General features: G+C 42.0%; 1 protein-coding gene across 1 annotated transcript; it reads right to left on the reverse strand.

Annotated features, from left to right (window-relative positions):
• Positions 1–20,104: 20,104 nt before the first annotated feature.
• On the reverse strand, positions 20,105–46,411 carry LOC111159902 (ATPase H+/K+ transporting non-gastric alpha2 subunit). The gene is made up of 23 exons (XM_022522577.1): positions 46,403–46,411; positions 45,572–45,727; positions 42,454–42,513; positions 39,436–39,639; positions 38,536–38,649; positions 37,416–37,550; positions 37,167–37,284; positions 36,668–36,936; positions 35,804–36,002; positions 35,537–35,646; positions 33,794–33,928; positions 30,485–30,677; positions 28,198–28,373; positions 27,382–27,518; positions 24,658–24,808; positions 23,948–24,116; positions 23,705–23,859; positions 22,147–22,270; positions 21,812–21,957; positions 21,204–21,337; positions 20,947–21,048; positions 20,431–20,522; positions 20,105–20,345 (listed from the first exon to the last, which is right to left on the reverse strand). The coding sequence occupies exons 1-23, from the start codon at positions 46,409–46,411 to the stop codon at positions 20,317–20,319; spliced, it is 3,117 nt and encodes a 1,038-aa protein (XP_022378285.1). The 3' UTR covers positions 20,105–20,316.
• Between the last annotated feature and the right edge of the window lie 18,076 nt (positions 46,412–64,487).

The following is a 64,487-nucleotide window of genomic DNA, read 5'->3' on the forward strand; positions in this document are numbered from 1 at the left end:
GACACTTAATGACTGAGCCACCCAGGCACCCCATAAGTTGTCTTCTATATGTTGTCTGGAGGAGGCAGAGTACCCAGGTTTCCCAGGAGGTGACTCTGGCTTTTTTCTTAGAAATTTCAGGGCAGTGGAGCAGGAAGGATTTTTAGAAATTGCTGCAGACCCCTCCTCATTTGGGATGGGAAGCCAAGCCTCTGACCTTTAAGTTCAGGGTTTCTTGGGTAGTATTAGAGTCTTGGTGTTCTGATTTCTGGATTATGTGCCTATATTTTGCTACACCCATTTCCACAACCACTTCCAGAAGACTTTACTTTGGGGAATTGTGGCAGAGATGGACTTATGGATAGGAAATTTTGGATTAATGGAGAGATAACAGTTGTTGCTCCAGATCAGATTTGAGGACCTTTTGTAGGGATCAGCAAACTTCAACTTGGCTGTTAGTGGACAAGATGGGGATTGCAGAAATAACCCCATTCTGGTGTCCTAAAAGTTGGGAGAGTAACCTGAAGGGCCTGAGGAAAGCTTGTGACCCTTGTGAACCTTCTTATGGGCAGCAGGGTGTTAGCATCTGCCACTGTTCCTCCTATGCTCTATTCAAGACTCATTAATTAGGAGAATTCTCCAAATGCATTTGCCAGAGCAAGTGATTGCTTTTCTGACTGAGTTGGGTGTGGGCTAGACACCACTAACCCAAACTTAGCCAGCAGAAGCTATCTGGTAATTCTCAGACTTTTGTGTGCTTGAGAATCCCTTGGAGAGCTTATGGGAATGTAGAGGCCCAAGCCCTAGAGGTTCTGATTTAGGAGGTCTGGGTGAAGCTCACTGAGAAATAGACTGCCTTACAGAGCTGAAGTTTCTTCTGCTACTCAGTGTATGTACATTTCCCTAGTTTTTTCCATTCCAAGACTTAACATTCCTTGCTGTCTACATCTATTTTTTTTTTTAAGTCTTGGAAACATAAAGCTATAGACACTGAGGGAGAAGCAATACCCATGTTCACAGAGATTTTGTTTGTTTACATTGATGCAAGTTTAACAACTTAGAAATTAGAAAATTAGAAAATCTCCAAGGGACAGTCACTCCAAGCTCGGACTCTGTGTCTACTCTGTGGTGAAGCAGATGAAAGGAACTGAGTTTGCAAATAACTTTCAGTAGAGAAATATGACCTGTTGTTTCAGAATCTTAATCTTAATAGTTGCTGATTGTGTATGCTATGCTATTAGCTCTAAGGCAGTCTTGCCCCTTGAGCCTTTCCTCAGGAACCCTGGCCAGAGGAGTGGGTAGGCACATATCTGTAGCATATCTGTAGGCACGTATCTCCACCTTTCCAAACCCTCACCTGTCCATTTCTCATGGACAGAAGGCTCTCCATCCCTCCTCTCAGATATTGTAAAAGAATAAAAACATTTCATGCAAAGCTTGAGAAGGAGAGACACTCCTTCATGTTGTCTCGTTGTGGTATTTTATGGCTGCCATTTTGTGTTCTAAATGTCATCCTTATTCTCCGTATTCAAGTTAGATATGTCTTTAATGTGGTTCACAGCACTGGGTACGATTCTAATACCTGCTGTCAGTTTCAATGATGGCTTCAGAGAAGAGATAAAGGAATAAATGAAGCTGTGTTTAAGCTCACTGTAGTAAGGGAGGATATGAGAATTATGAGGAATGATGGCAGGAGTTGTGGTGCTGTAGCCTGAGACAATATGGTCACATTTATCACTCTTTTCTTGCCGGGAAATTTAATTCTCCTGTTTCCTCTCAGAGGTCCTCCTTTTACCTCCTCTAACCCCCTCACCTTTTATGTTAAGGGCAAATAAAACATTAGAATTGAAAAAAGTTTTTGGAAACCATTTTTACAGGCTAGGTCACCGGATTAACTCATTTTAGTGAAAACAGTGTATTTAATGTCACAGTTCATCACTGTGTTTTTACATAAAGCTGCACTCAAATCCTCAATGCCTCCTTCAGACATTCCCCACCAAGGCTGAATCCAGGTGATGGATTACCACCATCACCAAGTTCTCTGTACAGTGTTATTATATTAGTTTCAGGTGTACAATATGATTCAACACTTCCATACATCACCTGGTGCTCATCACAAGTGTACTCCTTAATCCCCATTGTGTATTTAACCCATCCCCTCACCCACCTCCTCTCTGGTAACCATCAGTTTGTTCTCTATAGTTAAGAGTCTCCTACCTTGTCTCTCTTTTTTTTCTTTTGCTCATTTGTTTTCTTTCCTAAATTCTACTTATGAGTGATATCATATGGTATTTGTCTTTCTCTGGTTGACTTATTTATTTTGCTTAGCATTATACTCTCTAGCTCCATCCATGTTGTTGCAGATGGCAAGATTTCATTCTTTTTTTATGGCTGAATAATATGCGATATTAATATGCAAAAATAATATTAATATTAATAATATGAATAACATGCAATCCCATTGCATACATGTATATCACATCTTCTTTATGCATTCATCAGTCAATAAACACTTGGGCTGCTTCCGTAATTCAGCTATCATAAACAATGCTGCTATGAAATGACGTGGATGGAACTAGAGGGTATTATGTTAGGTGAAGTATGTCAATCAGAGAAAGACAATTATCATATGATCTCTCTGATACGAGAAATTCAAGAGGCAAGGCAGGGGGTCATGAGGGGAAGAGAGGAAAAAAATGTTTCATTTTGTTTCATCTTGTTTCAAGATGGGAGGGGGAGGGAGACAAACCATAAGAGACTCTTAATCTCAGGAAACAAACTGAGGGTTGCTGGTGGTAGGAGGGAGGAATAAGGTGGCTGGGTTATGGACATTGAGGAGGGTATGTGCTATGGTGAGTGCTGTGAATTGTGTAAGACTGACGATTCATAGACCAGTACCCCTGAAGCAACTAATATGTTATATGTTAACAAGATTAAAAAAAATACTGCTATGAACATTGGGGTGCATGTATGCCTTTTTAAAATGATTTTATTTATTTGACAGAGCGCACAAGCAGGGGGAGTGGCAGGCAAAGGGAGAAGCAGGCTCTCCGCTGAATAGGGAGCCTGATGAGGGCTCCATCTCAGGACCCTGAGATCATGAAGGTAGATGCTTAACCGACTGAGATACCTAGGTACCCCTAGTGTTGCTTTTTCTGAGACAGATTGCATTTTCCTAACAATGGTTCCCATATTATCCCCTGCAAAGTGCTGTTGACACCCTTCCTGTTAACACCCTTCCTGTTAGTGGTTGTAGGTGAGGAAGATGGTACAAAATGAAGCTGAAGAGGTGGGCAAGGCAGATCAGTTAGAACATTATAGGCTATGCTAAAACTTTGAATTCTGTTAAGCAGGGGAATGATAGGATTCAGCTACTTTCTTTTATTTTGTGGGGAGGAGTTGGTAACAATGGGTAGAAGAGCTTCAGTTGCTATTTTTAGCTCCAGGATAAGGAGCTGTTACCCTCATAGCCTGGGGATTCTCCTACCCTGGATATTATTTCCCAAGGAAATGGGCCTGTTATACCACACAGGCAGAGCAGTATAGTAGGAAGTCTTAGATTGGCTAAAGGGCTCTATGGACACTTACTATCCTTGTAACCTTGGAGCAAGTTATGTTACCTTTCCAAGCTTTCTTTCTTCTCATCTGCAAAATGGGCATGATAATAGTCCCTATAATGTAGAGTTGCTTACAGGGTTCACCAAGATAATAGTTGCAGAAGGCTCCCACAGTGCCTGACATACAGAGGGATCCAGTGGGCACATGAATTAAGATGGATGGATTCTCATTGACTCCCAGCCTGCTCAGAGTTTCTGTTTTAGTCCCTCCATCTTTCAAGAATTTTGAATGAGGAATTCACTGGGGTCATGAAAAATATTCCATACCAGAAGGCAGATAAATTCCATTCTGTCATTGATTCTCTGTGCAATATAAAGCAAGGGAGTGTTTGAGATTCATTCCCCTTACCTGTAAAATGCCCAGGTCATTTCTCAGGTTTATGATGAGAATTAAGTGTGAAAGGGCTTTGTAAACAGTTCACTATTAACAAGTGCCAGATATTAATGCTCTTCTTAAATAACACTTGACCTCCCATGTTTCTGGAGATGTTAATGAGTGGAAAGATATCCAGGTCTGTGGCCAAGGGCATCATTTACTTGTAAAGATGAATATGTGGTGGAAACTACAGCAGCCTTCTCATTACACTTTGTTTCCTAAAATTCTACAGCCAGACTGTGTTAGCATTCACATTGCATGAGTGAGATGTGGAAAATGGGATCTCCATCAATTCACAATTTTCCCAGTTCTGCTCTTTGTTTGAACCTGAAATTACCTTTCAGAGGTTAATCTAGGTGAAACAAGAGGGGTCCTGGAAAGGTCTGGCTGCAGTGCTTTGAATGTAGTGCAGACCTAACTTCGTGGAGCGATGGTTCTCTTTCCTACAAAATAGAAATGTAGTAGTAAACCTACACCCCCCCCCATTTAATTCCCACTGATGCTACAAAACTAAATGGAATTGTAAAAATTACGTAAGACTATTGATGTATTTTTGAGGTTTATTTCTTATGTTAATACATAAAAATCACTATGGAAAGTATTACTGGAGAGTGTATTCTCTTCAAGTAGAAGAAACTGAAATAAATATCTTTGGATTTCACAGGCATTGACTGATCCCTTATTTATGAGAGACAGTATCACACAGTGGCTAATAGCATAGACTGTGGAATCAGACTGGTTGTGTCTGACTCCCAGCTCTGCAACTTAAAGCTAATTATGTGTACCTGGGCAATGTACTTACCCTCTCTGCCTCAGTTTTCCCATCCACAAAATGGGTTGATAATAGTACCTCTCTCTCAAGGTTGTTGTGAGGATTAATTGAGTTAACATATAAAAAAGTCCTTAGAACAGTGTCTGACAAAAAGTAAACACTAAAAAATGTCCTGTAGTCAGTGCCTAGCACAGTTTTCGGCACCATGTAGGGCTTGTAGAACTGTGATATCTCCAAAATTGCTTCTTCTCTTTTCTTTTTGAAAGTAGTTTTAAGTTTACAATAAAATTGAGAGAAAGAGAAAGATACGCCATGTACCACCTCCTCCCACACAGATATAGCTTCCTCCATTATCAGCATCATTCACCAGAATGGTACATTTTTTCTTTTTAACCAAGAATGAACCTACATTGACACATTACTATCACCCAAAGTCCATAGTTAACCATAGGATTCACTCTTGGTGTTATATATTCAATGGGTTTGGACAAATATATAATGATATATATCCATCATTATATCATAAGATATTTTCACTGTCCTTAAAAATCCTCTGTACTTTGCCCATTTATCTCTTTTCACTCCTCATTCACTAGCAGCCACAGATCATTTTATTGTCTCTATAATTTTGCCTTTTCCATAAAGTCATATAGTTGGAATCATACAATATGTAATCTCAGATTGGCTTCTTTCACTTAATAATATGTACTTAAGTTTCTTCTATCTTTTCATGGCTTGGTAGCTCATCTCTTTTTTTCTTTCTTTTTGTTTTTTTTAGAACTCTGGGTATTCTTTTATTTTTTTAATAGATTTTAAAATTTAAATTCAATTAATTAACATATAATGTATTATTAGTTTCAGAAGTAGAGTGAGTGATTCATCAGTCTTATATAATAGTCAATGCTCATTACGTCATGTGCCCTCCTTAATGTCTATCACCCAGTTACCCCTTCCCCCAACACCCTTTCCCTCCAGAAACCCTCAGTTTGTTTCCTATGATTAAGAGTCTCTTATGGTTTTTCTCTCTCTCTGGTTTCATTTTGCTTTATTTTTTCCTCTTCCCTTATGATCCTCTCTTTTGTTTCTTAAATTCCACATATCAGTGAAATCATATTACCTATCAGTGAAATCAAGATACCTATCTTTTTCTGATTGACTTAATTTCGCTTAGCATAATACCCTCTAGTTCCATCCACATTGTTGTGAATGGCAAGATGTCATTTTTTATGGCTGAGTAGTATTCCATTGTGTGTGTGTGTGCATATTATATATATATTATATATATATGTGTGTGCATATAATATATATATATTATATGCACACACACACACACACACATATATATATACACCACATCTTCTTTATCCATTCATCTGTTATTGGACATCCAGCTCTTTCCATAGGTTGGTTATTGTGAACATTGCTGCTATAAACTTTGGGGTGCAGGTGTCCCTTTGGGTCACTACATTTGTATATTTGGGGTAAATACCCTGTAGTGCAATTGCTGGGTGGTAGAGTAGCCCTATTTTCAACTTTTTGAGGAATCTCCATACTGTTTTCCAGAGTGGCTGCATCAGCTTGCATTCCCACTAACAGGACAGGAGGATTCCCCTTTCTCTGCATTCTTGTCAACATCTGTTGTTTCCTGACTTGTTAATTTTAGCCATTCTGACTGGTGTGGGGTGATATCTCATTGTGGTTTTGATTTATATTTCAAGCATTTTTTCATGTGTCTGTTGGCCATTTGTATGTCTTCTTTGGAGAAATGTCTGTTCCTATCTTCTGCCCATTTCTTGATTGCATTATTTGTTCTTTGGATGTTGTGTTTGATAAGTTCTTTATAGATGTTGGATACTAGGCCTTTATCTGATAAGTCATTTGCAAATATCTTCTTCCATTCTGTCAGTTGTCTTGGTTTTGTTGACTGTTTCCTTTGCTCTGCAGAAGCTTTATATCTTGATGAAGTCCCAATAGTTCATTTTTGCCTTTGTTTCCCCTGCCTTTCGCAACATGTCTAACAAGAAGTTGCTGTGGATAATAATAAGTATACAGGGAAGCCTGGGTGGCTCAGTTGGTTAAGCGGCTGCCTTCGGCTCAGGTCACGATCCCAGTGTCCTGGGATCGAGTCCCACATCGGGCTCCTTGCTCAGCAGGGAGCCTGCTTCCCACTCTGCCTGCCTGTGCTCGCTCTCTCTTTCTCTCTGGCAAATAAATAAATAAAATCTTTAAAAAAGAAAAAAGAGTTGCTGTGGCTGAGGTTGATAGCTCATTTCTTACTAGCACTGAATAATACTCAATTGTCTGAAGGTACCTCAGTATATTTATCCATTCATCTACTGAAGGACATCTTGGTTGCTTCCAAGTTTTGGCAATTATGAATAAAGCAGCTATAAACAGCCACATGCAGGTTCTTCTGTGGACATAAGCTTTCACCTCCTTTGAGTAAATACCAAAAAGTATGATTGCTGAGTCATATAGTAAGGGTATGTTTAATTTTTGAGAAACTGTCAAACTGTCTTCCAAAGTGGCTGTAAGATTTTGCATTCCCACCAGCAATGAGTGTGTGTTCCTATTGTTCACATCCTTACTAGGATTTGGTGTTGTCAGTGTTTTGGAATTCAGCCTTTCTAATAGGTATATAGTGGTTATCTTATTGTTGTTTTAATTTGCATTTCCCTGATGAGATCTTATATGGAGCATCTTTTCATGTGTTTATTCGACATCAGTATATCTTCTTTGGTGAGGTGTCTGTTAAGGTTTTGTTTTTAAAGATTTTATTTATTTGTCAGAGATGGGGAGAGAGAGACACACACAGGGATAGAGAGGGAGAGAGAGAGTACAAGCCAGGAGAGTGGCAGGCAAAGGGAGAAGCAGGGTCCTCTTGGAGGAAGGAGCCTGATGTGGGACTTGATTCCAGGACTCTGGGATCATGACTTGAGTGAAGCCAGATGCTTAACGGACTGAGTCACCCAGGTGTCCCTCTGTTAAGGTCTTTGGCCCATTTTTTAATTGGATTGCTTTCTTATTGTTGAGTTTTAAGAGTTCTTTATTTATGTGGATAAGAGTCCTTGATCAGATGTGCCCTGTTCCTTCTTTTTTCTTTTTTTCAAAGATTTTATTTATTTATTTGACAGACAGAGATCACAAGTAGGCAGAGAGGCAGGCAGAGAGAGAGGAAGGGAAGCAGGCTCCCTGCTGAGCAGAGAGCCCAATGCAGGGCTCGATCCCAGGACCCTGGGATCATGACCTGAGCCGAAGGCAGAGGCTTTAACCCACTGAGCTACCCAGGCACCCCTGCCCTGTTATTTCTTTATGCTTGTCCTCCTTGTCCCACTGAGCTGATCTGACTCAGACATATCCCCTGTAGTAAGGAGTCAGACTCCTTTTTGACGTTTGCTGACAGCTTTCAAGCATCAATCATCTCTTTTCTTTCTGTTCCATATTTGGAAAAGATAATAATAAAGCCTGGATATTCTCTCTGTTGGAATCCTCAATCCACCCCCACCCCTACCACAGTACAAGCCCAAACCACTTTCCTTTCTCTGCTCTCACAGCCATTTTTGGACCTGCTTGGGAGCAGAAAGTCTCATTACGTGAATAATAAACCTTTCTATACCCTCTTGGTATGCGTATAGAATCAGTAGTTTTGACATCACCAAATTTTGGGTGAGGTCCATTCTGTTAAATCAGAGTGGCTGCAATACCCTCTCTCTAATAATGCACTATGTGAAATAGTCAATTACTGCTTATGAAAGAGCTAACTGAATAATATTATAAATAGAATGAGTGCTACCTTCTGGAGAATGCAGATGAATCAAAAGGGCAAGACTGGGGCACCTGCGTGGCTCAGTCATTTGAGCAGCTGACTCTTGATTTCAGCTCAGGTCCTGATCTCAGGGTTGTGTGATTGAGTCCTGTGTGAGGCTCACACCCAGCTCAGAGTCTTGTCTCTCCCCTCTGCTCCTCCCCCTGCTTACGCTCTCTTTCTCTGTCTGACAAATCAATCAATCAATCAATCAATCAATCAATCTTTTTAAAAAAGAGCTAGACCATAAAAATTTGCCCTGTTATCCCAAAGCTGTCACTTTTAGGTGGTAAAAACTGGACACATATTGAGGATCTAACCATTCTGGAGATAGTCTGAGTATTTGGTTTTAGTATCTGAAGATTGGAACAGCTTTCTGGACTGGCTCCCAAGGAAGCTGTTTGAACAGTTGGTGGTTAAAGGAGGTACTTTTCTCCTGAGAAAGCCCTACATTCTGTCCTTATTTGATCCCAGCTGCTAAGTAGGGCAAGGTTGCTGGTTGTGAGCATAAGTCCTTTTTTCAAGAATTTAAGAGGTCAGATTCTTAGAACCCCTATATGTTTAATAACATTAGAAACATGTTATCACATACTTGATGAGATATGGTTTAAATACATATTAATATCTCCTTCCTCAAGTCATCCTTTTGAGATGAAGAGAGAGCATCATCATTGCTCCCTTACATTTGAAGGAATTGCAGTATAGAATGGTTAAGTGAGTTATCCATGAATATGTTTGGATGGAGGGTCTGGCCCCAGACCTGTGCTTTTTCTGCCAGGTCACACCACCTACTGCATAGGTGACCATGTATCCCAGTTAACTGAGGACATCTTGGTTTATGCTTCTTATCTCAGCATATTTATTAATAGTGCTTCATTTTATTTTCATATGTGTCCCAATTTGAGTGATAAATTATATGGTTACCCTCTTAATACAGAAGATCTTGGAATATTTTTTGGTGTGCTTTTTATTGTTTTTATTAGATGCAGATCACATCAATTTGGGGAAACTCGTACTTTGCAAAGATTGTTAGAGGATTTCAGGACCCAGAAAGGTTTCCCCGGCCTTCTTTCCTTTGTTTCAGGGTTGAACTTTGTATGTAATGTAACTCTTGTCAAGGTTGGTGAAGGACTTTCTTATTTAACAGATCTAAACCAACACTGCCTTTATTGCAGCTTCTTGAGAGAACAGCATTGGAAAAATCTTGCCTCTGGTCATGTGTGTGTATGTGCATGCTCACACAAGTGATCATGCCAGCTTGGAAACATTTTCCTTCAGAAAAATCTTCTCTAAGCTAATGGAAAGTTGTAATGATCATCATGAGAATGACATTGGTAATAGTAGCTACTGATTCTTGAGTGCTTACTGTGTACAATGAACAATACTTATCACTTCATGTGCCTTGACTCTCTCAATCTTTACAACAATAATATTAGGTGAGATAACTTTTATAGAGGAAGAAACAAAGTGCACAGAAAGAAAGTTATTTGTACAGGCCTTTATAGCTAAATCAATTCAAACTGCGTAGGTAAGGAAACAGCTTTGGCAGCTGACAGGCCACAATGCTCCCAGCTGAGCATGAACAATTTTCAGACTCTAACCAAGGCTCAGATAAATCCACTCTGTGGCTAAGGTGGAACAAGTTAGAAATACAACTACTTCATTCATGTCTGATCCTAGAAAGAGACAAGGATGCTCTGCAACTGGAAATAACCAAATATCCCTTTCTTCCAGCTAATGTGAGTTTCTTTATCCATGATGGTTTTAGCCCCCTTTAATTCTCCCACCTCCCAGATAAAAATTACCAACATACCTAAACACCAATTTGCCCTTGCTTCTTGATGGTACCCAATCAAAACTGACTCTTGTTCCCTCAGACCCTCCTTAGAATCTCCCAGGATGAACCAGATCCTAAAATGAGACCCTCCAAGTTCTACTGCACTGAGAGCCCAATGATTTTCATGGTGTGCTCTTTCCTTTGAAGCAGCAAGTTAACTCAACCTTGCTTGTTTGACTGCAGGTATTTTCCTGATGCTCTCTGATTGGTGGGCTTGATGATGCCCAAGTAGGCTGACTCCAGGGTCTATATCTATTAACACTATTACAAACTGCCTTTTTTATGTTTTTCTGACTCCCAGTTGTATGTCATAGTTGTTCAGTGATATCACATCAACATGTCCCCTTTCCATCCTGCTCAAGGAGAGCACAGAGGCAGGGAATAAAAAAAGAATGCTTAGAATATGGTTTGGGATGCTACAGGAGACCAAGTGCAATGAGGACTGAGAAGGGGTCACCACACCTGGTGAGAGCTGTCCTGGTGGAGAAAAAAGTCAGACCTCAAGGAACTTAGGATAGGGCAAGCAGAAGCAGTAAATGTATGTCTTTCTTTCTTGTCACTGTTGATTTTTTTTTTGAGTATTTTCCTTTTTTTAGAAAACTGAAAACAAATAAACAATACACACACACTAAAGCAACCTAAACAGGAGATGCTATATTCTGTGACCTTTTGTAGATCTATTTGTAAAACAAGATAAAACATGCACTTGTCCATTTCTAGAAGGTATAAGCATAATGAAATGCAAGGGAGCTACCTTTTAACAAAGGAAGCTGACGAAATAGAGTGAAAGTCTAAGCAGATCATATTCAAATAATTACAAGGCACAGGTATTCCATGAAGACTGACCCCAGACTGCCTCCTCACTCTTTTATTGGAATTTCTGAAACCATTTTACTTGGAAGAGAAAGTAGGTTTTAGCAGAGTGTGAAAAATATCAAATATTCATGGCAACTTAGAATTTTTCCACTTTCTTTACATATTCAATGTAAACTTTCATAAAATTATAAATGAAAGGACACATTCTGAATACTTTCTTTGAAGGAAAAAAAGGGGTCTTACCTGGAAGTAAAATTTTGGAGTCTATATCCTTCTAAGGAAGACTACTTTTTACATAAAGTTTGAGAATGAAGAGGAGAGAGATTATTTCTTTGTGTGCTCAACTTACAAATTATTATAGCCATTAATGACTACTTATCACTCTATCAAACAATCAACACACCCTAGCCTGGGCTCAGTCTGTTATTTTTCTGATTTCTTAACTATTTGATGAGTACTGAGAGCCTGTTATTTGTCTAAAAGTAGAATAAGCTCCATGAGGAATATAAAAGAACTAGAAGACAGTACACCTGACACTAATATAACAATGTATGTTAATTACAATGGAATTAAAATCCTACCTTTTTCCTTACCACCACCACCCCCCCAAAAAAGAACTAGAGGACACTATCCCTACTGATTGAGTAGTTAGTAAACCTGTTTTCTGTTTTCTTGAAGGAAAGCATGTGCAGATTGCCACCCTTGGGGTAGTTTTCTCAAAGGCCAAGACTTTGAGTGAATGTAGAAATTAGGGCATTACCTGTATTTGCTACTTTCTACATATTTGCAAGGTTAAATTTTACTCCATTCTGAGTGCTTTCAATTTAATGTTGTATTATTACTACCTTTTATTTCTTTATGGTTATATAAGCATGGATAAAAGTGAAGAAGACTTATTACCAGAGTGATAATATACGTTATCTGGAGTGGGGAAGGGAAAAGCAAGCAAAAATGAAAAAAAGATAGCACACCATATACAAAAATAGACTCAAATGGATTAAAGATCTAATGTGAGACCTGAAACCATAAAAATCCTAGAAGAAAACACAGGCAATAATATCTCTGACATCAGCCATAGCAACATTTTTCTAGATATGTCTCCTAAGGCAAGGGGAATGAAAGCAAAAATAAACTTTTACACAGCAGAGGAAACCACCAGCAAAACAAAAAGACAACCTCCTGAATGGGAGAAGATATTTGCAATGAGGTATCTGATAAGGCTTAATATCTAAAATATATAAAAAACCTATATAATTCAACACCAAAACCCCCCCAAACAATCAGATTAAAAAAGGGCAGAAGACCTGAGTAAACATTTTTCCATAGAGAACACTTACAGATGGCTAACAGATACATGAAAGGATGCCCAGCATCACTTATTATCGGGGAAATGGAAATCAAAACCACAATGAGATATCACCTTATGCCTGTTATAATGGTTAAAATAAAATCACATGAAACTAAGTATTGGTGAAGATGTGGAAAAAAAAGGAACTCTTGTGCACTGTTGGAATGTGAATTGGTGCAGCCACTATAGAAAACAGTATGGAGGTTACTAACAAAATTAAAGACAGAAATGCCATATGATCCAATAATTCCACTACTGGGTACCCAGGGAAAATGAAAACACTAATTCAAAAAGATAAATGCTCCCCTGTGTTTACTGCAGCATTACTTACAATAGCCAAGACATGGAAGCAACCTAAGTATCAATAGACAAATGGATAAGGAAAATATGGTGTATATATATGCAATGGAATATTACACAGACATAAAAATGATGAGATCTTGCCATATGAGACCACATGGGTATTATGCTAAGTGAAGCAAGTCAGACTGAGAAAGACAAATAGCATCCATGTATCCACTCATAAATGGAATCTAAAAAATGAATAAACAAAAAGCAGAATCAGAACTATAAATACAGAGAACAAACTGATGGTTGCCAGAGGGGAGGGGGGGAAGTGGGTTGGGCAAAATGAGTGAAGGAGAGTGGGAGATACAGGCCTCCAGTTATGGAATGAGTAAGTCACAGGAATATGGTCAATGATGTAGTAATTATGTAATGAGGCAAAAGGTAGCTCTACTTGTGGTGAACATAGCATAGTGAATAAACTTGTCAAATCAATAAGTTGTACACCTGAAACTATGTACCATTGTGTGTCAACTATACTTAAAAAAATGGTTAAGGGGCACCTGGGTGGCTCAGAGGGTTAAGCCTCTGCCCTCGACCCAGGATCCTGGGATTGAGCCCCGCGTTGGCTCTCTGCTCAGCAGGGAGCCTGCTTCCCCCTCCTGCTCTGCCTGCCTTTCTGCCTACTTGTGACCTCTATCTCCCCCTCTCTGTCAAATAAATAAATAAAATCTTTTTAAAAAAATGGTTAAGATGAGAAAAGAAAAATATAAAAAGTATAATGTCCCTCTTTATTAAAATTATATATGTATGTGAGTGTTTTTTTTAAAAGATTTTATTTGACAGAGAGAGAGAGAGAACACAAGCAGGGGAGCGGGAAGTCAGAGGGAGAGGGAGAAGCAGGCTCCCAGAAAAGCAGGGAGCCCAACATGGGCTCAGCCTCAGGACCCTGGGATCATAGCCTGAACCAAAGGCAGACACTTAACCAACTGAGCCACCCAAGCACCCCATATGTATGTGATTGTTAATGAAAAGATAGATCTACATATGGTGATTATAAAGTGAAAAAAGGAGGAACAGAAACTGAAAGATATGGAGGGCCTCATAGGTATTGTGCCCCATGAGGCAGGTATAATTATCCTTATTCTAGAGATGACAAATGAAGACCCAGAGAATGCCACAGTAATGTAATAAATGGCAGAGAGTTTCTACACTAGCTCTATCTGACTCGGTAGCCCAGGATGCTTTTCCACTATGACCAATCCCCTTTCTGAATCCCCCTCCTTTTTCCCCATCTTCTGAGTATAGGTCTTTTCATGCTTATGTTTCTAAGCCTGTTTTCTTGGCTTATTCCCTTGTTTATAGTCAGTTCCAAGCTCCTCCAATCATCCATTCGTCAAATATTTATTGAACATGTACTATGTGCCAGCCACTCTTCTAGGCCTTAGCAGCAAACCAAGGAGACCAAAGTTGCAGCCCTCTAGGAGCTTACATCCCAGGTCTTGTCCATGGGGAGATAGGCAATCAAACAGATCAGCATGTGAAACATGGAACATATCAGATGCTGAGGATTGCTATGGAGAAAGATGAAGCATGGAAAAGGGAGAGGAGTGTTGGGGTGAAGGAGTGTTGGGGTGTTTATTGTCATCAGGCAGATCTCAAAAGGGTGGGAGGGAAAGAAGCCTTGGGGTGTTTGGGAGAAGACATTTCCAGTAGAGTGAGCAGGTAGCACAAAGGCCCCAAGCTGGGTAACCACTTGGCATCCTGACAGGGCCAGATCAAGGCCTGTATGAACAGCACACAACGTAGAGGTTGAAGGCACACCACACAGGGCCTTGTAGACCAATAAGGACTTGTGAAGTTTTGATGAGGATAACCAATACCATTTGAACTGCTAGTAGGTATTAGGAACTCTTCTAGGTGCTTTACACATATGGGCTTGTTTAATACTGATGACCCCCAAGAGCTTGGCCTTCTTCATCCTTCATTGCTTGTTGAATGAAGTCCTGACTCTTGAGCTAGGCACTCAAGAGCTCCGCAATCTGCCTACCTGACCTACCTTCCACTCTTCTCTAGGACCAGCTTTCCCACCCTAGACATTAAAGGGAATGATCAGAGACCCATCAGGGGCAACAACCCTTTAGACTTCTCTGGGGAGTAGATGAGTTTAGAGTCTCATTCCATCATGACTGATGGTGAGTATACTGAGGCTCAAGTATATAAACCAAGTGCTGGTTTAATGAATTTACATCATGAAGTGATGGTCTAGGGCATGAGGTTTTCATATTCACCAGCCAAGCCTTCCTCCTGCCATTGAAGCCCACCTCCTGAAGGCTCAAGGGCCTGCTGAGGGTGGTCTTCTACATGCTTACCACAATGTGCCTCTGTTGCCTGTGTCAAACCCTGCCCTCCATCCATAGCTTATATATGAACATGCCCTTCCTGTTGTATTATTTGCTCCTCTGAGACTAGCACCACACTGATCAATCCTAGTTCCCTCACATTGTTTAGTGGGCTGCTGTCTACCTAGCAGGTGCTTGATGTTGTTGAAAAATGAAAGCAAGAGGGAGAAATTCCATGTTATAACTATAAAATGCAGAGAAGAAAAAACAACTCTGGTAACCTCTTGTACTTTCAGGCTTACAAAGTACTTTTATTGACAGTATCTCAATTTATCTTTATAACAACTCTGTAGAGGGGAGCTTCTATCCCTTAAAAGTCAATCAGGCTTTTGTCTTAAATTTCCGTTAAACTTTATCTTAGAGCCTCTGGACCAAGAAGATAAAACCCCCAGTCAGTTCTGGTATATCAGAGGGGAGGAAGGAACCTGCCCAGAGATCTGGTCTGAAGCAGAAAGAACAGCATCAATGAAGCAAAAGTGGAAAAGGAAGACAGGCCCTGTGCTTGTTTGGGCAGCTGACTGGGTGAGATTAGCCCACAAGGAGTTGGTAGACGTCCAGCTGCACCAAGGCTAAGAGCCCCTGAAAGGAAAAAACGGTTTTCTTCCTCTGTTTTCATTGTGAAAGGATATTTTTCAAAGATAGGATAAAATCATGGCTCTTCTACAACTAAAGAATGAACAAATGTTAAAGATTTTATTGGCTCATTATATAGATGAGGGAACTAGTTTTTAGAACCGGTTCAAAGGACAAAAAACACACGTTTATTTGTAGTCAAGGAATGTCAGAAGATTGTGCAAAAGGAATAAACCTGGCTTTTCCAGAGGAAGCGGGACTGTCCCTCATGGGATGGGATGCATTTACATATCTATAGACAAGGAATAATTTGAATTGCTGTCAGTTCTTGATAATTTTAGTAACACCTGAAGGGTGTTTTCCATGGAAGCACAAATTCTCCTATCACTTCACAGATTCTAAAATTGAGCTACTTAGTAGAACAGAAGAAATCCACAGTGCTGGGCAAGTCACTTACCTGAATCTCAGTTTCTTTATTTGTAATGTGACGTTGACACTATTCACTGGTCTGGTCACTGTGAGCATTAATAAGATCATGCTTTTAGGAGTTTATCACAGTGCCCAGACATAACAGGTATTTTTAATAAGTATCAGCTGTTGTTACTGTCCTGTTAACTGACATTAAACTCCACAAGCAGAGTGATGATGGCAGAATGAATGAATGTGGAGAACTTATTTCCTTTATAAATGTAGAGTCAGAAGCAACTAGCATATGTGCGTTTAAATGTATATCTTGTTCTACTTAAGAAGTCCCCTGGGAGGAAGATCCTTGCCTTAGTATCTCTTCTTTCCCCCATTTTGATAAACATGGAGTCAGCCAGGGAAGTTGGTGGCCTTTCTAGTGGCTTGATTTGGATCATCTACAGGTAACCTCCCTTACAAAATTCTTCCAAGGAAGTCTGTTTATTAAGTTAAAGTTACACACACACTCACAGGGGCCAGGTGCTTCACATTCAGGTGTTCTCATACTTGTCACCACGGGCCTAGTCTAAATCATAGCTTTCCTTGCCTAACTCATCTCCTTGCATCCATTCTTGCCTGGCCCCCCTCTTCCTGTCCTCTATACAGAAGTCAAAGTGATCATAACATGTAAAATGGAGCAAGTCACTGCTTTTATTAATAATCTTCAATAGTGTGACCCTGTATTTGTAATGAAATTCAACCTCTTTCCCAGGGACTATGAGACCCTATATGATTCCTGCCTATTTCTCCAACTGCCTGATGATCCAGTCTTCCTGTTGCTGTCCCTGTCCTTGCCACACCTCACTGTTGGTCATCCCGGAATTCTCTTCTCTCTGCTGGTGACAATGACTGCTTCTTCTCTTTCACCTCCACAAAAAGAACTTTCCTGACCACCCACTTAAAGTATGACCACCACCCCTCCCCATCCTACAGCTTACTGTCTCAGCCTCATTATGTCTCTTAAAGACTTTTTTCCACTTCTGTTTTTTTTCTGCCCCTCCACTGGAGTATTGGCTCCATGATTCTGTCTCATTCTCTGCTATATGCTCACACTGTGCAGCAGCCACTCCGTACATCTTGGCTGAATGAAGAAAAATCTCTTATAGTCGACTGAGACTTCATATCTTTTATGATAGGCAAAATAAATACTTTATTATTGCTGGCAGGAATGTAAACTGATACTGCTTATCTGAAAGTAAACTTGGTAATGTGTATCAAGACTCTTAAAAATGCTCTCAACCCTCCACTCCATTTGGAAGAATCAGTATGAAATAATCATAGATGTAGTACAAGATTTAATGACAGGTTCAGCCTTTTAGAAAAAGATGAGTATTCAGATACAAATGAACCACCCAACAGTGGGGATATGATTAAAGTGTTCTTAATACGGAATACTGCACAATCATTAAATCACATCTTCAGTGGTAAATAAAAAGGTGGAATGGAAAACTTTATATTTCAATTTGGCTAAAAATAAACATATGTATAGAAAAGCCCCAAGGAAATAACTACTCTTTTGCTTAGATATATTACTAGACAGTGAGATTTAGGGTGATTTTAATTTTCTTTTTATTCTTGGATATTCCAAATTTTCTAAGACAAGCTGCAGTTTTATAAACAGAGTAAAACATGTATTAGTTAAAATAAAGACTTGGGGCACCTGGGGGCACAGGTCATGACCCCAGGGTCCTGGGATTGAGACCCACATCAGGCTCCCTGCTCATGGGGGTGCCTACTTCTCTCTCCCACTAACACTGCTCATGCTCTCTCTATAATAAATAAATAAAAATGTAAAAAAATTACAAAATACAAAAACAGACTCAATAAATCCAGCTTCATGCATCCCTGAGTTACTGTGCCACACAAATTAAAGTTAACTCTATTATTGTTTCTAAAGCATATTTAGACCATCCTTAGTGGGTCAGTGTAGTAGTCCCTCCAAGAAACAAAACAAGACAAAGCAAAACAATTCTTTGATATGGGACTTTATTGCCTTATTCTGTCTACCGCTTAACAAAGCAACTTGATATATGAGTCTCATTTCTGGGATTCCTTAAATTAGTTATGTTTGTAATATTTGAGGATCAACTTTTTGTAAGAGTAGGTATGTGTAATATGAGAGTTTTTCCAGACAGGACTCCTTCTGTGAAGAGACTTCTAGTGCAAATGTTACTCCTTTCAACCTCAAGTTAAATCCCTTAGAGGTTTGTGTTATATTTATAAAAGCCTTCCCTGGCTGGCTCTGGCAGGACCGAGAGCTGCCAACCGTCACAGCCAGGAGCACTCAGACAATCTGGCAAGAAACAGAGTGAGGACACATTATTTTTAGATGAAGTTTAGAAAGCATTAGCTGCCTTGTCAAGACTGGAATGAGAAGCCCATGATGTTGCTGCCTGAAAAGTGTTTCCAGTTCATTGCTACTACTGATTGAGATTAGCCCAGTGATAATTGTGGTTGAAAATAGAGATGAAAGACCTTGAGGACACCAACATGGTTCACTTATATATACACATACAATACACACTGTACATTGTAATCTATTCACAAAAAGTTACAATGATGGCCCCTGACCTCTTTCATGCTTCTCAGCATGACCCCTGAGAAAATGCCACAGAACTGTGGCTCTGTGTCTCCCTCTTCCTGTCCCAGAGATACCAGCCTAGAGACATCAGCAGCAGAATGTCCTTATCTAAATGAGTAATGGAGGAGAAGTGATAGGGTAGGCCAGGGAGTGGGAAAGTTTAACAAAATTGCAATTTTCAGATTCTGTCAAGTGCTATGAAAACTGCTTTCCCCAGTGCTGCTGATGAAAGGTGTATACTCCCCCTGAAATCCTAACTTAAAAATGTAGGCACATCAGACTCAGGATACAGAGCAGGGATGTTGGTTGAGGGGAGCTCAGAAGGTAAATCCTGTATTTTTAGACCTTCCATAGAAAAGCAAAATGATGAAGCAAAAAAAAAAAAAATGGAAATCACATCTCTTTTTTGTGTGTGCCCTATGCTCTGCATTCTAGAAAAACTCAAATTAATTAAAATACAACAATTAAACTGGGTTTTATAAAACATCTTTTACTTAAAAATGAGGCCTCCTGGGGGCTGTCAACATAGATGTATGTGTCACACATGAATAAAGCGAAGTTAAAGCATGAAACTTAACTGGTATAAAATTAGTGCCAGAGAGTGCTTTGCAACCGTTTTACATGAAATAAATACTACTATTTTAAACCCCAGTGCTTCCCTATTGAGGCTGAATCATGGTAAATGAAAACCTCTTTGGGTTGGGAGAGCATCTGGAGCTGGGATGTGCAAAATGGACATGGAGCTCAGTTCTGGAGTTGGTGGCAGAGGTGGAGGGCGACGTGGGAGGGAGAAGTCCAGCTGGGAGGAGGGAGGAGGCCAACTAGGAGGAGGGAGGGCCCCAAAGGACTGGTGAGATGGTGTGGGATAAGCAGGGATGCAGCTGGGTGACTGGGGACAGTTAAGAAGGATGTCTGAGAGTCAAAACTGAGGTTGCCCATGTTGCTGTGATGTAAATCTGCCATCACTTCCACCTTTTGCAAACCTTTAGTTAATTAAACTTTTTTTAAGCAAGGTGACTATGAAATTAAAAACTCTCTGGGATTTAACTGTTTCCTTTGCTGTGCAAAAGCTTTTGATCTTGATGAAGTCCCATTCAGAGTATCTAGGGAGGTCACTGGACTTTTAGTTGGGTATGAAATGGAGGTTTGAGCAATCTTATCTAGCAGGAATATCTGAACAGGTGACTGGATTACCCAAGACTACTTAACGTGAGTGAACTTTATATACATATCAACATGTCATTCTTCCCTTGAAGTTCACCTATTTTTGAACAGGAAGATGGGTATAGAGAGGCAAATCATATATAAACAGCTGAATCTCTGAAAGTACAAAACCTCAGTAAGTATCTTTCATACTATTTTTTGCCTTCTCTTTCTGCATTTTGATAAGTTGCTACTGCAGTGGTCTTCCAGATGCAGCCAGAAGATGAAGAACACTGGGAGGCTTGGGAAACAGGGTGGTCTTAATAATACATGTTCTTATCCCACCAGCCTGTAGAGGTAGAAAAAGGTTAATGAGAAATTAGGAGTCCGTTGAAGTAGATAAGCAGAGTCTCAAAAATCCTATTACCACTTACTTCCAGGGTAGAGTCTGATGAAAAGTTTTCGCACCTCATCATACACCCAAATCAGAATGGCAAATGGCACAGCCACAAACCAATACTGAGGCCTGGAAGCAGAAAGGAGGAAGGTAAGTCTGAATGTATCCAAAGAAAGGGCCAAGCACCCTGCCAGTGGGCAGAGGGCTTCTTGTTCATTTTTCTGCCCTACTGGAAAGAACAACACATCCATTGGGTCATACAACATAAAACTGGCAAGCTTCTTATTTAAACTCGACTGTGACTGGTAGAAGCAATATATGCCTTTGAAGTGGCCTACTGGATGAAGGTAGAGATGGGATGGTGTTAGAAAACCCACTGCCTCTTCTGGGAAAACTCACAGGTCAAAATCTCTGACTAAAATAGAACCAATTTGGTTTTATCTCATTTGAAAGCCTGAGAGGAAAAAACCCACTGGAATCCTAATATTTACTTAGGCTGTGACAGCTCAGACAGGGCTGGCTCTTTCCTGTCTACTATTTAAGAGGAACTCACCGGAGCATCGTGAAACTCAGGGCTGTGACACTTCCAAGCCCGTAGGAGAGGATTAAAGCAATGATAATCTGTGAGGCAATCCCCACCCAGATGACTTTATTTCTACAAGAAACATAAAAGACAAACAGATTCTGAATTCACATGGCCATAGGACCACACACTAGGGGAGTCAAGGCCTCATGTATTATAGGCCCAACCCTCATCATTACTGCATCGAATTCCCAAGGCTGAACTACCAGGTTGGATGTGGGCAGTACCTGAAGAGACCCTGCTGGAAGATGGAGTTCCTCCTGGTTTTCCTGATGATTAGATCTGCTATTTGTTGGACCATGATGCCAACAAAAAAAGCCGTATAGCCCATCCATTCTAAGTATTTCCTTTGGTACCATGTCTGTCAATGGACAAAAAGGAGACTGTGAAACCCCAGAGGGAAAACTTCAGGAATATTTCAATGTAGTTCTGTGAAGTTTTACTCTCTTCCCACCTCACCAAGATTGACAGAGGGTCACCTCCTTGTGTTTGGAAAAAAACTTTTTTTTCTTTATTCAGTTGAGTAGTGAAGATGCTAACTTAATTGATTTGGCCCCGCTGTGGGTATTGTTGGACCTGTCACTCATCCATACCAACTGCAAAGCCAATGTAAGAAAGTGAGCTCAAGGCATCTAATTTAAGAGAGGAGGCTGAGTTCTGGCAAAGACCAAACCAATATAACAAAGCAGTCCATAAGCCCTATTAACTAAGAAAACTTCCACCTTCTCTGTCTCATTAAGGCTGTCCAGGGAAATGAAAGCTCTGCATCAGTCTGGGCAAGGCAGTGAGAGGAGGGGAATAGCAGGACTTTGAAGGCAGAGCCTCCTTCCCTTACCCACTGTTGTCCATAGCTGTCTTCCAAGTCATTCACATTGCTATCTTCCCATTCCACCCGGATGTTAATGAGAATGCTGGGTTTAAAGCCCTCCTGTGCATACACAGTGAAATATACAACAAAAGCTCCCACAGCTTGCATGAGGCCTGAAAGCACAAGAGGTAAGGACAGATGTTCTATACATGACTTCAGAATTGCGCCTGTGCTCACTTTCCTTTCAGTTCCTCCCATCCCATCCCAACCCTGCCCCCAAGGAAAAACAGTTTCTGACTGTGACTGGAATGAATTCTCGGGGTGGTCCTTTATCTGACAGGTCAGCAATGGCTTCATCGTACCAATATGCAGGTAAGAGTATATGGCAAGTTGCTGATTCACCAGTCTGTCCTTCTTCTTGTGGCGAGGCTTCCTGTTCATAATGTCACTTTCAGCTTTCTCATAAGCCAAGGCAATGGAGGGGATCTAGAGGGGAGACAGTCCATGAGGCCTAGCCCTGAAACACTGTGCTGTACCAACAGAGCGATAATGGCAGTGGCATAACCATGGGCCTCAGGGTGGGAGGTGGGGTAGACTGTGGTGGTGGTAGGGTTATGTAACTGGTCTATCCAGGGTGTAGGCAATGGGGGTTCATTGTTTCTAGAGAATTTAAAAACAGTTTGCTTTAAAAATCAATCTGTTTTTTTATTATCACCATGTGCTGGCAGTTCTAAAGATGCTAACTATAAAACATGTTGTTTCCCCCTCTGGGCAGATTTTTCCTACCATCCTCTCTTCCTTCGGCATGCCACTGGAACACACTGGTTCTCTCACAGGTCCTCCCACCTGGAGGGCTTGTTAAAGGTCAGATCACTGGGTCCCACCTCCCACCTGGGGTCTCTCCCAAGGTCTGAGCTGGAGCCAGAGAATCTGTGTTTCTAACAATTCCCCAGGTGATGCCTGAACCACACTGTGAGAAGCACTGCAGTGGAGAAAAAGAAGTGAATTGAAAGAGCCTGGAAAATGATCTGACTGTACACCACGAGGACCCCAGTTCCCCTCTAAGGCAAAGATATCTTTTATCTCTCTGCAATGTGTTGATTGCCTGGGTATTGTATCAAACAAGAGGGTAGGAAGTGGCCATTTGGAGCATCCTCACTGTGAATTCAGCTCGCTCACTGTTGCCTTTTCCCCCCTTTGCTTACATAAACTGGAACCATGTGGGTAACTGTCCTGATACTTTCTTAAATGGATACATACCAGAAGAAGGAAGGGTTTGGGTGATATTATTGTAGGTCAATGTGAGGCCTGATCACATGTTAATACCTTCTACTTCTAACTACATGTAGGCGAGGGGCTTCCAGATCACAGATTTTTTGACTTGACAAGGGGCAGTTGTGGCTTATCACATAGGCCATTGGGCCCCTGGTGTTACAGGGGCTATTTAGTGATAGCTCTATCTTCTCAAAGGGGAAGGGAGGCATGTTAGCTGAAACTGACCAATGGCATACGCTGGCGGGATGCTTAAGAACTCACGTCTTGAAAAGCTCTTATTGGAAGTGAAGTGTTTTTTTTTTTTTTTTAGATTTTTTATTTATTTATTTGACAGAGAGAAATCACAAGTAGACGGAGAGGCAGACAGAGAGAGAGAGAGAGGGAAGCAGGCTCCCGGAAGTGAAGTGGTTTTAACTTCCAAACATTTGAGAGATCTCTCTAGTCCTTTGCTTTGAAGTGTGGCTGGTGGACCAGCAGAATTGGCATCACTTAAAAGCATGTTAGAAATGCAGAACTTCTGGCCCCATCACATCGAAGTTTGAGGAGCACTGATTTAGTCCATCTCCTCAACCTTGAAGGTAATGGCCCCAAAGTTTACACCTCCTGGGTCAATTATCAGAATCTGTTCCCTTTAGTGCTACTTACTATGTCTGTGCCCAAGTCAATGAACAAGATGGTAATGGTGCCAATCGGCAGGGGAAGCCCAACAATGATGTAGATCAGAAAGGGACACAGCTCAGCAATGTTCTTGGTCAGGGTGTAAGCGATAGTCTTCTTTAGGTTGTCAAAGATCAGGCGACCTAGGCAAAGATGTTGCTTTCATAGGACTTGCTTTTGATCCCCCCAGGTGACCCCTGTCTTCGTAAGACCATTTGAGACCTCACTCACCTTCCTCCACCCCTGTGACTATGGATGCAAAGTTGTCATCCAACAAGATCATGTCAGCTGCATTTTTGGCTGCATCAGAACCTGCTATCCCCATGGCAATCCCAATATCTGCCTTCTTTAGAGCTGGAGAGTCATTAACGCCATCTCCTGTCACAGCAACAACTGCATTCTATGGGGACACATGAGAAAATGGGAATCAGCAGATCTAAGGGGTCATAGAGAAGGAAGATCAACATAGTCTCCCTTTTCCTCTGGAGGATGTAGGGCCAACTGGAACTGAGATGAATGGCCTGTTTTTGGGAAAAGATAAAGCCGGGAAATCCCAGAAGCAGGAACAACAAACTCCAAACAAGATGTGTTCCATAATTAAAACCATTGTATGTGGCAGGCTAAAGTGGATCTTTTATATATTGTATCTTTACATTTTTTCTTCTGTATCTTACATTTTCAAATCTTTCTATATGCACACCTACCACAGGACCAAATGTTTCATTGTCAGAAAGCCCTGTATGCAGGAAGCTCTCAAAGGAGGGTGGAGGGGCAGTCCCGAGAGGGTAGAAATGTAGGGTTATAAAGATAGGCAAAGAATTCTCTCTCGAGAGGTTTAAGAAGTGTCATAGCCCTGATCTGGGATCCAAATCTCAGCCCTGCATTTCCCCACAGGACAGTGACAGACCTGAAAGTTTCTCTGGGTGCTGCTGACCACCCACCTGCCTTTGACAGCCCTCCACAATGATCAGCTTCTGCTGGGGGGACGTCCGGGCAAAGACGATCTCTGAGTAGTTGGTTAAGAGCTCATCCAGCTGTTCTGGGCTCATGTCCTTCAGCTCCATGCCAGTCACCACTGCAGCTTTAGCATCCCTAGAAGGGCCAGAAGGAACTGAGTGAGGCCAAAGCTTGGATCTTAGGCTGAAACATTGCTCTGGGCAGGAAGTAGGCTGAAGCCTCTTTGACTTCACCTGGAACCCAATGTCCTTGACACTAATACTTTAGTACTAATACTAATACTTTAGTGGGAAGATAGGGGTTATGAGTTCTGGGAACACTTTGGTCCCCATTTCAAGATAGTAAACTAAGGCGAAACAGGAAGGTCATTTTCTGATATACAATCGGAATAGGCCAAGTAGCCTTTTGCTTGTAGAAATGGGTGGGAACATCTGTGGGGCAATGTTTGACTTAAGGAGTAAAAAGAGGGTAAAAAACCTTCCTGTTTGTATGTTTTGGGTCCTAGACTTCAGCTTATGTCAGAACACATGGTAACCATTCTTCATTGTTGCTTATTTCAGATTTATAGTGTCTACAACACAATGGCTGTGTATGCAGAACAATTATTGAGGTCCTTTTTGGGGAAAACTGCTATCTGCTGCTGATGAAAGTAAGGTTCTAGAAACTACTGGTTATGCAGATCTGACTGTGATGTTCCCTGCTAAACCATTTCAGGGGCTTTCCACTGTGCTTAGAGCAGACCCCAGAGTCCCCAACGTGGTCTGCAAGCCCAGCTGCAGCTGCTGCTGTTGAGCCTCACCCTTTGGCTCTCCCCTACAGCCCGTGGGACTCCCAGCCCTGAGTGCCCCACACCCTCCACTGCCCTCAAGCCTTCATGACCCTTTTCCAGTCATGCATGTCTCTCACCTCACCTTCCCTTGGCTAACACTCCACATTTTCGTTTTCAAATCTTAGCTTATACACTCTACTCACAAAACACTGCACTCCTTTTTCTTTTGTTTAGAGCTTTTTTTTTTTTTTAAGATTTTATTTATTTGTCAGAGAGAGAGAGAGAGGGAGAACACAAGCAGGCAGAGCAGCAAGCAGAGGCAGAGAGAGAAGCAGGCTCCCCACTGAGCAAGAAGCCTGATGCGGGACTCGATCCCAGGAACCTGGGATCATGACCTGAGCCTAAGGCAGCAGCTTAACCAACTGAGCCACCCAGGCGTCCCATGTTTGGAGCTTTTTTAGGCCCATGTTATCTATCCCATCTCCCATTCAGTGAGGTGAGTTGCATGGCTATGTATAATCCTATTATTTTTGGCATTAAGGAGGGCACGTGATGTGATGAGCACTAGTAAATCATTGAACATTACATCAAAAACTAACGATGTACTATATGTTGGCTAATTCAATTTAGATAATTTAAAAAAAAAAAAAACAAGTTAAGAAAAGCTCCAAAAATCTTTCGTTGATGAATGTTGTTTACACAAAGGAGTGCTGGAATACTCTCAGACTTTCAGGTATTGTTGTGCCCAGAAGCTAGAATTCTGTGTGGTCGTCTTAATTGGTAATTTGTTGCCCTGGTAATAATTTATTAACTGACAGGTCTGTATTCTGAAGAGTATAAATGCTTGCGTAAACCAGAAGAGGTTCATTGGTTTCTCCCTTTTCCCCACACATTCATGAAATTATAATAAAGCCAATGACATTTATTTTTACACTGAGACTTTGGAGTCTTTAATCGTTTAAATTGTCAACAGTCCAGGTGACTCTGGACTCCTCCCACTGCTTGAACCCTTGTCTTCTGTGTGTCCTTCACTGTACTTATCACATCAGAAGTGGCTTTTATTTTTCTGTCCCTCTGCTTAGATGGAAAGCTCCCCAAGGGCAGAGGTAGTGTCTGGTCTGTTTGCTACTACAGTTCCAGGTCCAAGACATTGCCTGGTATATTGTGGGCACTCAAAAATTAATTGCTGAGGGGCACTGAGGTGGCTTAGGTGGTTAAGCATCTGCCTTCAGCACAGGTCATGAGCCCAGGGTCCTGGGATTGAGCCCCACCTTAGGCTTCCTGCTTAGCAGGGAGTCTGCTTCTTCTTGTCCCTCTGCTTATGCTTGCTCTCCCTCTCTCTCAAATAAATAAATAAATGAAATCTTCAAAACAACAACAACAAGAAAAAAACAATTCTTGAAAGAAGTAACACATTAATGAATGGATGGACGAATGGACTAAAGGACAGACATGACTACAAGAATTAGAAGACAGAAGGAAAAACGGAGTCTTTCCTCAGGAAGCTTTCATTCTATTTACTACCAAATAAAAAAGAAAACTGTATGTTCATATAGCTACACATTATGAAGCAACTGAACAAATACTTAAAATAAGCACTAAGAGCACCAAACACAGAGGGTTCTTAATTTTCCTGGTTATACAACTGGATCAATGGCAAGTAATTTCATGTACATTTTGTTTCAGTTTTTCTCACTCTAAATGTGGCATTGAAGTTTTCAGATCTGCTCCATTGGGTTTTTAGGTTTTTAAATTTCATATAAGGAATATATCACAGGTAATTTTCATACCAGTGGTATCATGGTACCAGCCTGGCATTACCCTGAGAGAGTGTGGGGCAAATAGAGGATTTGCTCCAAATAGCACAGCTCTTTAGAGCCAACAAGGATAAGGAATTGAATAAGAACTTTAGTTTCTGCTACACTGGTTCTGTGCTTACCGCTTGTTAACTTGCTCCACAGCAATGTGGAGGCGTTTTGCAATGTCTTCCACTGTTTCACTGTTGGCTGAAATGATACCCACACTCTTGGCAATAGCTTTTGCTGTGATTGGATGATCACCTGTAACCATAATAACCTAGAACACAAACAATGAGAAAGGCATGTGGACAATGAGAAACTTGGCTGGCCAGACAGTATCACCTACTCTACCATGACCTGGTAGAATATTAGTGATTATCGTGGTTTGCCCTTATGGGCAGTTCTTGATCTTTAGATCAAAGACAAAACTGTCTCTGAAGAACACATTGATCTCATTGGCTCTGTCCTTGCTTCTGAGCTTCTTACATTTCCTTTTCTGACATTAGAGGAGGCTCTTTCCCTCCTCTTGTTACCTTACTTGTGAAAGGGCTAGTGGATGTGTACTTGAGACAGCTTCATGTTGCTTCGACAGTCTTGCTATTAACATGGTAATTGAATTAATTATTTTGGCTTTGGTAATATGAAGGGAAATGGGTTTTGGAGGCCAAACCTTAAGATTAAGTAATAAAACCTTTTATTGTCTATTATAGTCTAGGGCAAGATAAAGTCAATTCATGGTGTTCTCACTGCAGTTACTATTGTTGTTTGTTCCACACAGACACAATATTTTGCCTTTATTGGACAGTTACTAGAATCTTAGTATAGTGAAAGTAGAGATAAAAAGGGGGGGATTATGATATTTATCTGATATTTATCTGAGATTTAAATACTATCTCCTATGACAAACATCCTTAGATAACGTAAAAGAAGGACTTCTTAAGTCAGGATACTCCCACCTTGATCCCCGCACTTCGACATTTGGTGACTGCATCAGGTACAGTGGACCGAGGGGGATCAATCATTGATAACAGCCCCACAAAACAGAGGTTAGATGTGGGAAAATTCATGGCGTCTACATCAAATGTGTAAGTTTCTGGAAACTCGTCTGCTGGCAGGTAGAGATGACAGAAACCTGGAATGCACATGCATTTGGGAGTCAATGAAATTAGGTAAGAAATAAAAGGAGGAACATTTTCACACACTCCTTTACTATTTTACTAATACTTGAGAGTATATTAGAGTTGTTTCATTCTTTCAATTTCAACATGCAAGCTGTAATTAGGAAGGACATATTTTTTTTAAAAGATTTTATTTATTTACTTGACAGAGAGAGAACACAAGTAGGCAGAGAGGCAGGCAGAGAGAGAGGAAGGGAAGCAGGCTTCCCGCCGAGCAGAGAGCCCGATGCGGAGCTTCATCCCAGGACCCCAGGATCATGACCTGAGCTGAAAGCAGAGGCTTTAACCCACTGAGCCACCCAGGCACCCCTAGGAAGGATATATTTCATTCAAAAAGTAATTTACTATGTGCCCACTGGATTTTCTGGTATGTTCTAAGGATATAGAAACTAAGAGGAGGTAGCCTTAGCCTCGGAAGATGTCTCAGTTTAGTGTACGGACAGAGACATAAAGAGGTAAAGCATAAAAAAGCATAGTGAGTGTTATAGGGTAGAGCCACCTGGGGAATCAGGAAAGACTTCCTCGAGGAGGTCACATGGGAGTTGACTCTTGAGAAAAGAGTTAAAAGTTTTTCAGGGAGAAGGGAGGGTTAGGGACGGGAAGGCCATCTGAGGCAGAGAAAACAGCACGTGCTACTACATAAACTGGGGAAAGAATCTGGGACACCAAGGGAAGGGTATGAAGCTTGGTCTTTGCAAGGAAAGTGTGAGAGAAGGGCCATTAGGAATGGAGAACCTTTTGTTACTCAGAAGGCATCTGCTTCTCATAGGTTAAGGTAGAAGGGATTCCTGTGTCTGGTGGGACCCCTAAGATCATGTGACTTTCTCATCAGCTTTTATATAAAATTTATTCTCAGCATGCCCTACAGCCTTACACATTTCAGTAAAGCACAGAGTCTGAGGGGGCAAACACAAGGTTCCTCGAGTGGTTCTTGTCAGATGGGTATCAGTCCTGCCTTGAAAACACTACTTGGTGCTGTGGACTATTTAAGGCATGCTTAAAGCATTATCACCACATTTAATTATTTCATTTGCTTTATAAGCCCAAATATCCCTTAGAAATACACATTCCACAGATTCCATCTCTATTGGCAAGAACTTTTATGATGCTTAATGAGCCGTATCATCAACTGTGAACTTCTGTTACCTTGAATTCATATTCTGTAGTTCACAGGTGCCATTCTGTCAACCCAGATTCTCATGACAGAACATACCACTTAGGCTACCACAATTAGGCATCTACCAGTGGCTGTATTTCTATGGTTTCTCCTCCACCTCTGACAACCCCGTCTCTATTACTGGCAGTATTTTCTCCCTAATAAGCAAGTGAGAAACTTCAACATTATTTTTAACTTATTTTTCTCCTCTAACTAGTTGCTAAGTCTTACCTGTTCTGCCTCCAGGAAGTCTCTTGTGTCTGACCCCTCCATCACATTATGAGTGCCTTGGATCAAATTCCTACCCTCTTTTACCTCAATAAGGGCTGCCACTTCCTCCTGAGACCCATGCCTCTCCTCTCCCTGCTACTGCCAAGAAATAAACTCTGTAAGTCTGTTTGGTTCACTCACCACAAAGCCTTTTGTGGCTCTCTGACTGTGGAATGAAACCCTAGTTCCTCACCCACATAAGGCACTCCATATCATGCCCTCCAATCTATGTTTCCTACCCATTTCCTAGGAACTATGTCATCTCATCTACCTGCAACACTCCACACAGACTGGCTCACTCACAATGTGGTCACACACCCCATCCATTTCTAACTCTGTGTTTTGGCCTATGTTGTTCCCTCTACTTCAAATATTTTCCCTCACCTCCCTTCAAGAATTGTTGTGCAAGGCCCAGTTTAAAATATAACTCCTTCCACGAAATCTTCCCAGATATTCTTTATCTGGAAGCAGCCCCACCCTCCTCAGTACTTCTATATATTTATCATATTCTTCTATGATTCATGTGGATGCCATAGCTACTCAGCTAGATAATAAGCCTGTTTCCACTTATGCCCTGACTTGGCATAGAGCCTCACACCCAACAGGTGACAGGTAAGGGTTCTGTCACCAAGAGCTCACCCAACACACGCTCCCCCAGGCCTCCCAACTCCATGTACGCTGTGTGGAAGGCCTTGGCTGTGTTCTTGTCCAGAGGCTGCTCCTGGCCATTGACCATGATGGTGCTGCACTTCTCTAAGATCCTCTCAGGAGCCCCTTTCATCACCAGGAGGAAGCGCTGGTCATTGGGGTCATCGGTTTTGTGTATGGAGAGCTGGGAGGGAAGGAACTGAGCATGTTAACATATTCCCTGCCATTGGATGGTGACACCATCCTTACTCATAAGGGCCTGAAATGGACAATCTCTTAATTAGCAAAGATTAAAGATATCCCTTTCTCTCATGGGCTACTTATCCTTGAAATGAAAAGGAGTGTTTACTACAGGCATGTTCTATCCTTTTTATTTTGTGGTCAAGTAGTATGTGGAGATCTAATCTTGGTCCAGTTTAGGCACCCTGAACTTGAATCCAAAGTAAGTAGATCTCATCTTTCGAACAGAAACTAGTTGCTTTACGGAGGCTAGATGTGGCTGTTGTGCTGTGAAGTCTTGTGTATTGAACCAGATTTGGGGTGCCATGGGAGTCAGGGGACCATGAGCCACTTTGTCTTGCTTCTTGTCTCTACCTCTCTATCATGGGTAGCAAGCTATTTTGAGCTCAGGCAGGCATGAGGGCAGCAGGAGTTCCTATGCCTCTTCGTCTCCAAATCAATCCAGTTTTACTGCCTGGTAGTGAAAGAAAATGATAGGGGTGGAGGAAGTAGACACCCTTACATACAGGCTTTCAGGACAATTAAGTAACACAATTTTAATATCAAAAATCCTCTCACCTACTGATTCTAATTCTAGATTCATCCTAATAAAGTAACTGGGAAAAAAATCTGAAAACAAAACAAAACAAAAAACCCCAAAACTTTATATAAAATGGCTTAGTTTTATGGAAGCTGTTGTTATATACCAGGTACTCTTCTAAACCTTCGAAAGGAATTTCAGGAAGCTGGAGTGTTTGAAAGACAATCAGTAAGTTACTTAAAAAAAAAAAAATCTACTGTTTTGGGTCTATCAGTTGATTCTAAATTCTAGTTCTTAGCCGTCTGGAAACCAGAGCGGAGCACAATAAAAAATAAAAAAGTAGAGGGCAAATGTATATATATGTTTTAATAGCCAAGTAAACACATTAAAAAAACCTCAACTATCTAACCAAACCAAACCCAAACCTCCCATCTATTATCACTATCATTTCCTCAAAGATAGGATATTTTAACATTTAAAAAATAAAACAATAAACACTTTTATAGTGTGTACTCTTCTAAGTGCTTCACACATTGACTCATTTAATTCTTGAAACTACCCTACGGCTGTGAGTACTATTATTATCACCTTTTACAAGGAAGGAAACTGAGGCACCAAGGGGTTAACTGGCATGAGAAAGGTCATGCCCTAATAAGTGGCTGAGCTGGGATTTGAATTCAGACTAGCAGGCTCCAGAGTCCCCATCTTAATCAAGTAGCATATAAAGGATAATCTTTTAAATTAAATACATTCAACCTTATATAAAACTTCATAAAACACTGTCCTAATTTTCCAGTTTGCCACAAACTATTGGAAATATTTTTATGGGCTTGTCTCAGTTTGGAGAATTGCTATTCTAAAATCAGTAAGACACAGACTTTCTACTTTGTTTCCTTTAGTTGAATGATACCCCAGAGACCTTCCAAGGTCACAACATAGAAGACTCTTTTTTGAGTGTTGCTCATGTGTAGATATAAAATGGCACTAACAGCCTCCAAAAAGGCTCTTTGGCCTCTTCTGCAGGAACCCATAGAGGTCCTCCTATCTATCAGACTATCCGAGTAGTCCTAACTCTGGGTAGCCTACTTTCCCCTTCAACATTTAGGACATGAGGCCTCTCGGAACCTGCTTTTTCTCATTTCTCACATGATGAGGAAATTCTTTACTAGAGTAGATGGAGCCCCAGCATGATTGCGAGTCTTATCCCTGATTAGAAGGGCTCTGGCCCTTATTAGCTGTGCGATAATGCTCTGTACCTCAGTTTCCTCATTCCCAATCTTATGGAGTTGGGAGAATTGAGAGATTGAATACATGAAGAAATTAGCATATAATAACTATCATTACTATTGTTATATTAGGATCATTACTCATTCTATTTTCCTCTCTGTTTTGAACAAGAAATCTGATTTACTGGCTTTAATATTTTACTTCATACATTTTTTAGTTGTCTATTTGGCTAACTACAATTCTTCTTTGGCTGGTTATCCACAAAGATGTTTGCAACACAGTTATTTCCCAATCCTAAATGCCGTCCAAACAAAATGTGAGGGTAAACACCAGAAACTTTTACACAAACATGTTTATCTTATTTATATACTTTCCTGTTATGCAAAGACCAAGTCACAAGGGCCTGCTCTCTGCTTTGGTCTATGGGAAGTCCCACCTGCAGCAGTAAACCAGGCTACAAACTGTCATTTGTCCCACTCTGAGGAGGATGTAGCTAGATGACCATTGGCTAGCCTGGAATGAGTGAACACAGATAGGCAATGATAGCCATTTTCTTCCTGAGCAATGGGTAGAAAGGAGGTCCCTGTCAACTGCATATGGGGCAGAACTGGAAAACAGCATGGCTGGTAACAGTCATCTGAGAGACTATTCATTGGTCTTCACAAAGGGCAAGGTTTACTCACAAGGCCCTAGCCAAACTGTTCTGCTTCCGTGTTGTGGTAGACAAAGCATAGCCTTGGGAGTTGAAAAGACATGTGAAAATTGGTTATGCCACTTAGATGCTTGGGAACTCTGGTCACATCAACATTTTCTAAGGGCCTGTTTCCTCACCAGAAATTGAGATTAATTACTCCCACCTCAGGCTTATCGTGAGGATTAAATGAGAGAATGTATGTAACGTGCCAGATACAGACTAAGGGAGCATTAAATGTTAGTTCTCCTCCATTCCCCCACTTTTCATTTATCCTTTAGGATGTGGCTTTTGCCCCTCACCTGTGCAAATCGTACCTGGTGGTGGTGGAGGTGGCATATGTGTGGGAGTGGGGGATGGATGTAATGTAGATTGATCATTCACAGGAACATCCAGGCCCTGAGAAGATCTTCACTTTTCTTTTTTCTCTACCTATTTCTGGCAAAGGAAAGAGGCCAGCAAGGGAAACCTATTCTGGGCATACCAGATGCCCAGGACCTGTATCCCTGAAGGCTACTTTTGAAGTCAAATATCATTCAAAATACATACTAACCAGAGAACACTTACAGGTAGAAATGCCATTCTTGTGGTAATAAAGATTCAGTTGTGAGGAAAAACTCACCTGAAATTTGTTGGTTGAGTTAAAAGGGATTTCAGCTACTTTGTGGTTTCTTTTTCTAATTTCCATCACATCACCTAAAATGACCTCTGAGAACTTCAAAAGAGCAGTTTCGGAGGCATCTCCAACCACAACTCTCTGAGAATCAAGAGATAACAAATATTTGTAGCACATAATGTTTTTTTTTTAACATAATCTGGTTCTTTTGTGATTATTTTAAATGAGCCAGCAGATGGCCTAAGCTCAGTATCTAACAAATGACAGCACCACAATGAGCCACTGACCGAACCATGGTGGAGGTGTTAAACTGGATGATGGTGCTTACTGGCATTAGGGTAATTCAAAATAGTCTGAGCTCTGTGAGACCTGGAGGGCTGCATGAAAGAACCTGCTACAAACTAGTCTTGAAAGATGGGTGGATAACTGACAGAAAGGAAAAGAAGAAAGCCTTCTGGAAATCAGAATGCCATGAATGAAGGTATGAAGTGGAAGAATTCCACTGTAAGTGCTTGGACGTCCAGGTGGAAATGCAGAGATAGAGAGGGAGCATTAAATGTTAGTTTAATGAAAGGCAGGCAAGGTCCAAAGCTTGAGCTGCAGAAAACAGATGCATGGAAAGTTTTTGAGCAAAGTTAAGTGAAGTGGTCCATCTAAAGAAGTATTTAAGGAAAATTCCTGGTATGCAAGAAAGACTGGGGGGAGGGATAAACTGCAATCATGAAGGCCAATCAAGAGGTTGGTATAATTAATTAGATGTGAGTACTGGCAATAACAGAAAAGTAAAATTATGTATTTATTTGAAGCAAGAATAATAGGACCTGGTGATTCACTAGATATTAGGAACAAAGAAAGTTAAAGATGACTTCCAAAAGTTTTGGACTGGATACTAAGTTAAAATGGTTATGCCACAGAAAAATAGAAAAGGGACAAGATAATGACTTAGAGACAGGCTGGGTACAGGAGGAAGGTGGCATGTATAATTTGTTGAAAGCCTAACATGGCAAAACTTTCAAGTGGAAACACACAGCTAACTAGAGATCCATGGAGTTTGGGTGAAAAATCAGAATTGGAGATAAGGATTTGAAAGATATGGACAGAGAAATCATGGGCCAGGAGGAGAACTGATGAGCTGTCTGACAAAGAAAGAAAACCAACCAAACAAAAAGTCTAAGAAAAAGGAAGAGTCAGTGAAGGAAATAGATGGCAAACAGAAAATTCCGGAAAAGATAGACTCAGTGACTGACTCAGAAGGAAAGGAGAGGGGGAGAGGAGAGAAGAAGGGAGGAAGAAGGGGAAGAAAGAAGAGAAGTTTGTTTTTGTATATTCTAACATTCCAGGGCCCCTTAGCACTGCATCTAGGAGTGCCAGGAGGAATATGTTCTAAGGTCAATCCTTCTATTTCCTGCCAATTATATTTTAAACTTCAGTGAATGGCATTTATGTAATAAAGAAACTTTGATTATATCTACTTAGTTTGTAAAGGAAAGTAACTTAAAGGTACATTCATTTTCAGGAATGAGAATTTTCAATAGAACTAAATCAATGTTCTGAGGACTTTCATACATCTCTGATTTCTCAAAGCAAATAAGGGTAAAGAAAATTTTCTGCAGGTCTTGTGAGTCAGACTTGCTATTACTAGTACAAACTTTACTCAGTGGGAGAGATTTAAATCAAGCGCCAAATCAAAACAGAGAAAATGACTTCAAACGGGCTGTGATTTAAGACTGAGTGATACTGAAGCTTTACCTTCATGATGGGGACACTTTCTTGTCCTGGACTGAACTCAGCTCTATTACACAATGTTATTATCTTTGATAAGGAGGCCCAGGTTCCAGAGCTTTGATCAAAGACTTGGTCTGGAAAATAGAACAGTGGATGCTGTGGGTGCTGGACCTAATATCCATACTATTCAACCAATTCTCTGAGTCTGCACACCGATGTGCCATGTTCCGCTCAGCCCCCTCTACTCGAGTCCACAGTTTCAGGCCACACTGAGTGTTGCAGAAGACTTACTTGAATGGTCTTCACTGGTGTCAGCTATGAAGATCTGATTGTCAAACCACAGATGGGCCACGGTCATCCTGTTCTGGGTCAGAGTCCCAGTCTTGTCTGAGCAAATGATAGAGGTGGAGCCGAGGGTCTCCACTGCTTCCAGGTTCTTCACCAGGCAGTTCTTCTTGGCCATCCGTTTAGCAGTCAGCGACAGAGTCACCTAGACAGGAGAGAGAGAGAGAGAGAGAAAGAGAGAGAGAGAGAGAGGAAGAAGTCTTGAGAAAAATCATTTCGAACTCAGGCTCCGCAACATGGAAGCAACTGGAGCCAAACTGGTTTCAGGACGGAGGTATTGTTACAGATGTGGCAAAGCTGACCAAGTGGCTGATAAACCACATAAAGCCCTACGTATACGCCATATTCCTTTTATTAAATGTAGGAGGTAAACAATGTGCCTAAGTTCCTCAGTTATAGAAATTGCCAAAGAGTCTTTTTTCTTTTTAAGAAATGTGAAAATGTAGGGAAGGTGTCAGGCTTCCTGAAAATCTGTAAGTGGTAGTTTGCATCTGTCTTATCTAGATCTTTTTTTTTTTAATCTTATCTAGCCCTTAAGGAGAAAGATAATATGCAATTTGCTGATAGTGCTCCTAAAAACGAAAATATAAAGTTTTCTAGGATAGTGTTAAAAATCTTAAAAATATCACAATTCCATTTGTCTAAGAAACAATCTATTCAGAATGTCTCATGGTGTCCCTTACAGGGAGTGTCACTCTGAAGATGGAGGAGACTCGCAGTGTACAGTGGGCAGACACCCAGTACAGCAGAAAGCAGAATGCTGTGTGTTAATAGGGTCTGGGGACAGGCCACCTAGCAGCATGGACTCACAGTGACAGTGGCCAGGAGACCCTCGGGCACATTGGCCACAATGATGCCAATGAGGAAGATGATGGAGTCCAGGACCTGATACTTCAGGGACACTGCGATGATGAAGAAAAGGATGCCAATGGAGACGGCCACTCCTGCCACAATATGAACAAAGTGCTGGATCTCAATGGCAATGGGTGTCTTCTCATTTCCGACTCCTGAAGCCAGTGAGGCAATCTGACCAATGATGGTGCGGTCACCCGTGTTGATGACCATGCCAGTCGCTGTGCCTACAGGTGAAGTAGACATTTTATTCTGGGGATCCTCAGCTACGAGGGAACCACAGCCTGCTTACAGTCCTCTCTTTGCTGGTTTACATGATCGATTAGCACACAACATTACTAAGTTCTCTGGGCTCTTCAGTTTCATGCAAGATATGGTAAAAAGACAAGAGCATAAAGCCTGTAGGGGAGAGGTGATATGGGTGGGGCATGCAGTCGTGGGAACCAGCCAGACTTACCTTCCAGACAGGTTGTAGAATAGAAACCAATGTTCTTTGTTTCCAGGGGACTATCGTGGGTAAACTCAGAGGAACGGGGCTGGGGTTCAGATTCTCCAGTGAGAGATGAGTTATCTACCTAGAAGAAATTTTGAAAAAAGTTCAAGACTGGGCATCTTGTTCCCTGCCCCAGTAACATTGAGATCTAGAAAGACAACAGAATAGCAACTAGTTATGAGCGTGATTTTTGAGGTGCCCTCTGGTGCTTACCTTACAGCCCTGAACAGACAACAACCTGACGTCTGCAGGGATCCGGTCTCCTCCTCTAATCTCCACTATGTCCCCCACCACTAGCTGCTCTGCCGGGATTGTCTTCTTCTCTGAGTCTCGAATGACAAGAGCTTGCTACAAAAGAACACAGAGACAGATGCTTCAGATCCTAGAATGATGCCAACTCTCCACCATCCACATCTCTCCACTTCTCCAGAATGGAGGCACTGGAAGGCACAGCTGTCAGGATGGCAAAAATGCAACAAAAACTTTTGCTTGGGGCCTGAAGACACTAAGAACTATCTTTTCTTGAGGAGGAACTCTTAGAGATATTCTTGGAAACAGAAAACACTGCTGTGGGCAGATATAACAAACTACCAGCCCAAGCACGACAGAGAGGGACAATTAAGGATGAATGATCTTGGCTAGGATGTCTGGGAAGGACTGTAATGGCTGAGCCAAAGGGTTTAATACTCTTGCTCGTGTCAGGAAGACTTGAACAGTGTAGAAGGCAGATCTCCCACTTCTTAGCATGGACGAGTCCATCCAGAACCTTCTCTAGCTGGCAGCTCTGTGGGCCAGGGGCAGTGTGGTTTTCCCCTGTGCTGACAGTGGTGTGTGATCTCCCTAGAGAACTCCTAACATGGGGTCCTGTGGGAAGACAGGAGCAGGGGGCCTCCCTTACCAAGAGCAGTTTGGGGCAACATGCAAAGAGACTCCAAAATGGGTGCAGAATTGGTCACAGATAAAAAATTGTAGGTTGACCTCCTTGGCTACTGGGGAACACTCCTGAACTTCTACAACTCGATCTTAGAAGCTCCTGAATTCCTTTTGTTTGAACAGTTCACCAAAGCTCAAGAACAGTAATAGAAGATGTTGTGTAATGACCGATGTTTGTCTTATTTTGCTCTTGACTAAGGGTTTTCCTGTATCTTACTTCCCTGATGATCTCAAAACGCTGTGCGAAAATGGGGATTCAGAAGGACTGCCTAAGACTTCTCAGATAGCAAAGGGTGGAGTGCTGACCCTCTGCCTCAGAGGCCCGCCCCACTCTCCTCCTTATCTGATGCTTCCTCATCTGAAGTCACATGGAGACCAGAGAGGGATGGCTGCCACTCACCTGTGGGATCATCTTATTGAAAGTGGCCATGATGTTTGTGCTTTTTGCCTCTTGGTAGTAAGCGAAGATCCCTGTTAAAATAACGACCAAGGCAAGCACGCAGCCCAAGTAAACCTGGGTAAGGAGAAGCAGCATCAATCAGAAAAACAGGCTTCAGGAATGAGCCAGGTCCTAGGGCTAGACCTCTCCTTGCAAAGGTGAGAGACATGGCAGTGGTATCCTGGTGTCATTTACAGGTCACAGAATTTACCTATTTAAAGTGTACAATTCAATGATTTTTGATGAATTTACACAATTTTGCAACAATCACCACAATCCAATTTTAGGACGTATCCATCATCCCAATAAGACCACTACTGCCCAGTGGCAGTCATTCCCCACTGCCGTACCCAGCCCTTGCCACCTATGATCTGCTTTCTGTCTCTAGGATGTGCCTGTTCTGGACATTTTCTATCAATGGAGTCATACAGTGTGTGGCCTTTTGCATCTGGCTTCTTTCTCTTAGCATCATGCTGGCCAGTTCAGTGTTTTGGTTTTAGTGCTGTTATCAGCAGGCATAGATGCTCCCCATATTAAAGGGATACAATTAGCTTTGAGGAGAGAGAGACCCAAAATATTTCACACGGATGTAGATCTTTTTTTTCCCCCTTAGGAACTTATAGTGTGTGTGTGTCTCTCTCTCTCTTTAAAATTCATGCTCATGCTGCCTCTGAGACATCAGAAAGTCAGCTATAATTTGTATTTTACAGCTGGCAAAATTATTGATTTTCCCAAACCTGCACAGTGATGGATCAGTGTGGACTCCTGATTGCAGCCCACTGCTCTGCCCACTAATGGCCTCACTTTAGGGTTGTTTTCTCATTACTAGTTTAGCAAACCCAGAAGGAGACCTCCCCTTACATTGTCCAGGGATGAGGATGTATTCATGGAATACTGGATCCCATAAGCAATCCAGCACAGGATGGCTCCTATCCACAGAAGGATGGAGAACCCCCCCACCATCTGCTTAAGGAACTTGATGATCTCTGGTGTTTCCTTGGGAGGAGTGAGGGCATTGGGTCCATTCCGAGCCAGGAGCTCAGCAACTTGGGTGCTGGAGAGACCCTGAGAAAGCCAGACAAAAACAAATAGGAATTAGACATTTCTCTTCCTCAGACAGATGTCATTCTTCTGCAGGTTGCGGGTAGGAGTTACCATGCCCAAGAAGGGCCTGTGAAAAGTGGATGATGTCTTACCTCCCCGAACTCTCACTGTTTTAAAAAGAATATTTAATATTAATGCTTAATATCAGCCTGGCAATGTACTCTGTACATTTGCTTATTTACTCTTCACAATGACCCGCTGATGAAGGTGCAATTATTATCCTCATTTTACAGGTGTGGAATTTGAGGCACATGGAAGTTAAATCACCCAGCTAGTAAATGGGCTCCAGAGCCATTGTATTACACTTTGCTAAGGTCTTTCAGTTTCTTGGAGATTTATCCAGAGACAAGAGTAACTTGGCTAAGGAGGATTTGAAATACAAAAGCTAATCACTAAAGTTAAGGCCAATGTGGTAACTATCCACAAAATATTCTCTTTTCTGGAACTTCTACATATTGCACTGGCTAATTTTTCATCCTTAAGTCTGGTGTCTTTCTGCTTTTCTCTATATCCACCCCAAGTTCTAAGTTCTGCCAAACTAAATTCTACCAAACTCAAGCCCACATGTGTAGTCACTTCTTGCCAGAAGCCCTCCCTGGTAAGCATGCCTTCCACAAGTGTACAGAGGGCCCTCCACCCCTCTTGAAATCCTGTATTGTGACTCATAAGGTTTTTTTCCCCCCACAAACTCTCCTTTAAGAAGAAAGTCTTGTCATTACTTTTTCTTCCTAATCATGTTGTAAGCTACTTAAAGGACAGCTTAAAGACTATCCACGGGGCTCCTGGGTGGCTCAGTTGGTTAAGCTTCCTACTCTTGATTTCAGCTCAGGTCATGGTATCAAGGTCGTGAGATCAACCTCTGTGTTGGGTTCCATGCTCAGTGTGCAGTCAGCCCAAGATCCTTTCCCTCTGCCCCTCCCCCTACTCATGTGTGCTCTCTCTCTAAAATAAGTAAAATAAATCTTTAATTAAAAAAAAAAAAAGACTCTGGAATGCCTGGGTGGGTCAGTTGGTTAAGTGGCTGCCTTTGGCTCAGGTCATGATCCCAGGACCCTGGGACAGAGTCTGGCATTGGGCTCCTTGCGCAGTGAGGAGCCTGCTTCTCCCCTGCCTGCCGGTCCCCCTGTTTGTGCTCTCTCTCCCTCTCTCTCTGACAAATAATAAAATCTTAAAAAAAAAAAGACGCTATCCTTGTTAATTTTTGTGTCCTTTATACGGTGTCCTGATTGTTCTGTAACAGAGGCTCAAATATTGGCTGAATAACTGGATTTGAAGTCACTAACTTGTAGTCAGAATAAAATTCATCTCTGTCATCACTGTCTCCTTCCTACTTTTTCTCTACTCTCTCAGCCCCATGTCTTGCCATGGCCCTCTTGACCACCTGACCAAATCTCCTCCTCCTTCTGCTTCTCTACCTTGGTAACTGGGATCAGGGATTTGTTCAAATACCCCAGTGAAACAAAGTCCTACCTGCTATTTCTCTGAAAAATCTCTGGAATCTGTCCCCTTCCCTTCCCATCTTACTGCTGCTGCCTCGTTTCAGTTCCTCATTTTATATTCCTGGGTTATTGTCTCATTTTTCTAGACCCTTCCATCTCCCACTTAAAAAAAAAAAAAGTTCGTCCACCTACCTACCTATATCTGTATATATCTTGTACCAGAATTACCTTTTGAAAGCCAATCTTATTTAAATCACTTCCTTGTTTAGAATTTGTGTATAACTAATAAAGCCCTTATTCCTTAGTTTAATATGGAAGTGCTTAAAGGTTTCACCCAAACTGCCTCTCCACGGTCTCATTTTCCACCCCTTTCTCTCCCCTTTCCAAACACATTAGCTCCCAGAAACTCCAGATTGCTCTCCAAATATACTCTGTTCTCCCTGGTCTCCTGGGTAGTCTGCTAACTTAAACCCAAATCTTCCTCCTATGTCCTGATTTAAACACTGCACCATCCAGGGAGCCCATTCTGGTTCCTCTGGTCAGAAGAATCTGTCACTCACTCAGCACACCATTTAGACCTCTCTCTTTACCATCTAAGTCGAACAGACTGGAGGTTATGATACTCTCTTATATACCTCAGTTCTTAAGACCAGGGATCACCTATCCCTCTTTGGCCCTCTCACTGCTGGTATTGTGTGTTGCACATAGTGGGGCTTTTTGTTGACTTGAACAGATATATCCAAATCTCCTGATGTCAAGACAACAAAGCTTTTGACATTTAATTTGAGTTTGAATTCACACAAGGAAGCAGTCCTTCTGTGGTGGGGGAATTTGCCAGACACCTGAGAGCATACCAGTCTGTCCTGGAGTCATCGTTCCTTCTCAGAGGAAGAGGCGGACAAGCAGTGTTGTAAGCCTGTCACTCTGGATGGTTGCTTTTTAACACTAGTTTTCCCCATTCTTTGATAAGACCTTATACTTCCTGGACATAAGGATTAAAAGCAACCTCTGACAATGAACATAAGGAAGTGTCCGAGCCTTTCTGAGGATACCACAGCTTTCCTGCAGTTATAATCAAAAGAAATGTTTATAGCCAGGAGTCCAGCTCAGCAGAGAGGCTTGACTCCAGGCTTTGGTTCAGGCACACCAGCTCTTGAAGTTAACCAGCCCTCTTTTACATGCTGATCATGTGCGTAACTGGTATTCTTAAAGTTGTTGCTTCAACCTAAAGATGCCGTCCACTTTTCCACACACCTTAAGCACATGGCTTTAAAGTACAGTCCTTTGCATAGTCCCAGGACTTTTCTTCCCAAACCTTAATCCCTTGATGACTTACTGTAATGATGTTTGTACCATATTTCTTTTCCAGTTCCTTAATGCTGAGTTTGTGGTCATCCTGAAGTCCATGAAAGGAAGAAGAGAGTGCATTAATAATTCCAAAATACTCAAACCCTAAGCTTTGACCAGCCCATGAAAACTGAGAAGCACTGATGATAGGAGGAGCCAGGAAGTGAGGGAGAGAATGAGAAAACCCTCTGTGCCAGGTGGTTATTACACTGAGGGAAAAGAGAGTCTTGCTACAAGAGAGGCTTGCCTTCTGATTCACCGGCCAGGGGATTTTCTGGCCATCCCTTGAGTTCAGACTTAGTTTGTCCTTTACCACATATTAGCTGTCTTTAGTTTTTATGAACAAAGTATGTCATCTCAATCTGATCTTCAGCACATGCAAGTCCTAGCATACCTGTCTGCTGTCTGGGTACTGGTAATCTGGATACTTAGTTCAGTACCTGAGTTCTGGGATTAGTTGAGGGTGATGAGCAATACCAAACCAGACCAGACCCATCTGACAACTCCTTACCCATGGAGCCCTCATTGGGCAGGTAGTCTCTGGTAGAAGCAGCAAGCCTTTTCTTAATCAAGTACTTGGGACTCAGAGAGTTTATTTGGTAGAGAAGCCCTACAGATTTAAAACTGCCAAATAAACACCAGTATGACCCACACTTGCTAATTTTGTTATAGAATCGTTAAACTAAAGCAGAATTTTTCAACTTTGGCATTACTGACATTTGGGCCAATAACTATTTGGGTGGGGGGGGACATCCATCCACTATATGTCACCTACTAGCACACCCTCCCTGGAGTAGTGATAACCAGAAATGTCTCCAGACCCCACTAAATGTCTCATGGGGGGCAAATTCCTCCTATCCTGTCCCTTGAGAGCCACTGGGCTACAGGATTAGAAGCCTTTTCCTGTCTCAGAAAACCTAGGGGCAAGTAAGCCTTCTTTAGCCCACCTAGACAACCTAGCACTCAGGATTCTTTAAGTTTTGATCATCTGAAACAAAGATTTATACTGTGATGGATACTAGAACTATCTCTTTTCTTAAGTATATGGAAAAAAAGGTTACCTGTTAAGAGATTAGATTTTCCAATTAAAAAATTATTTTGTCCTCTCCTCCGCCAGATTCTGCTTTACTCATTTAGTCATTGTACCAATATTCATTGAAAGATATTGCTGGGGATTCAAAGGATTAAGACACAGTTTTGTGCAGTGTGCTAAATTCTGGGCAGATACAAGTAACAGGTGATTAGAGTCACTGATTGCATGGATGTATCTCATAGTTTAAGGGGCCTATACAGTGAGGCAGAATAAGGCGGAATATCTTTCCTTCTTTAGCCTTGGCTTTGGGGACGAGAGCATGGGGGAGGGGGAGGGCCTGGAGGCACGGTGGGTGCCTGTGGCGTACTCTGCTGGCCAGCACTAGAATAGCTCAGGGCATCATCCTGTATCTCAGACTTCTGTCAGGTCATTACCCGCCTGTTGATTCAGCAGCCAGGGATACTTTCGTTCTTGTCAAGGATCTAATGTGCCAGAGGGCATCCCAGTACACGGTCACAGATTAAATTATAGGATTCTTGTGAGAATGTTGGGAAATAAGAAGGAAAGATTTTCCTCTCTCAGCTGGGAAGCAGGGGAACACTAGTTAACACTACAAAAATTATCTTTCTATATTATACATCTTTACGAAATGCTCAAAGAAGGGAGATTCTCTTCATAATAAACAGGCATATGATAGAATGGATATATATTCATGTTATAAGTAGCAATTTTATGGAAGACTACATATGTCTTCAATCCTGAATGCTAGAGATACATAGGAAATAAGAATGACTATTATCTGGTGCTGTGCTAAGTCTTTCTCCTGCTTTATATCACTTAACCTTTTAAACTACTACAACAGGTAGGCACTGTGTTTTTTTTAATTCCTATTTTTCGAAATAGGAAGTGAATGTCAGTCAAACTGGGATCTGAATTCAGGTCAGTCCAATTTCAGGGCTGTGTGTTCTTAAATGTCTGTCAAAACATGCATGGGCAAATACCTAGTGGTGTGTTGCTAAATGTTTAACAAGCTCTCCAGGAAAAATAAATAAAAAACTCTGACTTGTATTTACTGATTTTTCACTATAACCAAGTTCTAAGATGCTAACCCAATGTCAACCAACTTGCCAAATTCCTGAAAATTTAACAATGGGCTTTCTAGCCCACATGAACTCACACCACTACTGTCTGCACCAACAATAACAGTTTTAAAGTCTGCAATGAACTGAAGGGACGATCTAGTAAAACTTAAGCCTTGCTGTAGAAGTTTCCCCCTTGACATTCCTGACACATAACCTGTCACATTTCAATTCTGAAGCAGATCTTGCCCTTGGTGGCCAACTTTAACAACTCCAAAGTTCTTCCTTCACAGAATAACATTGTGCTTCCATAAATTACAAAATTACTAATTATAAATAATAATTTAATTATGAATTGCATAAATTACAAAATATTCTTACTCTTTTCTCATTTTTTCCCCTCATTCATGCAAATTGTTTATTTCCCACTTTACATAAAGAAAATGGAGCTTTACTAAAGCTAGGTAATTTGCTCCCAGTTACCAATCACTTAAGTGGAACTTAACTGAGCCCAAGGTTCTCTGAATCCAAGCCCAATATACTTTTACCAGTGAAAGTATTCTATTTCATGGGGCATACACAGCCAAAAACCTAGCAAGGTTAGTGGCTTTGTTTTCCTCCTTCATGGTTCCAGCTCCGGTAGTTTTACCTTATCAGCTTAAAAACTGGCAGTTGGGTACAGCTATCTCAATGAAGCAGCCAGGAAGGAGGGAGGTCTGGGCTGTGCTTGTGGGGACTGGAATCAAAGGCTCTTCCCTCAGAGTTCTAGCTGGGAGTGCCTACAACCAGAATGCAGGAATCCAGCAGAAGCCCTGACCCCCAGGGCAGATATTATCACACCATTTATTTTAAACAAGGAAACAAATCTCAGGCGGATTTTCAAATCCTTGAGACTGATCCTTCTTTTGTTAAGAAGTAGGCTATAGGGGCAAGTTCTCAAGGGGAAAGGGCAGAACTCAGTGGACCCATTTGGCTTAAGGACCAAATCAACTGACCAGATCCAGTTCTTTCCTAAGCTCCTCCTTATGGTGATTCTTTCTGGGTTCAAAGCAGTTCTTCAAGCCTCTATACTTCTCCTTGCCATTCCTCTCATCTGTTTGTTGGATGTCTTTGGTTCCACTGAGCTCCACAGAGTAAATTTCTAGTGTTTTCTGAAAAGAAAGCAGAAATACAATATTGGTCCAAGACGGGTTTTCTGAAGAGGTGTCGAGCACTTCTCTTTGTGGGTCAGGGACCTACAGGGAAGGGAGCCCCCTTCATTCTCTCCTCTAGAGAGAGTAAGGCGCACGATGTGGAGAGTTTCTCTCTCCCCCACCTTCAAACTCCCAGGCCCTTTCTCTCCTTTCTTCTCCAGTGTAAAGGATAGATGGCAAAGCCCTGCCGGCATCTCCTCAGGGTGACCCCATCCTGGGGTTGGGGAAGGTGGGAAGTTACTTCCTCCAACTCGAGACAAGACCCCTCCGCCCCAGGGTCGCCCTAGTACTTTGCTCCCGGTGTGCTCAGGGCACACCGGCGTGTGTCCCGCTTCTTGGGTGGGGCGTTGCCCACGGAATCTCAGTCCCGGGCAGGGCAGGCTTTACAGACCACAGCGCAGCCGTGTAACCCCCAGCCTGGCGACACCCGCCACATCGGAGACGTCCAAGGACCCCTGGGGTTCCTTCCCAGAGGCTATGGATTTGGGTCTTCCCCCCCAGTCAGCTCCGGGAAGGGAGAGGAGCGGTGCAGAGGTCAGGAGCGCAGAATAAAGATGGCCAGTCCTTCCTCTTTCCCCTCGTCTTCCACCCCCTCTATACGGGTCTCGGGCCGGCGCCGGGTCCTGCACGCACCTTGGTCATGGCGAAGGCGGTGGCGCCGCCGGCAGGCGGGCTTGGTGTCCGGGCTCTGGCGGTGGCGGCGCGCGCAGGGCGGGCGTCCCGTCGGGCGGCGGTGGCGAGCTGCGGTGGCAAGAGCCCCACGCGTACCTCCTGCGGCCAAACGCCAGCCGCTGCCGGGGGGAAGGCGGTGTCCGCCTTAAATGCCGCCTGCCCCGCCCACGTACCTACCTGCGAGCAGGTTGCCCGGCCTCAGGACGCCCGGGGAGGCGGGAGTCCTGCAGGCGCGGACCTGGGCGCGGAATCCCGCGGCTGAGCTCCATCCAGGGAGCCAGGCGCGACGCGGTCCTCGGCCAGGGACGTGGGGTACCCGAGGCAGCGTCGTCGAACGGCCGCAGCCTACCCTCTGAGGGAGCCTCCGACGATCGCACGCCCTCATCCCAGCTTTGGTGAGACCCTTACCCGCTTTGCTTTTAAAATTTGCTTGCTAATAAAGGAATTCGTAAAAATACCTAAGCAGAGCGGAAGAATTGCTGCTTCTAGCAGCAGCTACTCTCTAAGGTGTCGTGACTATAAAAGGCCACCTTATTAGGTGGATTTCCACAGGAGGATGGATTTCCACAGGCCAGTGTGGTGTGAGAGTGAATTTGGGAATTACTGAGAGCTCTGAGGAGTAGCTGAATTACCTTGCAGGATCTGGATGAAAAATTGGGAGTTCTGAAACAGCTGTGGAGGGAGAGAGTGGAGAGGAGAGATGGGAGAAACTGTGTAGTCAGAGGACTCCGAAATGAGGCTGCCTCCTGGGCAGAACTGAAGCTATAGGCTGGGGTCGGGTAAACACGCTCATCCCCTAAACGGGATGGACATCTCCTCCTGCCAAGGCTATAAACGCCTTTTTCCCTTTCTTCTTGCCTTCGTTCTTCCACCTTTCCTTTCCTCTTTTCTTTCCAAAATGAGAGAATTTGAAGTTAGACGATCCTTCCCCCACCCCTGGCCCCGCGCCCCACCTCCCCCACCACACACACACACACACACACCCACTGTGGGGTTGGGCAACACCAATGTGTTACTTCTTAATTAAACAATAAGGGACAGGAAAATTTCGGGTGACATCTGTTTTGCAGATACAGATCACAGGTTCTTTGGAGTTGGAGGGCATGTTAAATTCTAGTTCAAACTCAAGCAACAACTGACCCCTGGCTAAGTCTGTGTTGTGTTCTCCCCCTTCTCTCCTGAAGAATGCTCTTCAAAGGAAAAATTCTAAGACAGGGCTAAGGAGAAAGAAAATTTGTATGCAACTGATGTTCCCACCGTTTGCTGGAAATCCAAGAGAAAGGATTTTGCAGGTACAAGTGGCTGCTTGCTCACCTTCCCCTCTTCCAACTCCTGCTCAACCTTTTAGGACAGAGAGAGAATAGAGAATGGCTTAGAGAAATGCCCCTGAACTCATGTCGAGTTCAAGCTTCAAAAGCAAACTCAGATTCACACTTAATTAGGGGAATAGGAGATAGTGATGTAGGGAGAGGAATGGGCTAATAGAGAGGTGACAGCAGATTTTAAAATCAGCAGATCCTAACAACTCCTCCTAGAGAAGATTGCTGTTTATTCTTGTTGGTGTCAAGTTTGGAAAAGTGTTAGTTACTACCAAATTGGACAAAAGTGACATCATCAGATACTCTAGCACGTCTGTAGTCCTGCAGAGTTCCTGATTCCTGTCAGGGGCCAGCTTTGGCCACTACTGCTGTGGACCCACATGACAGCTTCTGATGCCATCAGGTATCCTGGACTGTGATTTCTACCACAGAGGACAAATGGGGCCACTCTACACACACCCACCCTAACTCCAGTTACTGCTTTGCTATTGCTGGTCATCTTGCTCCAGAGTCCAGACATCCCAATATTTCTTGAGGAGAATGTCCTCTAGGTATCTGTGAGGCAGGTACCTGGAATAGTCCTCACATGATAGAATTATGGACTGAATTTCCGCTTGGAAACACAGACTTACTCACCTCTTTTTGGCTCCAGGAACTATCACCTGTCCTGTTCTGGCCAATGTACTCTGAATTTCTCCCAGTTCTATGACTCTCTTGAACTGGCTGTAAAGGCCAGGGTATGACTTGGGACACTGTCTCAGCCCAAATGCTCTAGTAGCAGCTTCTGCTTAAAGCAGGGTTTTCCTCTCTTTCAAAAAGAGCCTATCCATGCCAAGAATCTCTTCTAAGACTGTCCTCATTGGTAAACATTGTATATTTGTGATAGGTTGTCATAATATATGTAACTACTCCTGGCTCATTTTAATCAATTAAATGCACACAATGTATGTGAAACTATACTAGACATAGGAGGTGGTGGGGGGAAATGGTACTAAAATTGTGTCATTCTCTGCCCTCGAGAAAGCTACACTTGAGTTGGAAAGGCAGAGTTAATGAATAGACAATAGTAAATCACCCAAGCGAGAAAAGAATTTAGCACTAAATGGTATAGGCTCTAAGTGTTTTAAAAGTTTAAAGGAAAGATGCAGGAGATGGCAAGATTTTTATTTCTTAGAATTAATTTTTCAGATTTTTTTCCTATCCCTTTCTACTTTCTGTGAAAGGTGGGAGAGAGAAAGAGTGGTGGAGTTATGGATCATTCTTGCTGCCCTGAAGTGCCCCCTCCTGCTGTAGAGTCCTGGATAAAGGGACATCCACCAGCTGACTCAAGAGTGTGAGCATGAAGGTTCAGTACTCCAGAGAAGGGGATCCAGGTGCTAATGGGAAGAGGAAGGTTCACTTCCTGCCTTACATCTGGATCAGCCGGTGCCACTGCTGCCCACTGTCTTCTTCCTCCTGGATTCCTGTCCCACGCACAAGGGCAGTCCCTACACACCTGTGTTCCCTCATCATGCCAGGCTATGACTAGGCTGCATTTCTCCACTGACAAGGGCACCTGGATTGGAGTCAAGATGCAAAAACAAAAACAAAACAAAACTTTAGCCAAGCACACCGCTAAGCTTTTTCCTCATTTCTTCATGTATAAGAAACCCTGAGATGGTCATATGAACAACCTGCAGAAAGGAAACCTGCTTTCAGAAATAAACACCAATACCATGATAATGGCCCTGCCTGAAGCTGTTAAAGCCCATGACCAGAGTGGATAATGGTGATTCCAGAAGTAGATAAAAGGCTGCATGGGGCTTAGGTGTGGCCATGCCACAGGGATGTTTTCTTCCCTTGTGAATATAGCTCCCCAGAATGTTAGGTTACTACAATGCTTATTCTCTGTGACTTATTTTGGGTACTAAGATCCTTTCTCAAAAAATTACTATTTTCCTTTTAATAGGTGATTGAAAAAAAATTAACTGCATTCTGAAGTTCTTAAATTTGTTTTTTGAATCTTAGGGTGAAACAGATTTTCCTCATTTGAATCATCTTCACCTTTATCATGGAAGTTATACCATATATATGTGTAATATATATGATATATAACACATATGACATGAAGGATATTATTCATACAAATATGCTCAGTTAACTTTGCAGAAATTTGCCTCTTCTCATGAGTGAGGTGATACTCTCTTGGTCACCAGCTTCCAAATTCTTCAGAGTTAGAGAGAAAAAGCAGATACTCCAAAATATTTACTGGAGGCCTGTGAAAAATGTGTAGGGCCATAGTAGGTCCCTCCCCTGAAAGAGCTTTCGATTTGGTTGAGGAGGTAAGATTCATCACTCTGGATTAGAAAATTAATATAAAGACATGTCCAATGTTATACCTGAGGGGACACCTGGGTAGCTCCGTCAGTTAAGTGTCTGCTTTCAGCTCAGGTCACAATCCCAGGGTGCTGGGATCGAGTCCTACATCGGGCTCCCTGCTCAGTGGGGAGCCTGCTTTTCACTCTGCCTGCCACTCCCCCTCTTGTGCCCTCTCTTTCCCTGACAAATAAATAAATAAATAAGATCTTAAAACAAACAAACAAACAAACAAAAAAAAAAAACCAAAGAAACCCCAACTATACCTGGTCCAGCACTGAGTCAGTGGGCAAACACCAGAATTCCAGAGGAGCCAAGGAAGACGTGAGCTCTAGATAGTGAACGATGGGTGATTCTTGAAGAGGGACAAGTATAAGTGGATTTTGAAGGCTGTGTAACCTGAGACAACTAGGGAGGTGTAGGGCAATGAATGAGGAGAGGAGGAAAGAGAAAGGTAATGGCTCCTGCAATGACCAAAGGGATGGGAATGAAAATGGCAGCATTCCAGGGAGAGAAAGGAGCCTGGTAGCTGGAGCAGACAGGTTCTTTCAGGGAGTAGCAGAAGGTCCAGCTGTCAAAGTAGGACTCTGTAGGGGTTGGATTTCATCAATATGCCTTAGGGAGCCCTTGAAGATGAGAGCAATCTAATGGAAACAACATTTTGGGAAAGATGAGCAGTTCTAGAGCCAAAACTGGGAGCCCTTCTGACTCTGAAGTTCCTGGGTTTGCAACTGTCCCAGCATGAGTCTTGAACCCTTTCCTCTTTATTCTAGGTTCCTGTCAGTGAGCAGGTTCTAAACAAGGTGTCTTGCTGCTTTTGGCAAATGTGCTTTAGCTCCCTGATGCCCTAAGCATGTCTAGTCTCTAAGCAACTGTTATTTTAGGCAGAATTTATTTGTTCTATCAAGAGACTTTGGAATGAAATCAGGGAGAGAGCAAATGGTCATCACACAATCTACATTAGGGAAGCTTATAGGACTCTCCCATCTCCATCCCCCAATAAATTTGTATTTATCCTGTGTTTCCAGGATGAACTGAGCTGTTCTAAGAGCTGGGGAAGAGGAGCTATGGAATTAAAGGACATCATAGGAGACATAGTCTGTCTTATCCACAAAGATCAGCTTCAATTTAGTAATAATGATGAGCTGCTTCATTCTTTATGATGATCTAAGTTTGTAAAAAACAAAAAACGGAAAAAAAAGAAAGAAAAAGTACAGTTGACCATTTTTTCAGTCAAGTCAACACAGCTATGTTCCTCTCCCCCAGCTTTCAGGCCTGATATGTCCCTTGTGAGATGACAGGTTTGGTGTTGGGGTACATGAATATGACCATAAAACTATTTGTGGAGTCCATGTCCTCTATAAGCCAGGCGCAGATAATAATCACTTTCTTACTTGATTGTCTCTCTTTCTCTCTGATGTACTTTATATAATTCTGTGATAACCCAATGTCTTAAGTCAGCATGCCTGGCTCTATGCTCATATCTGTCCTGGGATCAGCATAGCAAAATAAAAAAAATTCACTGAAGAAACAAAGCAGGGGGGTTGGGAAACACAGCCTGAATCCCTGGTCTCATTCACAGCAAGGCCAACTTAGCTCTTGCTGACCCAGAAAGGTGCACAGGAGTGGACCATGCCACAACCCAATGAAGAGTCCAAAGCAGGGCTTGAGACTTTAGGCATCTTGCATATAAATGATGGGAAATAAAGTGAGTAAAGGAATAAGAAACTGCTTTCAAGGGACAATTAGGAGAAAACTGGCAGATGATTGCCTGCGAATTCTACTGGGAAGTTCTGCTAAGAGGTGAGTTGGTAGTGGAGGTTCCGAAGTTTGTCTGCCATCACTCAAGGGAGACAACAAAGGGTCAGATCTGCTCTGTAAAGTACATCTGGGTACTGGGGGAAACCAGAAGCAAGAAAGGCAAGAGAAAATACTTAGTACATTTATAGGCCATCTTACTGTGGCTGCCAAAGTATCCCCTTAGGAAATAAATCTACTGGCTGCTGAAATGCAATATGTGTTAATTAACACGAGACCAACATGATGATAGCCTGGGAAACAGGCAGAGTCAGAAAAACAGGACAAACTGCATTTAGTTAATTGACAGATGCAATAGTGCAGGGCCTAACTGTCTCCAGCTCTAGGGAGAGAAAATTATTTAAAAGGGGTCTTGGTAGGTCTGGTCTAATGGTTCAACTGTTCCCAGCTTCAGCCACTACTACATTTGGGCAGTATCCATCTAAGAGAGTTCTTTGACTCTGGACTGATGTTTCTCCTCATCTCACTTTTCCCTCCTGCTTAGAGTTGCCAGATAAAACACAGGGCTCACGGGGCGCCTGGGTGGGCTCAGTGGGTTAAGCCGCTGCCTTCAGCTCAGGTCATGATCTCAGGGTCCTGGGATCGAGTCCTGCATGGGGCTCTCTGCTCAGCAGGGAGCCTGCTTCCCTCTCTCTCTCTCTCTCTTTGCCTGCCTCTCTACTTGTGATCTCTCTCTGTCAAATAAACAAATAAAATCTTAAAAAAAAAACAAAACAAAACACAGGGCTCGCATTAGAGTTGCATTTCAGGTAAGCGACGAATCATTTTCTGCATGTCTTAAATATTGCATAGGACATACTTGCTTTCGTTTAGCTGAAATGCAAATTTAACTGGCTATTGTTATTTATAACTCTGGCAATCCTATTCCTTATAAATGCACTGGGGATCGGTCCTTTATTGCTTGTCAGCTGGCACATTTTGGGACATTGGCCTAGGCTCTACTGGTCTTATCACGAGGGCAAACATGAAAATAATAACAGATTCAGATTTTCTCTTTTTGCCAGTCCCTCCCAAGAGCCCACCCGAACCAGATTTGCTTTAAAGCAATTTCAATGAGTGTGACAGTAAGTTTCTTTTTTCTTTTAAAATCAGGTATCTTTTCAGCCAGAAAATTCTTACAACGATGCAGAAGTCACATTCTTGGGTCTGCGAAGAGCACTACAGAATTCAGTGCGTTCTCAAAACTAATTTTTACTTTTAAAGGTGACCAGCAGGGGGAGCACATTCCAAAACGACACACTGGGCTCAGGATACCTGGATGAGATCATCACTCTCAGGGCCACCTGGCATCACTCAGGCACCAAGAATTTCTAGAATTCCTGCAGGCTTTGCAACTGTGTGCCAAATTTCTGACTGAGCAAAGGACGACTTGGGTCCAAACAAACCAGGAAAAAAAACTACTAGTAAAAGAAAAGAAGTAACAATAACAATAAAAAACTCCAATGATAGTGCAAAGAAACAGCAAACTACAAGATTATATGAAAAAACAGGGGTGCCTGGGTGGCTCAGTTCGTTAAACGTCTGCCTTTGGCTCAGGTTATGATCCCAGGGTCCTGGGATCGAGCCCCACATCAGGCTCCCCGCTTGGTGGGAAGCCTGCTTTTCCCTCTCCCTTTGCCTACTGCTCCCCTGCCCCTTGTGCTCTCTTTGTCAAATAAATAAATAAATAAAATCTTAAAAAAAAAAAAAGGAAAAAAGATTATAAGAAAAAACAAATGATGAATGTTTCCCTACTCCTAGGGCTGGATAGGATTTGGAAACATCATGTTCAATTTCTCAAGACTTAATGAACAAGTGGGCTTGAGAACTATTGGACCAGATCACTGGCTTTGCTGCACATATCCATGCCTGGACCTCCAGAGAGTGACTTCAGTGGTCTAGTGTGAGCTGTGTCCACAGGCGCATCTACTGTACAATCAAGGTCAAGGGCCCTGGGTTAGATGGTCATTAAGATCCCTTCTGACTCTAACACTTTATGGTCTAAGAACCTTGCCTTTATAAGTTCTTACACGGCAGTTTTATTGCATTTAATTAAAATGGGTGCCTTGCTATTGTGGCTCAGATCTGTAGACTAAAGGGCAAATGTCTCATAGCCACCCCTTAACAAAGGGTCACTCTTGTTTCCAGAAAGAAGGGGATGTGGGAGTGTGGGTGAGTAAGCACAGACCAGTTATACTATAAGTGTACATTCACCAACAGCAAGTTGTGTGTCCCAGCCATGTGCTGGCTTCCAGGAATGTGTGAATATTGACATCCAAGTAGAGCTTTTCATGAACAGGGATGTAGACTCATTCTACAAACAATGTATTGAATTGTGATGACCTCAAGGTAACAACATTTCTAATTATTTCTATATTTTTAAATGTAACTGATGAACACATTGGGAGTGTGACAGGGCTTTTTAGATTGAGCCTAAATTGTGTCCAACAGTAGGACCTGCCTGGGCATGTCTGGTTAACTGGTGGGGCAGGCCAAAAGGAAGGAGGTTGGGTGGAGGCATCTCCTTACACGGAAGAAAGAGAAGGTATACAAAGGTTGGTCCAGTACAAAAACCTTAGTCACTGGTAGGACAGTACAATGTTTTGTCATTCTAATTTGTCTCTCGACCTAACTCATGAATGTACCTCTGGCCAAAGGAAGAGAGAGGACTAGAGCAAAAGCTCAGATGTCTGTTCCCCACACCTCTGAAACTCTGGGGTTTGACACCTGTAAGTTCTGTGTATTCACAGTGGCCAGGCTTCATAAAAACTGAAGTTCAGCAGGAACTTGCAGGAAGTGGTGATGATCTTTGGTGCCTGGTGGATGGGGAGTTAGCAGTGGAGTGTGACAGGGCTAGAGCAGAGGTAGGGAAGGAGGGTGACTTGACCTCTCCCAGTATTCCAAGCCTGTAGGTTCCGGGGTTCTGAATTAGCGGAGAGGAATGAGGGCTGACAGAACACAGTTGACATCATAATGCCAGTTTCTAACTCTAAGAGACCCAGTCTAGGACCCAAGTACCTGTGATCTCTTCAGGAAATTTTTCTAGTTCAGTTTAGCAAATGCTAGGCTTTGTCAATTGTTATCCACTCCTCTGTGAGGAGTTACTCAGTCTTGATGCCATCATCAAGAGTGTGTAAGAGAAGGCTCATCTGCAGTAAGAATAGCATTGCTTCTGTGGTGAGCAAGTGACTGGAAATCCTACTAATCTAGGAGATTATAGGCTCTTTGAATCTCTAATACCGACTACCTCTTCTCAGAATGCCTATGGAAGCTTATCATCACCTAGGTGACATCTTAGAGGCACCTTTCTTCTACTTCTTTCCCTCCCTATGTGGCCAGGAAAGATGAGCTGGGGTTGGGTTTAGAGTAGTCAGATCCTGGGCTGTGTCCTGGAGCCTCTGTTTTCTCAAGGAGCTGGGCTTGACATGGATTGTGAACCAGACCTTCTGCCAGGGGCATTCCTCAGCTCCACTTCAGCAAGCAATGAAAGACATGCCACACAGAAGCAAAAAAAAAGCTGGTCTCAGTTCAATCACTCCATCTTACTTCTGATGCAACCTTTCAGCTCTTAGAATATTCTGACTAAAGGTCTGTGATGGTTGACTCTATGTGTCAACTTGGATAGGCCATGCTAGCCAGTTTTTGGTCAAATGCCAGTCTAGATGTTGCTGTGAAAGCATTTTTTTCAATGGGATTAACAGTTAAATCAATAGATTTTGAGTAAAATAGATTATCTTCCATAATGCAGATGAGCCTCACCCAATCAGTTGAAGGACTTAAAAGCAAACAGACTGATGTCTCCCAAGGACAAGGGAATTCTGCCTCCAGACCTCTTTGGACTCAAGCTATAGTATCAAGTCTTCCCTGGGTCTCCAGCCTGCTGGCCTGCTTTGTAGGTTTTGGACTTGCCAACCCTGACAACTTTGTGAGCTAATTCTTTAAAATAAATCTCTCTAGGGACGCCTGGGTGGCTCAGTGGTTAAAGCCTCTGCCTTCGGCTCAGGTCATGATCTCAGGGTCCTGGGATCGAGTCCCGCGTCGGGCTGTCTGCTCAGCAGGAAGCCTGCCTCCTCCTGTCTCTCTCTGCCTGCCTCTCTGCCTACTTGTGATCTGTCAAATTAAAAAAAAAAAATCTCTCTATATTTAAACATCCTATGGGTTCTCTATCTCTGGAGAATCCTGAGCTAATACAAGCTAGTGCAAGCTCTTTAAGCTTAACACCCCAGCAAACCACACAGACAACTTCTAGCATAGAAAAGAAATCAGATGCCAAAGCCAGTTTTCTTTTTCTTTTCTTTTCTTTTTTTTTTTTTTTTTAGAAGATTTTATTTGACAGACAGAGATCACAAGTAGGCAAAGAGGCAGGCATGAGAGAGAGGGGGAAGCAGGCTCCCCGCCAAGCAGAGAGCCCGATGCGGGGCTGGATCCCAGGACCCTGAGACCATGACTTGAGCCGAAGGCAGAGGCTTTAACCCACTGAGCCACCCAGATGCCCCTCAAAGGCAGTTTTCTGTCATTTGTCTACAACCTAAAGGAAACTTGTATGATCAACCACCTTTTAGGTTGGGGGTATGTATAAAAAAATCTATGATGTTCTCATGATTGGATATTACCATCAACTGCTCCATTTTCATAAGTACTATTACAACCAGATTTCCTTGTGATTTGTTCCAAAGCCATTTTGCTAACCTTGGGGTGTCTGGGTAGCTGTGGGGAGGCAGACAATGAACAATCACCTTCAGGTAAGAGAATCATGGAGCAGAGGCTCTGGTTGTGAAATATTTGAGAGGCTGTGATGAAGTGATTTGAATTCTTAGTTTTCCTAGGAATTCAGAGTAATAAAGCTATTTCTGCTAAATCTCATGTGGTTATAAGGTCTGTTTTAAAATGCAGCATGTAAAAAAAATGCAGCATGTAAAGTATTTCTACAAAATAAAAGGAAATAAGGCACATAGCAACTTTCTGGTGGATTTGAACAGCTTTAGACATCAGGTCTGCATCTCACAGGATCACCTAGAGGTCTGGGAACTGGAAAATCCAAATAGTTGCCTAAATACTCTTGTTTTCTTGGCTTCTTTGCTCTTAGCCACAGAGAATCAAATTATCCAGTTATGACTATTAATGTATGAGAAAGAGAAACACAGAAAGGTGATTTCTTAAGGATTCTATTTTTCTTCTTTGTAGTTCCCCAAATGTGTGCCATGGTGTCTTAGTTCTGCAACATGGTCATAAGGACAAATACATTAAAAAATGTTTTATAATAAGATCTTCTCATCCTTGGAGAGTTGCCATGCTATTAGCATTCAGAAGGTACTAAGACCCCATTAACCTCCCTCAGAGGGTGGTAGGGAAGGTCATTCAAAAGAAGTGGATGCTGGTTTACCTATGAGATGAACCTGGGCACTCAGAGACTCCTCATCCCCTCCCCTATCTTTGGAATGTGGGTTCATTTGCCTTTCCTGATCCCAGAGGCTGCTCCAAGGATATAACACTGAGATGGGATGTAGTGCTGAGAGTACCTGCACTATACATGACTGAACCCAGTTAGCCTCTTAAAAAAATTAAATTCAATTTAGTTAAAAGTATACTGTACTATTAGTTTCAGGGGTAGAATTTCATGATTCATCAGTTGCATATAACACCCAGTGCTCATTACATCAAGTGCCCTCCTTAATGTCCATCACCAAGTTACCCCATTCTCTCACCCACCAACCTCTAGCAACCCTCAGTTTGTTTCTTAGAGTCTCTTATGGGTTGCCTTCCTCTCTGTTTTTTTCTTATTTTTCCTTCCCTTCTCCTATGTTCATCTGTTTTGTTTCTTAAATTCTACTTATAACAGCATGTCCTATGTATTTTAAACAATGCCCAAAGAAGATGTCAAAGGAATCTGGAGCCATTCACTGAAGTTCCCAACCAATGAAGAATTGGCAAATTGATTATGTTGGTTCCCTTCCTCTGAGCGAGGTCCTAAATATGCCTTGGTTTGCGTGGATACTACGTCTGGCTTTAACCCCAAACTTTCCACTGTTGCTATGCAAACCAGGTTGCCATCATTGAAGATTAGAGAAGCTGAGTACCACATATAGATATCCTCCTTGACTAGATGGTCATTAGGGGTTACATTTCAAAAGTCATGACATGCAAGAGTGGGAAAAGGAACATAACATTGAATAGAGGTTCCATCTTCCCTATAACCTATAAGCAGCAGGGTTGGTAGAAAGAAGAAATAGAATATCAGAACAGCAAATTAAATTGTTAACAAGTAAAACCACCTTGGCTGATGGACTAAAGTATTGTCCCAGGTTTTAATTCTTTTGAATGACCATCCAGTAGGGCCTATTGCTCCATGTGCTAGATTGGGGACCCCTGATGAAACACCCAGTACCATGAAGAAGTTGTGGGAACCAGCCATTGTCCCAACTCTCATTGTGGATCAATGCATCCTGTTGAGAACACCAAGCCCTATGACGCCGGAGAAAGGAAATATCTACCAGAAATTGAGTGGGACCTCCTGCTGGGATAGTTACTTTGTATTCCTTGGTGAGGGAGAGCTACTCAATTTCCACCAGGATCCTATTATTCTGCTCCAAGCTGGACCCATTAAAAGGCACTATACCTGGAATGTAACATACACCATCAAAAGGGAAGAGGATGGGGGTCTTGGTCTAGCACATCCCTCCTCTCCTAGTCCATCTCCTCATGCCTTACAATGCTGCCTCCTCTTGCCAACATGCATAGTATATACCACCAGGTTAAATTTCTAAACCTTCCAACCTCCCTCTCCTCAAGGCCAGGTAGGGGCATTCTGTTTCCCCTGGTTTGATCATTTGGCCACCATCTTTGTTCCCTTCATTGGCCTGGAGGATGTTACAGCACAAAAAGAAATCCTTACTAAATTCACCCAGCAAGATTTAAATGATAGCCAACAAAGCCTGTTTTTACTGAACTCTGAAATGTTTCTGATGAGAAAAGTTATCCTCCAAAATAGGATGGCTTTAGACCTTATTACTGCCTTATAAGGAGGCACCTATGTCATTATCCAAACAGAATGTTGTGTGTTCATACTTTGATGAATATACTAATGTACCGTATTTATTAAATTTCATGAAGACATAGTAAACTCCCTGAGTGATTTGACTCCTAGCTTAGGGTACAGATGAATCAGTGGTTTGATGGGCTCTTACAGAAAGTTATTAGTGATTTTGGAATTATTATCTTAATCTGTGATTTTTCTTACATGTGCCTGTGTTGGTGTAAGCATCTGCCTCCAGTACAGCCAGATAGCCACCAAAGGGGCCACCTCCATGCTAGTGAAACCCCTTGCTAACTGCTCAGGGCCTGTTGTGGAAGAGGGGTGTGTATGAAATTATAAAGAGCCAGTCATGAGGAGTGGAATTATGGGGAAAGTCATCAAAAAGACATAACTGCCAGTTGACCTATGAGATTGACCTGGACATTCAGAGGCTCCTCACCAACCCTCTCCTTGGAATGTGGGTTTTACTTTCCTTTCCCACTCCTAGAGGCCACTCCAAGGACCTAGTCTTGAGATGTGGTGTGATATTGAGAACATCTGCATGGTATACATGACTAAACCTAGTTAGGGCCTCTTTAAGATTTGGCAGACAAATGCGGGGATCTACTCATCTTGCTGCCACCCAAGACAAAGCCTCATAGGGAAGTTCCCTTTGTTTGTTCAAACTACCAACTACTAACCTGGAATGGCCTCCTCTTTCTTTGGTCTCTCTCTGCCCTCCATATATAAGTGTCCTATTTCAGATTATACCTGGGAAACCCCTGAGAGGGTGGTGAACCAACAACAGAGGGGCATTTGCTGGGACAGAAAACTTGCTCTGGAAGATCACTGATTTTATAAATCCAAGCTAAGTCACAAGGTAATGATTATTAGTCCAAGTACAGCTAACAGTAGTAAATACACCATTACCATATGCAGAATCTAAATTCGCATAATGTAAAATGCTTCCTTTCTTCCAACTTCCAAGCCTGCAAACCCCTTCTTAGATCCAGCTTCACAGAGGAGTTCTTTGGGGACTTAGTACTACATACATACATGGAAGTAGAGGTGATACTCTTCCTTTCACCTGTGCCAGGTGATGAGCAAGAAGTGTGTAATTGCAGCATCTACAAAAGAAATAGTAAGAATGTTTTTTATTCAAACATTTAAAAATTATTTGTATAAATGTGTTCTAGTAGTGCTTTTCAAATGGCAAACACTTGGAATTTTGCAAATGGCTAAAATGGGGCTATGACTTACAGCAATGGCCACAGTTGCCAAACTGTGGAAAGAACCAAGATGCCCTTCAATGGACGAATGGATAAAGAAGATATGGTCCACATATACAATATGTCAAGCAGAGAAAGTCAAGTATCATATGGTTTCACTTACTTATGGAGCATAAGGAATAACATGGAGGACATTGGAAGATGGAGAGGAGAAGTGAGTTGGGGGAAATTGGAGGGGGAGACAAACCATGAGAGACTGTGGATGCTGAGAAACAAACTGAGGGTTTTGGAGGGGAGGGGGGTGGGGGGTTGGGTAAGCCTGATAGTGGGTATTATGCAGGGCACATAATGTGTGGAGCACTGGGTGTAGTGCATAAACAATGAATTCTGGAACACTGAAAAGAAATAAAAAAAAATTTAAAAAAATAATGAATACATAGATATTATAGTTTATGTAAATAAATGTTAAGTGAAATTGATAGTAGTTTCCTCCCTTCTAAAAAAGGGGGGGGTTATGACTTAAAACTATAGCTTCTTAACATGAATGAATACTATAAATTAATTGGGAAAAATGACAAATATGTAGAAAATGTCAATACCAGGACATGCCTAAATGAAATAAAGTTAGGTGGAAATACCAGAAAATGTTACATATATGCTGGTACAACCAAGTGGAATTAAATGTGTGTACATTAGCAAATATGAGAGAATTTGAATGAGGTTAGTAGTTTACAATTTAATATTCATTAATATTTTTCATACAACTGCTTTTTTCATACAACTTTTTCATACAACTGCTCACATTTCTAAAAGAGCAAGTTTACTTAAAAAATGAGCAGAGAAACTGAATAGATGTTTTTCTGAAGAGGACATATAGATGACCAACAGCACATGAAAAGATGTTCAACATCACTCAAGGAAAATGCAAATCAAAACCACAATAAGATATCACCTCACAGTTGTCACAATGGCTAAAATAAAAAAGTCAAGAAATAACAAGTGCTGCCTAGGATGTGGAGAAAAAGGAAACTTTGTGGATCGTTGATGGGAATGCAAACTGGTGCTGCCACTGTGGAAACAGTGTGGAGGTTACTAAAAAAATTAAAACTACCTTAAGATCCAATAATTCTGCTGCTGAGTATTTGCCCTAAGAAAATGACAACACTAATTTAAAAAGATATTGGCATCCCTATGTTTATTGTAGCATTATTTACAAAAGCCAAGATATGGAAGCAACCCAAATGTCCATTGACTGGTGAATGGATAAGAAAGATTACACACACACACACACACACACACACACACACACACACACACTGGAATATTATGTGGCATAAAAAAAGGATGAAATCTTGGCATTTGTGACAACATGGATAAACCTAGAAGGTGTTATGCAAGGTAAAATAAACATACTAGTTAGGTTTGAAAAAGGCACAGAAGACACTAGAGAATCCCTTACTAGAGAAATGAAAGAACTAAAATCTAATCAGGTCAGTATCAAAAAGATTATTACTGAGATGAATAAAAAATGGAGGCTCTAACTGCTAAGATAAGACAGAAGAGAGAGGCAGTGATATAGAAGACAAAATGATGGAAATTAAAGAAACTGAGAAAAAGAAAAACAACTACTGGATTAGGAGGGGAAGGATTTGAGAGATCAGTGATACCATAATGCAAAACAATGCTAGAATAATTGGGGTCCAGGAGGAAAAGGAAAGAGAGAGAGAAGGGAGGAAGGTTTATTTGAGCAAATTATAGCTGAGAACTTGCCTAATCTGGGGAAGAAACAGGCATTCACGTCCAGGAGGCACAGACAAACCCCCTCAAAAAATATAAAAATAGGTCAACACCTTAACATAGAATAATGAAATTTGCAAATTTCAGAGACAAAGGAAACATCCTGAAAGCAGCTTGGGACAAATGGTCCTTACCCACAAGAGTAGAAACAAGACTGGCAGCAGATCTATGCACAGAGACATGGCAGACCAGAAAGGACAGGTATGATATATTCAGGATGCTAAATGAGAAAAATATGCAGCGCAGAATACTTTATCCAGCAAGCTGTCATTCAGAATAGGTGCAATAGGGGTTGAAAAAATTGTCATTTTTTCCAATTAATTTATAGTATTCATTCATGTTAAGAAGCTATAGTTTTAAGTCATAACCCCCCCCCCCCTTTTTTAGAAGGGAGGAAACTACTATCAATAGCCTGGGTGGCTTAGTGGGTTAAAGCCTCTGCCTTTGGCTCAGTCATGATCCTGGGGTCCTGGGATTGAGCCCCGCATCAGGCTCTCTGCTCAGTGGGGAGCCTGCTTCCTCCTCTCTCTCTCTCTGCCTGTCTCTCCATCTACTTGTGATCTCTCTCTCTCTGTCAAATAAATAAATAAAACTAAAAAAAAAATAGGTGTGATAAAGAGTTTTCAGGAGAAACAGAAACTGAAAGAATCTGTGATCACTAAATGAGATCTGCAAGAAATATTAAAGGGGATCCTTTAAGCAAAGAGAGAGCCCCAAAGTAACATAGATCAGAAAGGAACAGAGTCAATATACAGAAACACTGACTTTACAGGTAATACAATGGCACTAAATTCATATCTTTCAATAATTACTCTGAATGTAAATGGGCTAAATGCTCCAATCAAAAGACATAGGTATCAGATTAGATAACAAACAAACAAACAATACCCATTGATATGTTTTCTACAAGAGGCTCACTTCATTTTATTTTATTTTTTAAAAGATTTTATTTATTTATTTGGCAGACAGAGATCACATGTAGGCAGAGAGGCAGAGGCGTTGGGGGGGGGGGAGCAGGCTCCCTGAGGAGCAGAGAGTCCAATGTGGGGCTCAATCCCAGGACCCTGAGATCATGACCTGAGCTGAAGGCAGAGGCTTTAACCCACTGAGCCACCCAGGTGCCCCTTATTTTATTTTATTTTTTAAAAAAGATTTCTTTAATTTATTTGACAGAGAGAGACATCACAAGTAAGCAGATAGGCAGGCAGAGAGAGAGGGGGAAGCAGTCTCCCTGCTGAGCAGAGCCTGATGCAGGGCTCCATCCCAGGGCCATGAGATCATGACCTGAGCTGAAGGCAGAGGCTTAACCCATTGACCCACTCAGGCTCCCTGAGACTCATTTTAGACAAAAATTTAAAGTGAGGTGGGAAAGAATCATTTATCACACTAATGGACATCAAAGGAAAGCTGGTATAGCAATCCTTGTATCAAATAAATTGGATTTTAAACTAAAGACTGTACTAAGAGATGAAAAAGGACACTATATCATATTTAAAAGGTCTATCCCATGAGAAGAACTAACAATTGCAAATATTTACACTCCTAACAGGAGCAGCCAATTATATAAGCCCATTAATAATAAAATTAAAAAACACATGGACAATAATACAGTGATAGTAGGGGACTTTAATATTGCACTCACTGCAATGGACAGATCATCTAGGCAGAAGATCAAAAAGGAAACAAGGGTTTTGAATGACACACTGGACCTGATGGATGTCACAGGTATATTCAGAGCATTTCATCCTAAAGCAACAGAATACACATTTTTCTCTAATGTACATAGAACATTGTCCAGAATAGATCACATACTGCATTGCAAATCAGGTCTCAACTGAAAAAAAGATTGGGATTATTCCCTGCATATTCTGAGACAACAAAGCTTTAAAAGTTGAACGCAATCACAAGACAAAATTTGGAGGGAACAAAAATATATGGACGGTAAGGAACATCCTGCTAAACAATGAATGCGTTAATAAGAAAATTAAAGAAGAATTAAAAAAATATATGGAAACTACCCAACTTTTGTAGCAACATGGATGGGACTGGAAGAGATTATGCTGAGTGAAATAAGTCAAGCAGAGAGAGTCAATTATCATATGGTTTCACTTATTTGTGGAGCATAGCAAATAGCATGGAGGACAAGGGGAGTTAGAGAGGAGAAGGGAGTTGAGGGAAATTGGATGGGGAGATGAACCATGAGAGACTTTGGACTCTGAAAAACAATCTGAGGGTTTTGAAGGGGCGGAGGGTGGGAGGTTGGGGGAACCAGGTGGTGGGTATTGGAGAGGGTACGGATTGCATGGAGCACTGGATGTGGTGCAAAAACAATGAACACTGTTACGCTGAAAATAAATTAAAAAAAAAAAGAAAGGGGATGCTGGGAAAGAAGTCAGTTCATTGTGTGTGTGTAATTGCTGAAATGTACTTTTTGTCATATAAAAGGTAATGTTGAAAAAAAATATGGAAACAATTGAAAATGAAACACAGCTGTTCAAAACCTTTGGGATGCAGCAAAGGTGGTCCTAAAAGAGAAG

The sequence above is a fragment of the Enhydra lutris genome, unplaced genomic scaffold (assembly GCF_002288905.1).
Source record: "Enhydra lutris kenyoni isolate GAN:26980312 unplaced genomic scaffold, ASM228890v2 scaffoldscaffold71, whole genome shotgun sequence".
In the NCBI taxonomy this organism is placed as follows: domain Eukaryota; kingdom Metazoa; phylum Chordata; class Mammalia; order Carnivora; family Mustelidae; genus Enhydra; species Enhydra lutris.

What these genes read in the sequence shown, in the direction of transcription:
- LOC111159902 (XM_022522577.1), bottom strand. An exon ending in TTAGGAAAGAACTGGATCTG is followed by an intron (nt 42,514 to 45,571) that starts GTCAGTTGATTT and finishes CATGGACTTCAG; the next exon opens with GATGACCACAAACTCAGCAT. An exon ending in TGTCTGTTCAGGGCTGTAAG is followed by an intron (nt 37,285 to 37,415) that starts GTAAGCACCAGA and finishes AATTTCTTCTAG; the next exon opens with GTAGATAACTCATCTCTCAC.